Below are 60,948 nucleotides of genomic sequence, written 5' to 3' on the forward strand. Positions count from 1 at the left end.
AGGAGAAAGTGGAAGGCATTTCTAGTACAGAGAAGTATGTGAAGGCATGACAGCACAGTGAGTCCTGGAAACTGCAAGTGTATCTGGAGTGTAAGGTGTTAGGATGGAGATTGGGGCTGGGGATAGAAGCTAAGAGATGAGGTTGAATAGCTTGGTAAGCAGGGGACAGATCATGGATTTTGGTTATTATCCTGAAAGTAAGTGGGGAAAGGGGTGGCACATTCAGGAAGAATGATGCAAAGAATGGACTGGAGAAGTTACCCTCAACGTAAGGAGACTATATCAGAGGCTACTGCAAGAGTACAGAGGAGAGATGATAAAGGCCAAATTTAGGCAAAACCAGTGAGGAGACTGAGGAGATGGACCTGATAGATGAGTCAAGGATGGCTCCCAGGTATTCTGCTTGGGAGCTTCCATTCATCAAGAGATAATTATAGGAGGAAGAACAGGTTTAAGGAGGCAAATTTGTAGGTTCACTTCTAGACATGATGAGCCAACCTTGACACTAGTTAGCCATTGCAATGCATGGATCTTCAACCTCAGGTTGCACAAAAGCCACAGGTGAGAGTTTATCACACACTATGTGTGGCAAATCACTAGGCACACAATGTTATCAAAGTAACAAGCCACCTCCATTGGGAGCTCTGAAGCCCACTAGTAAACAGGCCCAAATAAGTTTTCATCTTCCACCATCTTTTGGAAAGAAGGGATGGCAGGTTTTTAACAGTTAGGGAGATTATAATTCTATTTTCAAGAAGCTTAGTCTCGAGAGCTTTTCCTGGTCTCTTTTGGGAGTAGTATTGATTAATGGTGGTCATTTAAAAGCTTTGATTCTAAAATCATCAGCAGGCAGGCAAATTTTTTTTTTTTTTAATGTCCAAGATAGATGTGGCTTGGCAACAGATCTTGGAAAGAGACATAATGTAGGGTTTTGTTTTTTTTTAATAAATTTATTTACTTTTGGCCACGTTGGGTCTTCATTGCTGCACACGGGCTTTCTCTGGTTGTGGCGAGCGGGGGCTACTCTTTGTTGCGGTGCACGGGCTTCTTATTGCAGTGCCTTCTCTTGTTCTACAGCACAGGCTCTAGGCATGCAGGCTTCAGTAGCTGTGGCTCGCGGGCTCTAGAGCTAAGGCTCAGTAGTTGTGGCACGAGTTTGTTGCTCCGAGGCATGTAGGATCCTCCCGGACCAGGGTTTGAACCCGTGTCCCCTGCATTGGCAGGCGGATTCTTAACCACTGTGCCATCAGGGAAGCCCGATAATGTGGTTTTAATTGACCACAAATCCAATGAATCATCAGCATTCTACTGCTGAAAGCTAGCTAATACTATCCTGGTCTGCATTAACATTCAACAGCAGTTTTACTGATCATCTCCTTGTACTAGACTAGGAATACAAGGGAAAAAAACTTATGGCTTCTGCCCTAAAAGAAATTCCTGTTCTAGCAGGGTAGATACATACATACTCTTTTCTTCCTTATTCCTATGCCAACATGGAGATACAGCCCCTGCAAAGGTCAAACAGCTGTTGGTCATTTATGGGAAGGTTGCAACGTTAAACCCTCAGCAGATAGGCAGATTATTTCTTGCTGTGTTTATGTATTCCCTAGCAACAGTGACTTCATGGCGTGTTTTCCTATGTGACTAGCCCTGAAAGAGAAGCGAGGAACCTGTGCCAGAGAGCCATCAGAGTTTATTGGCTCCAGGATCTGCCTTCCTGAAGATCTAGCCTGGCTACCTGAGGTACAGAGGCCAGAGTCTGTTCTCTGACACACCCAACTTTCTCTATTACAGTACTTGCAAACCACTTGTGCCCCTGCATTTATAAGCCTCCTTTGCAGATACAGTGGGCCTGACTAGTTCTGGACAATGGTCTGTGAAAAAAAGTAACACATGTCAATCCTGCTGAGGCAGTTCACTGCCGGTGTGTCTCCAGCATCTGGGCCCTGCTGCATCAGCTTGGGAGGATGGAAGCCTCCTCTACTCACACCGAGAAATTTTTTTTTGCATAAAGCCATTATTCTAGACTTTGTTGCAGCAAGCAGCATGAACCACCTTGACTAATAAACAATATAGCTTCCTTCTTGACCTCTTCATAGAACACTGATGACTTTCTGGATGTCCTCCTTTGTGACTATTCCCCACTTTTCTTCAGTAATTCATTATTCTTTATCCTTGTATCGCCCCAGATTTCTGTGCTCAACCCTCTTCATATCCAGATGAAAAGCTGAGTCTGGAAAAACTCATCTAGTCCTGGAGTTTCAACAATCATCTCTGATGTAGTGGTAACTCTGTAATCAACACCTCTGGCTTGGGACACTGCTGGCCCGCCTTAAAGCTAGTCAAAATGTGTGCGCGTGCGCACGTGTGCAGAGTGCTTCACAGGATTCATGGACAATTGGTTTAGATAAAGTGAAGTCCTGTTAAGATGTATAAATCAGATTTCTCTCCTAAATGAACACTTCTTTAAAGTTTCCAACTTGAGGAGATTCTACCTCAATCATTATAAAAGTAATTTTAACTCAAGATGTGAGGACAAAGAAACTTGATAAGCTTTGTAATCTGGAGCCAGTGGTATGCTGATAAACTGATAGGGGGTGGTGGGAAAGCCCTGGTATGCAGGGTTTTCTAATTTCCCACCACAGCTTTCAAGTCACCAACATGTCACCAAATGTGGAGTTGGGAGGAGATGCAGTTTTCGTGAGCTAAGAGAATGCTTCAGCTTTCCACAGTCAGTGGCAAATCTTTTACCTATGAAGCAGTGTTACTCATGCTTTAGTGAACATGAGTTGAATACTTAAGGGGTCTTCCTAAAAACACAGATAGCTGGGCTCCATCCCGAGTTCCATTAAGTAAGTCTGGAGCAGGGCATGAGAATTCACATCTCTAGCCAAGTTCCCAGCTACTGCTTCTGGTTCTGGAACTCTACTTAAGAGAACCACTGCCCTGTGCCTAGAATGGCAATTCAGTGACAAGATGCCACAGCTGGGTTCTTTCCTAGCTCTGCCACTAATCAGCTCTGTGACCTTGAACAGGGTATTATTCCAAAGGAAGATCAGAGCTTCAAGATTCAATGACCTTATTGTTTACTTTCCATGCATTGCTGTTTTCTTGTTTACCCATCCTAGCCTGTTACCACTCCATGTATAGTATCTAGAGACAAAAAAAAGCAGAGCTGAGTACCTCCACATTTTGCAAGCGGCAAAATATATCCACTAGGCTTAATATTCTCCTGGCTGACAATGCACAGTATTACGGTATTTTCCTTCCTAATGTTCAGTTATAAATACAGCACATTTTCCTCTAAAGATAAAAACTGTAGACAAGTTGCATTTTTAAAGACATTACAATGTATTTATCTCACAGGGACAGATTATCAACCTTAAAATCCTACAAAGACTTGCTTTAATATGCAGTAGAACCCAAGGAGTCCTCACCACCACTGATATATGAAACCGTTATTGAAGCAACTTAGCTTCATGAATAGGACATTGTAGAGGGTTGAACTTGGTACAAAGGAATGAAGAAGATACTCTATTGTTGGGACTGCTCTGAAAACCATCCTATCAACAGCCCACCCTGCCCAACACATTTCCTTAAAGTTGAGTTTATGCTTGCTGCTTGTATTTTCTCAACTTATCACTCTCCTCTGCCCCTACCACTTAAGGTCATTTATGTCATTATTGTTCTCAGATCTCCTCCTTGATGGCAATGCAAGGGCTTGTGTAACTGTCTGGATAAGGACATGTCTGCATGGGACTTCTCCTACTAAACTTCTGTATTATTTCAACTTTTTGTAGAAAAATTATGTATGATTTACATATTACTCAGGTATTTCCTTATCCTTCAAAATGCAATCCAGAGATTATCTTCTCCAATTTCCATCTGTTCCACTAGTATTGAATCCATTTTGGTAACATCCCATATTGCATAGCCTCATGTGAACTGTCACCCCTGAATTCCCAGGGAGTGGCAGTGTCTGGCACTTAAAGAGACCCATTACATACTCCTTAATTACTAATCTGTTTTCAAGTAAAATTAATCCCTATTATAATTTTATCAAGTAAAATTACTTGATAATTTTAATTACTACTACTTAATTAATAATTACTAATTTCTACTATTAATCTCTATTATCTATTAATCTCAAAACTTGCACTTTTGTACTCAGGCTTAAAAAATTATGCACACCATTATATAACACTCAAGATAAAGCAATAACTTAACATTCTTCGCCATTTTGCAAGGGGGCAGGATAGTCAAGGATATTAAAAATTGTCCAAAGTATTTACCTTCATGTTTTTTGGTAGAGACACACACACACACACACAAAACCTAGAGGCTAATTTATTCGTTTTACTGTGTCTAGATCTAGACTAAAACATTACATTTTTAATGGAGTTGCATGTTAGCACAGTGCAAATCAGTTTTGCAGTTAATAAAAAAATATTTACTTAGCAACTGTTGAGAGCAGTTTCTAAAAATACCTACCTCCCACCTTCCAATCCCAAAAATCTAATACAGCACTTCACCACCACCAAGATTCGTGCCACTGTCCACTGGCAGAGAACCAATGGATGGTTGCCTGACAAAATTGTTTCCAATGGTTATTCAAACTATTTCATTTCTCTGCATCAGTAACGGTGACTAAATATGGTAATGGTAAGACAAGGCTACATTTTTCTACGTAATACATTCTAAACCATAAATGAAATTAACAGGCTATAAATGTACTATGGTACTAGCGGGTGAGAAAATACTAGTACATTAGAATAACCTACCTCTATAAACCTGTTTACATGGAACTGCTCCAAAATTGTAAATGAAATGTTTACAACCACAGGCAAAAATAACTTGATCAAATTTATTTTTTATCAAGAATGTGAATTTTATTTTTTAATATTTATTATTTATTTTTGGCTGCGGCATGTGGACTTAGTTGTGGCATGCACGTGGGATCTAGTTCTGACCAGGGACTGAACTCATGCCCCCTGCATTGGGAGCACAGTCTTACCCACTGGACCACCAGGGAAGTCCCTGAATTTTATTAATGCATCCTACTTACATTAGATATGGGTAACATCTTAAACCCATCCAATACTAACAACCTCAATCAACAGTTTTAAGCTGATTTTTAAAAAATTAATTTCAATTTTTAATAACTCTTTAGCAGCAAAACTGGCTGACAATTTCTTTTCCTAACAACACACAGGTGAGGTACTTGGTGATAACTAGGTAAGGATTGGCTGATAGATGCAATATATATCTAAGAATCACTCTGGCTTAATGGCAAGTGCCACTAGGAAAACCATTTTTTTTTTTTAAATGTTAACTGTACTGTTTGGCCTAGGTTCTAGTCTTGGTTGTGGGAACTTGAGCACATCTGTACATCTTTTTGGGCTCCACATACATCAATTGATCTCTTAAGAGACTAGAGAATACAAGTTCCAGTATTTGGTCCTAAATGTGGACTCTACTAACAGCCCAACAGTTAAGTGGATGACTTGTTTATGAAACCCTTCCTATCATATAATTTTGGATTTTAACTCCGCTCCTACCATCCTGTTTCGTACTCGTTTAAGACACACAGACAATATAAATTATGTTAAAAGGAGTATAGTTAGTTCTCATTTATGAAACCAAGAGTAACAGAAGTACCTCCTCCAACCCTCTGCTTTGGTATCTTCAAAAGTAAAATGGAGACAGGACTTACCTTAGGGGAAGCTGTGACAATTAGGCATATCCGGGTAAAGCGTTTAGAAAAATGCTTAGCATATAGCACTATATAAATAACATTACCAATCTCTAGGTTTAAAATGGTGAAAAACGGGAAGGGACACCACTGCTTAACAGTATGAAAAACTAAATAAAATCAGCTTTAGGTTGTGGCTCTGCAAAACTTAACTAAGCTGTCTTGCCTAAGGTAGTCCTACTGTCCTCAGTTATCCAACGGGAATAACAGTAACTGTTTCATACAATTGTTAAGAGAATTGAGATGATGTACATAATTTTGAAAATCATAAAGTTCTACATAAATTCAAATTCTGCAGGACTTTTATGAAAGCTTAGTATGCCAATCTTTAAAATGGCGACGATCATTCCATTTTCAAACTGAGAATGAGGTTCAAAAAAGCTAATATTTTCTAAGTGTTCAAGCACTCAGTAGGTAGGGAGACACTTTTAAGACAATGTGAACGTTCTACTAGTCAAACCTGCGCTTGCCACTTTTTGCTAAATGACTTTTCTAATGCATCATTACTTTCACTTTTATTAGCTGACTTTCTACTTCCCCTTTTCATTTTTTATATCAATATGTAAATTATGTGTTCTTATTCGGTAAGTTGCTATCATTATTTTGCTAATGTAATTGATAGATTTGGCCAGTAAGAACCCTTCAAGTGACTCCTGTGTCCCTGCCAACATGTACCCATCACTTTTTGAGATTTCCTTTTTTCTGGCAGAAAGAACGTTCCAGGTTCATCTTGTACTTTCTCTGCTCCAGCCCTGAAGTCAAACATTTCTCCAAGGAGCCATGGTTTCTTTTACTATTTAGGAATCAAGATCTAGGTGTTAGGTGTGCTCACTGCTACTGTAATACCATGGATTCTAGGCAAGCCCTCAGTGAACACAGCTGGGAAGTAAATGAAACATTACTACATAGACACACACAAATACTAAACTCATTAAAGACAAAGGGTGAGGAACTGTCCCCAATTAAGACGCTACACAAACAACCAAAGCACAAGAACTGATCCTTTTGTTGGATCTGTGACAGAACTCCAAAAAAAAAAAAAAAAAAAGGTATGAAAGACACTGGGGTAATTGATGAAACTGAATAGACTGGACTAGAAAGCTGGGTCAATATTAAAAATTTCTGATTTTGATAATTGCACCATGGTTAATGTAATAACATCTTAGTTCTTAGGAAATTACACTTAGGTGTACAGGGTCATGATTCTGCAACCCACTCTCAAATGGCTAAGTGTATGTTTAAAGAGCAAATGTACAAACAGTAGAGTAAATGGTGCAAAATGTTAACAACTGTTGAATCTGTGTCATGAGCATAAGGGGATCACTGTACTATTCTTGTAATTTTGTTTTAAATAATATCAAGACAAATTACAAAATGAAAAAGCTTAAAAAGCACCTTGTCAACTAAAGGACTATATAAAACACAGGGTCTTGACATGGTTCACTAAGATGACCTAGTATTAAGCTCTTGCTTGTCTTGCTGGTTTGAACAATGACTATATTATTTATTTAGTAGATAAATGGGCAATTTATTTCATCAATGAAAAGAAAAATTTTTATCTTGACTCCTGAGTATAAAGTTAAAGCAATCTGTGTTAACATTTTTAATGGCATCAAAGAAATGTAGATATGAAACACCTGAATTTTGCTAAAGGCAAATAGAGTAGTTTTTGAAGGTTAGCAACTCAAAGAACTGCTAAATTTCATCTTAAAATGGAATGACCTCTTTCCACTTCCTCCAAATGAAATACAGTCACCATGTTGGAGAACTGAACCATACAAATTCCTCTAAAATACAACCACGATTCTTACTACTTTCAGCAGGTAAGATGCTTCACCATTTCTCATATGATTTTACAGCACTTCTCATGATTTTCTAAGAACAATGGGAGTTCAACCTCCGTCCTCTTTTCAGTCCCAATGAATGATCTAATCCTCCCTTGCTATATTCTCTTTGCTTGGACTCTCTGCATAGGTTAGTTTCCTATTCAGTCACAGGTATTCCACAACGCTTTTCCTTTTGTGGGATGATCCTGGTCTCTTACAACAACTTAAATGGGTTCCCAACCTCCAATTTATCCCTCAATCAATACTTTGTGGTCCTTCCAAAGGGCGCTTTCAATATTGTCCATTCTTTAAATGGCTCTGTATTTTATTCTCTACCCGCCACACTTACCTATCTGTAGTTCACATCTTTCGTTTGCTGCTCCCCATCTAACGAATCTGCTCCCACACTTGCTTAGACTTCTAGCCTACTCTTCCAAAAGCCTTAAACAACGCCAAGAGTTAGACGTCCCTGCTAAGTGCTCCCACAGCATCCAAATGCTCACTCTTTAGTAATGGTAACTTAGGGGCACAAAATTGCTATCTCCTCTACTACACGGTGAGTTGTTAAAATGGAATTATCTTGGTCACCTTTGAATTCTGCAGCTGGTGCAGTTTCTGACATCCTAAAGTCAAACTGGAAGGTGCACTGTGATGGAAAACAGCTAAAATCATTTCTTCAAATTCTTCTTACAAATATTTACCTAAGAAAAATGCACATGATTGGAATGATAAATGGCCAGATAAAAATCCTTAATTTAACTGTCAGATGAATAACTATGATTTATATTGCTCTGGCTAGCCTTCGCACAATGAAGGGCACGGATCTATTGGTCTCTTTAAGACTCTCTCCACCTCCATTTTACTCTTCTACTCATGTAGGAGTCATCTAATGAGTTAGGTGCTTTGACTCTCAGGTCCTGGGTGGTACTGACACCAAATATCTCAACATTGCTCCCAATACTAACAACAATCATTAATATTACAAACATTTCTTCAAAATTTCAATCCAGATAGATGTACATGAAAGGCAACAACGTAGTAGGAGCTTCTTGAAAAACCTCTTTAAGTGATCTCGTTTGGTAAAAGTAAAAGGTATAATGAACAATTTGCCCCACCTGGCTGAAAAGGAGCAGAGACCAAACAACAGAATTAAGTGTGAATTCCCAGGTCTCTCAAACTTGCTGCACCTTTGTTCTCATCGTAGAACTCCAGCCACCGTGGGTCCACAGCCCCAAGTGGCAGACACAGTGAATTTGACCAACTTAAAGTGTGTCTTGGGACAGCTAGCTTCTCTAACGGCTCTGATATTGCTCAACATTTCCACTATACCATTTGCATATGTCCTTAAAACTGGCCTAACATGTCATTTCAGAATATAAATCATTTTACTTCAACAATATACTATCTGATGATTAAATACAAAATGCATAGCCTGATTAGATCAAGTTACACTCAATTCATCGCCATCTTAGGCTGTTTGAAAGATGAGAAGTGCACTAAAAGTTTGTCAATAAATATATTCCAGAGAAGAGTGGAAGGTTTTTTTGGGGGGGAATCCCCCAAATGTTGTGAGCAACCATCACGTGATTATAGTATAGTCTCACTTCAAAAGGAACAGCACATCTGAGATACCTAAAATTTTTATGTTTGTAACATCTTACTATACCTCACGGACCTACTTACACGTTGGTCACACGGTTATCACTGCCTAAAAACCGACAAAGAGAAAACCTAAAATACTGCTCTGCTATCAGTCTGGCTCAGAGAGAGTCAACTATCTCACAAACTACTGGCAAATTTTTAGGAGGTAAGCTGAAAATATCTAGGCCACCCCGTCCCATGGTTCACTCTAGTCAAGTTACAAGAACGTTAATCTCAATATTTCAGCAAATTTTAAGAGAAAACTAGCTCAGTGGCTTGGATTCTAAAATCCTTTTGTTTGGTATTTTTATTATAATGGAATTAAATTTATAATTATTAAAGTATAATCTGCTCAAAACATTGCAAGGACTAGTAGAAATAAGAAAAATCTCTTAATATTTGTTGATAGAAAATAATAGTAAAAGCAATCCTCCAAAATTCCACTTGCAGGCCATAGGAGCATGAGCACAACCATATGGGAGGAGATAACCAGTCTCTCCCTTCATATATATTCTTTTTTATTTTCTTGTTATACCTTCCCAAAACAGAGACATTCAACAGTAGTTAGAATGACCATCTCCCAACATTTAAAAAACTGCACCCCCCAATGGGTGAACAAAGTAAAGAGCAGTAACCTAGAGTTCAGCTGAGTAAGCCACTGCGGAGCCTTAAGTGGTGAGGTCTTCCAATTTCAGAGTGATGTGTCTTCAACTTGTATCATCATTTTAGTGGAAAAACATAATTTAATTTTGGTGAAATGAGATTCATCTCCCGACAGGATTAGTAACAGCATTCACTGAATTTCACATTCTTCTTTTGTGAACTGTGAAGAAAATGAATGGTAGCTAGAAGATCAATGGTATTCCAGCTCCAGCTGCAGATGGAATGACAATATACCAGGACAAAAACACCTATATTTTGATTTACAAAGCTAACAGCAGTTTTAAATCTGCAACTTAATTACAGACCAACTACACCACAACCTTTTCAAATGGCAAAAATACAAAAAAGTGTTACAAAAATATTTCAGAAAAAGTGCATAGTCTAAGTGCATAGTAAATAAAAGCACTGAAAAATATCTTGCTAGAGGGAGTTCAGCTTGGAAAAGTTATTACCAAAGCTAAACATTTTTATTTTACACAAACTATACTCAAAAATAGCTTTAAGAGACTGATTTCTGGCTAAAAGTATCAAAGGGTTTATTAGTCAAGAAACAAATACCTTAACCAACACGGGTGGATAGAAAGGAAACAAAGAAGCTGCCTACCCCAAAGTTCATACTCATTAAGATTTCTGCAGTATGATGGTGCTAATATATCTTTTAATGGCAGAATGTGGTCATCATTGAATTAATTATTGCTAACGTAGTTTTCAAATGAAAAGAAGAAAAAAAGGAAGAAAACAAACCTGACACAATCTGACCAAACACATGTCAATTTACAATTTCAAGGTTATTTTACAAAATACCTGCATTTACACAAATAGGCGCCTGGCAGCATTTTTAGACAAAAGTTCTTTTAACTTATCCTGATGTGCTATAAATGAATAAATTACACTAATGAATTAGTTATTAAGCTTTTCTTTCTCTTGGGTCAGAAAAAGAAAAGAGCCACACATAAGACTGAGAGATGAACTGCAGATAATTTATAGAAATGGGTGGGGGATAGGGAGGGTCAGCAATCACAAGAACCTCACAGGGTATGATGCTCTCCAAGGTTAGGAGTCAATCTGCTTAGAGCCAATCAACAAGGAATTTAAACAATAGCTTCATTTTGTAGTTAAACCCTTTAACGCTTTCATTCTTATTCAAAATCAGTCCAGCTGTTAGTATGAGGCTGCAAAAGTTACAATACCAAGTCCTGGCAGTTGCAGCTGCAGCACTAGGTATTGTGCCTACAAGTCATAAAAAAAGAAAAATGAAAGAATGCCTTTCCGCTTCAGGGAAAAAAAATATTTTTAAATAAAAAATCTGAGAAAAAGTCATGACACTAAATCTACAATGATTCGCAAAAGAATGTTACATAACAAATGACTTGAAGTAGTCTATTAAAAAATTGGGGAGATTTTGATTTCATAGTGAGTCAGCAAGGCATTTTTTTTGTTTAAAAAAAATCTCATTTCCTTAGAGAAACAGTTTATACTTTTTAATGAACTTGTAAACAAAAAAGCTCCCGTTTCAAAATAAAACAAAATCCCAGATCATATAGATGTTTACAGTGATTACATTTATCTAAGCAACATACATACATGTTCAGTTTAAGATGTTAACTAAATTTTTGTGACAAATATGCTTTTTTCTTGTTTTTTTAATACCAAGAACATTATAGAGTTAATGCAGAGTCCTAAGGATAATCTAGTAGTCACTAAGTTTTTCTTAAGTCTTCACTTTAGATGCTGTTATTTCTAGCACAGGTAAGCAGGCAGAGTCTTTCATATGCTCAAACACTGGAATCTTTGGTTGCTACCATTATCAGCTGGCTTGCAAACAAGAAGCCAACCATTTTAAGAATGTTTTAAGTGAACAACTTGCAAACCCCAGGGATGGATAAACCCTAAGAATGCACAATTGTGAGCATTTACAACCATCACAACTGTGGCTGAAGACTGTTCATGCCGTTCTTCTGAAATGAGATCTCAAAGCAGTATAGTTCAAAATAAAAGATCTTAACAAAAAATTGGCATATGCACAATTTCTCCACCAATTTGTGTGTCAACCATTTAGTTAACTTTTCCACTTGAAAAAATGCAATAGAAAACTGGACACCATGTTTCACTATCTCAGTTAATATTCACAATTACAGCGGCTACAACTCAGGACACAGCATCACCAGTGCTGCCCAGAGCCAGTTTATACTGAAATTAAGTTCTTTACACCAAGTAAATGGTTGTCCACAACCACTGGCTAGTGTACATAATGAACTAAAATTTCTAGATTTGGGGAGAAACAAATGCTGCTCCGATCATCTGCTCTGCTTCTTCTGTTCCTTGATTCATGCTTAGAAACCTATTAAAAAAAAAATCAAAACAGAAAAAAAAGAATGTTAAACTCCAAGTTAAAAAAATTTTCTTAACCACACCCAAAGTAGGGAAATAATTACTTTAGAATGGTAACTCATACGTTATTTTCATCTATTTGAAAATCACTAGGTCAGGTTAGCGTTTAAAATAAAAAAACCCGAAAACTTCTGTACTGGATGCCTCTAGGCAGAGTGGTATACAGTGAATTAAAGCCTTCCCGTCCAGCATACAGTTCTCAAGAGAATTAGTGGTAATTCCAATAAGCCTGTTTTTGTTTACTTCTGTATTTCTAGTACCTAGAATACATTGTGTTTATTAGTCAAATAAATAAAAAATAAGATTGCTTTATCAACTAGAAAGTAGTTTTAATCATACTGTGAGCAGGAACTTTTCTGTACATTATTTGATACAAACGAGGAACAAAAGGCTTTAATAATAAATGTATTCAAGGCATAATTATCTGAGTTATTCCACTGAACACAAACCTGGTAAGTATATGATTTTTATACAGAAACCTTAGACCTTTAAAAATTCTTTACGTCTATCAGTTACACTAGAGAGACTAGTTTTTTTACCACAGATTTGAAAATGTAAACGAGTGAGGCTTTCTGGCTTTACTTTCAAGCCTCCCCACCCTGTAAATACACTTCTCCACAAATCAGACCTCAGGGCTTCCACATAAAGGCAGGTTTGAATAGGAGGCTCAGGCAATAATAGCTGCATGTTCTATCTACAGCTGAAGGCAATAAGAGGAAATACACCCATTTCTAATACCTACAAGCTTTATCTATAGCTAAAGGGAATATGCTGTCTCAATATCATGAAAATCTCATCAGCACCTTCTCTCACCTACAGGCCTCCTTTAAGTCATCAACGACCCTTGGTCCAATCCCTCCTCTTATAGCCAACCTATATAGCTCATTCTAGCTCACTCTAATCACTCACTTCCTCAGCACAAACCATGTTTTTGTCAATCATAAGCTGCTCCTTTTTTGACACTTCAACATTTGCAGGATCATCTCCAGCAGGCTTTGTGGGATAAATGAAATAGTTCTGTAATTTACTTTTCATGCATGTATGCCTTGGTTTTTTCATTTGAGGGCAGAAAGTCATCTTCATTCATTTGAAAACTATATTGTGACAAGCTCCGAAGACAAAGATGTGAGTGTTATACTTCTGTCTCTCCACAGTGCCTTAACAGAGTAGGTGCAAAACAGGCTTTTGCTGCCTGTCCTAGCACTAAGTTCATAAAGCAAATGCCAAAAGTGAAAGATAATGAAATTTTCTGAAAATGTACTTTGCCACAGGAATACTACGTTTCTGATGCATGTTATTAAATAGGATTAGCAGTGTAAAACCACAAAAAGAAAAGGCTGTCAAATCAAACCTGAATTAAATTTTTAAAAATCTGACCATACACTGTAACTTAGTTCCAATGTTAAAATACAGGAATATTTTAAAGCAAATTAAAACTATGGATTAGCTAAATAGCAATGACCCTTATCCTGAGGAGCATTTGGTTTCAAGTCCTGCAATTATCATTAAATACAATAAAAATGTTTTCACAACCACTAAAATTGTTGGGTTTTCTTTTACTGTAGCTTTTTTACACGATACTGAATAATTACTGGTATCCCCCTACTTTTCAAAAAGTTCCCTTTATGCCACTTCACATTTTATGAAAGGCCTACATTAGTACCTGTTTTCACTAACCAAAGATTTTTTGCTTTTACGAAAAAAGCAAAAATAGCATTCAGCGTTTCACAGCAAACCTAGAGGCAGCACCCTGAGTAGTGATAATGGCACTCCTGAGGAGTGATAAAGGCACCGCCAAGTTCTCTCCCTGGGAACTACCATCAGCCTCAAGCCGCCACAGCTTTGAACTGTGTCTGTTAGCATCTATGCATTATCTCAATTTATCAGCAACACGTATCCTAAGGTAACTGCTTCTTTGCTTTATGCCATTTTAGCTTAGGAAAGGTTTCGAATGCCCTACTTTCAGACAGGGGAAACCTGTACTATGTTTAATATCCAAACAGCATTAAACTGAAAACCACTGTCACTAACAAACTACAAAGAAAACATAAGTTACATTGTCAGTCAAAATATTAGAAAACTCTTGTGTCTTTAATAGGGATAAGAATTGTATCTGTTCATCTTTTAATCTGATATTTGAAGAACTGCTGGGTCAATTAATGATTACAATTATTTAGGGGCTGGTTAAAGGCTAGCCTAACAATATTCCTGGTAGAATAGAGCAGTCAAATCCAGATTCAGACTGGCCAATGGTAGGATATTCCACCCAGGGATCAATGTTTTTCCGGTGAATTGTCCTAAAATGTTACAGATGCTTGTTTAGGAAAAATCTCAATAGGAGCATTCAGCAGGTATTCAAGATTCAATCTTCAAGTACTAAGTATTCTTTTCCTCAGTGTGCAATTAGTCCTTGGTTTGTCTTGTAGTTTAGGTGGTGTCTCCTGGTTTCTAAAGTCCAAAAACCCATCTTCACTGCAACAGTTAAAATAAGGAATGAAGGAATGAATCCCTTTGTTCCTAAAAGAGAGGGGGGGGGGAGGAGTTAAAACAGGGTTGGAGAATTAATGTGACAAATTCAGGACTTAATAGATACATTTAAGTTTTCTTTACAAATCTGCGAAAGGAGAAAGAATGTTTATTTTTATACAACTAACCAGGAGATTCTATCCCTCAGTCTGAAATCTGGAAAGTATGTATCCGCTCCTATCTGTAAATTAACTTCAGATTAACTTGATTTTGTTTTTCAACAGAACCACAAACTAGTTCAAAGATATATTTATGTAATAGTAAGGCTAGAAGTTTGCGATGATTCTAAATTTTAAAATTTAGAATCCTTTCACAGTATAAGACATAACTTTTAAAAATTAATTTTGACTATAATATTTACATTCACTATGCAAAGCCATTTATATTAACTAACTTTTCCTATAATATGCTTGTGTGGTTTTTCTGGTTGTATAGAATCAGAATCAAGCTTGGAGAATTCTGAATCAGACTGACAGTATAAAAGCTGAAGGAAAAAACAAAAACTAAAATAACTCTTCCTTTTCCACAGAAACTAAAAAAGTATTTAGTTGGGAAAGATAAAGGAAATAGATTTTATTTTTATCACTACAAATAAGATAAATGACAACTTAAGTATAGCAGGTACATCATCCCTAAGCTGCATTAAAAAAAGACTGATGACCTGATTTCTTTTGTCTTCTCTTTTACAGAATTAATTCTGCTACAGATTTCTAAGGATGCTGAATTTTAAAATACCTGTTACAACTGATTCCTTCCCCAACTGGTAGATGGTCTGCATTATACACCACTGAGTCACAGCAACACTGTACTCTTCTAGGTCTTCTGACAGTTGTTTTCAATCTGACAAGTTGAAAAGTTTGATAGGTCCAGCAAGCCTTCGAGATGTGGGCTTCAGATTACTTCAAATCAACTCTTAAGCACTCATCTTTATTTCCTGTTGGGTTATTTGGTTCTTTTCTCTCCAGCTTTATTGTCCACAGTGAAAAAAAGCTGACAAAAATTTCAGCAAACAGATGCAGCTCCCCGGCACCTCTTTGGATTGAGAGTATTCGGAGCAGAGCAGTCTCTCCAGATATTTCAAGGTCTTCCCCTGTGATATGGTTTACGTTGCTGAATGACCAGCCACGTTCCTAGCAGCAATTGGTGAAGTCAGAAAAAGTTAAGCTAGACATAAATGGTAAGTGAAGCCCAGTAAATACTGGAAGGTAAATCAAGGAAGACCATGAACATGTAGGATAATGTGATGGAAAAAATATTTCTAATCTATTAAATGCCAACAATTTGACATCCATGTATATTATGATAAAACTATGCTTAGTAGCAATGACTGGAATAGTGAACAGATGGGTTAAGATGATGAGAATAGTAGAATTAGGAGGGGATCCACCTTTGGCTTCACTACCTTCTGCAATTCTCCCCATCCCTGCCCTCAACTAAAGAAATGGTGAACTTAAGTGAATTCTGAATGTCCTAAAAATATTTTTTTCCTTTACTTCTTATATGTCTTGAAAAGTACTTTCCTTATAATCAAATATAGTTGAAGAAAAGGGAGTGAAAATGAATTTGGAAGTGTATCAGATGTATTATCTTTTGCTTTCCTCTTTAACGTGTATAAAAACTGTAACTGTAGTCTTGTGGTACCTGAGCACTTAAAACCAGTACAGATCATAGTGAGCATTAGTGGAGACGCCTTGTAGTCTTTTGATGGCCTTCAAAATGGAATATTTCAAAAGATCTTTTCTTTAGAAGAGTAAATAGAAGTCTATTACATATAAGTCCATCTTAGCTGAATTAAGTCAGACTTTAAAGTCTTTGCACATTCTTATTAGTAAACTGCTAAAACAACTTATAGCTTTCAATGGAAGAAGCATCAGATAAAGATTTTTCCAAAATTATCATAGAAAACATATTAGTAAAAGCGACCATTTGGGGGATTTTTTCCCCAGGAATGTATGTGTCTGCAATATAGAGATTTACTTGCTGAAGATCCATTTAAGATACTGAATCCTCTGATGTGGAAACCCCTGAAAGGGTAACTCGTGAATAACAAATGATATATTTAAAAAGCACATCTAAAATTTTAACTAGAAAAATGTAATACGATTTTTTTCATCACCACGGAAAAGATTTCTTGAAATCAATGAATCATTGAGCTCTTCCTTGAATAAAAGCTTACTGTAGGGAATCCTAAGAGAATATGCTTTCAAACACCCTTATTAGAGATTGGAATCAGGAGTAAGTAAAGCTAGAGCAGTTATTTTCAAACTCCAGGCTTCACAGGAGATTTCATACTGGATGACCCATATAATGGGGATGGGGTAGAGGTTAGTTAGGGGAAATAGACTCCCCATACTTATTTCATACCACCCTCAACTGTGCTATGCTTTCATGGCTTTATATATGGGGCGGGGGGGGGTTTGTGTAAGAGTTGTTTAGGGCACTAAGTTTTATATCCAAAATAAAATGAGTCAAAGATTAAAAAGAATTTTGTTCTTTGTATTCTGTGGAGTGGCATGTTTTAATTGCAAGCAATATTTTGCTTAAGAGTCAAAACATACTGCCTGGAAATACATTTCTGAAAGCAGTCAGTGATATGTGGTGGGTTTTATGAAAAGTCCAAATTTTCAAGATTTTACAAATTCATGTCTGTGTGATATTTGTATAACCCCAGTGTCTAATAATGCTATGAAATTTTTATAAGATTTTAAATTGCTTTTATGAAAAATACAATACAAAATAAGGATTAAACTTAAGTTTAATTACAGTTTTTTCCAATGAAACATACTAACTCAGTGGATCCAACTTCTCATCTTTAAGACCTAGGTAAGGCAGGACAAAAATTTTGCTTTATTGAGTAAGAGACACACAGTAAACTAACAAGGAAACTAGCTCAAAATAAGGTAATTCTTTCTGAAGGCTGCTGAATGCCTGAAGTGCAATGTTCTAGGTCAGATGAGATTTCAACCTAATTTTCGTTCTAGAAACTGCAACTTGTGATGATCCTATTATCCCAGCTAACTTTAGTCAAAAACTGGTTTCATTTTGTGAGAAAAAGCAAATACACTGTAGGTGTCAGGTCCTCAGTTTAGAGAGTCTATGTGGTCTTACCTAAATGGCAGGACCACTTCTCAGCAATACTAGCCACCTACCTCATTAAGAACCTGTTGACAATATGATTAGTTATATAATGATTAAAACATTCAAAAGGGACAATTAAATTCCAACTATGATGCAGAGGCAGAGCACTGGGCAAGCATTAGTGTTTGTTATCTTGAGTTCAAACTTCCTCATCTAAGAACTCCCACTACATTAAACCTCCAACTGTGGATCCTTCCCAGAAACGTGGAAACGAAGTACCTCAACTTCATTCCTAATAGATGAGCTGCTGGGAGGAGGATGACATCAGTTAACTATACTACTTGAAAAGTATCCTCAGATTAGAGCCTATTTTTAAATTATAAAATTTTTTAATTGCAACAGTAAAAATATGGACCAAAGAAGACCAAGTTCAGATCAGAGCAGTGATTCAGAAATTACGTAATTAGAAACCAAAAAACAAACCTTACCTGCCCACCACTTCCAGGAAGTAGGCAGGTATCAGGAGGTAAGCCCCAGAAAGGGGAAAAGAAAAACAGACAAAAAACATAAAACACAGGAGTTGAACTGTATGGCAACAGTGATAAGAAATGGCACTGTGCCCTAACAGTTCTACTCCTTAGTAGCACTAAGAGTGCCAGAGAGATATAGAAAGGAAATAGACTAGCAGCTCAGTGGCATTTGCCCCAGTTTGTTTTTTTTTTTCAATTTGCGAGGAATAACTGCAGAATTCAATTTTACAGTAGACCCCTAGACCCTGAATATTTGTACAATTAAAAAAAAAGTAAAAAAAAAAAAAAAGTAACGCCCTAAGAAAAAATCATTTTGAAATTAAGAACACATGTAAGCTAAGCAGCAACTAAAAGAGAGATTTATTTTTGTGATAAGTAAGGATGTATCGAGCTCTTCAGTTATTTGAGCATTTAAGAGAGTAAATGAGGGCTTCCCTGGCGGTGCAGTGGTTGGGAGTCTGCCTGCTAATGCAGGGGACACGGGTTTGAGCCCTGGTCTGGGAGGATCCCACATGCCGCGGAGCGACTAGGCCCATGAGCCACAACTACTGAGCCTGCGCGTCTGGAGCCTGTGCTCTGCAACAAGCGAGGCCGTGACAGTGAGAGGCCCGTGCACCGCGATGAAGACTGGCCCCCGTTTGCCACAATTAGAGAAAGCCCTTGCACAGAAACGAAGGCCCAACACAGCAAAAAAAAAAATTTAAAAAAAAATTTAAAAAAAAGAGTAAATGAGGTGCTCTGCAACTGAGAAGATAGACACTTCGGGGGCAATGCCAGACTCACCTCTTGAACTTAGATCATGTTCACAATTTTCCATTTTTAATTCTAAAGCATTAACATGCAGAAAAATTCTTAACACTGTTAGTTGGAAAGAAAGTCAAAATACCATGGCTAACCAGATTCATTATTAAAAATCAACAAGTGTTAGGTCTAGGATTTTGGATTGATTGATTATACCATATTCCCAACACCAAATGTTTATTTTGGAAAGGGTTAATGAATGAGTAAAAAAGATGCAGTTGTTAAAAATGACCCAAAATCCCAAGAGAAATGATAATAATATACACACATATATGTATATAAAAATACATATACATATATATGAATAAGGACATTTGGGTTTAAAGTTAGTAGTCAAATTTTCCAAGGACGTCTTTTTTTTAAAACAAAGAGCCAGATTTTTATGTATTTTAAAACCACCTCCTCGATCTAACACTGTTAGAAATGGATGAATTACCCAATTTTGTGTTCAATTTTTTTCCCTGTAACGTCACTTGGTTCTTGGCTACTAACCTTTCATGTTACTCTTGGTTTTGTCAGTTTGCTTGCCTGTGGGGGTTTGGGCCTGCTGACCCTGCCCACTTGAAGAGGCTGCCTGCTGTGCTGCTTTCTGTTTTAACATTGTCCAATCAAATGTGTAGTCATATTGGTGATTCAGGGTCCTGGAAAATATAAAATTATATGTTAACCCATTATTAATAGGGTCCAATTAAATACTCCACAGAACTTTCAAGACAGTGAGAGCATTTTTTAAGGAAATGAATATCTTCTCTTAAGTATGGTAGCTTCTACAAGATTTCTTTCCCTATAGATGACTTACTGTTCAGTTAATTCCACTTTTTACATGTCTCAACTGGGGGGAAATGATGTCACCGCTTTGGTCTGCTGTATTCAAGAATAAATCCTCTCCCTTTTCAAAAAGAAGCTGCCTTTAAACTTTCTTGAAATGAGCAAGGGAGTGGGAATGAAAGGCAGCCATGAGGGAATTCTCTGGCAGTCCAGTGGTTAGGACTCTGTGCTTTCACAGCCGAGGGCGTGGGTTCAACCCCTGGTCGGGGAACTAAGATCTCACAAGCGGCACTGTGCAGCCAAAAAAAAGGCAGCATGAACAACAAAAACACTGAGTCAAGCTGTCAGTTATGGGGGAATATTCTTAACAGAAGGTATCCCCTAAAGACACATCAGAGTAGACGTGAGACTGTAACTTTGAGAGGGCGATGTCTATGCTGGTGACTTGGGAAGACTTCTCTAGGATTAGAGCATCATCCCTAATTCTTCTCTTCCAACTAAGATTTTGAGCCACATGTACTTTATTTTTTCAAGACCAATTTTGGGTTGTATACCTAGGGATCCTAGAATTTGGGCCTACTTCCACAATATCATAAACTCCAATTACTGCCTGATATTTTAATTGCTATTCATTTTGGTATTGAGCAGGGTTGTCTACCAAGTTGGAGAGTCCCATCTAATGTGAATTGTGTAACTATTGTGGAAAACTTATATTCTACTTTGAGTTTGATTTAACAGTTTCTCCATCCCAAACGAAAATATTTCAAGGACATTTGGAAATGGAAAAATGTCAAACTCACAGTTTCTTAACATTTCATTCACTCACACTGGTTAGACCCACTTTTACTTGCTACTTGTCAGAGTAGATATGTTGGGCAGACTGAACTAATTTCCCTCACTGGAGTTTATAGTCTTAAAAACTAACCTGAAAAGAATGCGGAATAGCTGCCTCAGGTACATGTAATCCGGGGCTTCCTCAAAGCGCAGCCCACGGCAATAGTTTAAGTACATGGCAAATTCTGCAGGAAATCCCTACGAGTTCAAGAGTTAAAACACAAAATTAAGACAACAACAACAAAAAACTTATTTAAGACAGAAAAATCAATGTATTTAAAAACAAGCAAGAAATGTATTTAAGGATATTTTACTACTTTGCTAGAAGATCTGAGAACCTAAATAACAATAATATGACTTGGTATCCTCATAAATTTGACAAAATTTCTTCGTCCCAACCACCTTATTACATACTATATCTTTTAATATTGGTAGAGGAAATATATATCTTTTCCTTGCAGTAACAGGTTCTTAAATAATTTAGATATCCCACTTGTTAACCTATTATTTTATCAATGTACAATAAGTGCATAGCAATAAAGAATAAACAACAAAAATGAGGCCAGTAATGTTCTTTGCCAGAACAGGACAGTGAATGGGTATTCTCTCTCCATTCTGAAATTACTTTCTTTTTAAACAGCAGTACAGACCTATATAAAGAGAAGTAAAATCAAGAGTGCAATTATACAAAGCAACCATTGTTATGATATGTATCAATCCAATACCACACCCTATGAATATACTGGGTTTGTCTTTTCTTTTTTCCATAATCCAATGCTTCCTCCTATGAATAGATTGGGTTTGTCTTTTTTTAACATAACTGTTATCATACTGCATACATAATATATTCCCTTTTCCATTAAAAGATTGCAAGCATCCTTCTATGTCATTTCTAACCTCCGCATCAACTTTTTAGAAGTTCATGGCTGGATATTGTTTGACCTAATGAATACATCATAATTAACATGTTCCCTATAACTGGACATTTAGAGGATTCCATTTTTCTCTATTATAGACAATACTAAATAAGTACATCTGTGGTGTAAACTGTTTCCACGTTTGGTTTCTTGGCAAAGATTCTCAAAGATGTATACAGATGTTTTTTAAGGCTGTAGATATTAGTCACCAAAAGGATTTTGCCATTAGGAACCTAGAAATGCAAAGTATTTAAACAAAAAAAATCCCCACATCTCCTCCCTTTGAGTAAATGTGAACGTGAAGGAAGATGAGTTAAAAGAGGCAGTCTCTTCCCAAAATCTTATGATTTTGAGAAATTTCTCACATCCACAGGTAGGGTAGAATGTATATATCCACAACATTTTTTATTGATTACAGTGATGGAAACAAATTTAATTTTTACAAAGTACTTTCTTAAAAATTTATTTTATCTATTTTATTTTTAGCTGCGTTGGGCCTTTGTTGCTGTGTGCAGGCTTTTCTCTGGTTCCGGTGAGTGGGGGCTACTCTTTGTTGTGATGCGCGGGCTTCTCATTGCAGTGGCTTCTCATTGAAGAGCACGGGCTCTAGGCACGTGGGCTTCAGTAGTTGTGGCACGGGGGCTCAGTAGTTGTGGCTTGCAGGCTTTAGAGCGCAGGCTCAGTAGCTCGGTAGTTGTGGCGCACGGGCTTAGTTACTCCACGGCATGCGGGACCTTCCCGGACCAGGGCTCAAACCCGTGTCCCCTGCATCAGCAGGTGGACTCTCAACCACTGTGCCACCAGGGAAGCCCTCAACTTTTAATATACATTCACAGTCTGTATTAATAGCATTCTGCATTTATCAAATGAACTTCCTTCTACAAAAGAAATCTACCAACATGATAAGCATTTCATATGTAAAGTATGAACTGTCGCTAGACCATGCCGCTGGACCATAAGACTGAAAACAATCTCACTACTTTATAGTAATACCTAATACTTCGGTGTTCACTGCACCCTGAATCAATTATATGTGTCTAATCCAGAAGACAAATGTAGTTCACAATTTCCAGATCAAAATTAAGATGCTGCACACAAGCAGAGAATGTACTAAATCCTCCCGTTCTCTTCCTGAATATTTTATTCATTAACCTAAAATGTATTTCATAATTTAAAACAAATCCCCAAAGAGTCTCAGAAAAGATCATAAATTTCTCAACCCGTCCCCTCTGTTTCTGTAGATAGGCAGAAAAAGAGAAAGCAAATTTGTGGATGGGGAGACTCATAAAGACATCACCATTTACTCCCTTCCAGAGTACTATTTCAACTCATGCTGATTTCTCCCTTCTACCACCCCAATACGTAATTATATATTGTTTTCTAATTATTTCAGGTATGCAGTTGTCACAAAGATGACCACGTGGTCTTCTTTCTACGGAAGAGACATTATGACAAAAGTATCTTTCCACTCTCAACTCACGTGCCTCTCTTCAAAGTTTGAGATTTCAGAGAAATGAGCCAGATTCAAACTGCCATCTATACTGTTGGACACTTTCTATTTCTGGATTGTTCTATTCTGCTTGCCTTTGTTTCCCTAATTCCTTGATATGCCAATTGTGGATATCCTTTCTTCTCTGGCACCAGTTTAAGAATAAGGGGAATATTTCTTAACTTAATTTTCTCATAAATTGGTTTTGAGGTTTGGAATTGAGGTTCTATTAGAAAAGTTTACCTCCTTATTTTTCCTCCAATTTAAAACAGATCATAGGGCCTAAACCAGAAACATAAAACAATTATTTTAAAATGACTCATATATTCAGGTCATTCCTTTTTCAATTTTTTTGGCTGTGCTGGGTCTTCGTTGCTGCGCGCCAGCTTTCCTCTCGTTGCGGTGAGCGGGGGCCACTCTTCCTTGCGGTGCGTGGGATTCTCCTTGAGGTGGCTTCTCTTGTTGGGGTGCACGGGCTTCAGTAGTTGCAGCGTGTGGGCTCAGTACTTGTGGCACGTGGACTTCAGTAGTTGCGGCACGCAGGCCCTAGAGCATATGGGCTTCAGCAGTTGCGGTGTGTGGGCTCAGTAGTTGTGGTGTGCAGGCTTAGTTGCTCCGCAGCATGTGGGATCCTCCCAGACAAGGGATCGAACCTGTGTCCCCTGCACTGGCAGGCGGATTCTTAACCACTGTGCCACCAGGAAGTCCTCAAGTCATTCATAAAGATACCAAGAATCAATCAAAGTAAATTTAAAACAGTAAATAGCTACTCAATAGGATGCTTAAGTTCTGAGGCTGTAAAATAAAATGTTCCTTTTTGTTCCTGGATCATTTATATTAAAAAAAAAAATCATCATGTACACTTACCTTACATAGAACTTCAACAGGTGTGGACATCTTCTTTTCGCTAATTTTTTCATACTTTTGCTTCTTTGTTGCAGCCTGTGGAGAATAAGAATCAAACCACACAGATATACTCAGTATTATGAGAGGAATTTTACTAGTTTAACATACTACACATAAAAGGAAACTTGAGATTCAAGAGAAATCATAACCTAGAATAAAAAAGAAATCAAAGTGTAATACATGTAATCTCCTTTTCCTAAACTGTTAACTTTTCACATGACTTTCTGCTTCAAGAACGTTTTTAGCTGTTAGCAAAGGGTGAGTTTAACAGGAATATGATTTAAGTAAAAATGGGTGGAGTCAAATTTGAAATGAGATTTCTTAACCCATATTCAACAAGGGCAAAATAAGCAGATCGATACCAAACACATGTGCCTGCCCATCATTTAGTGACATTAATAACTGGTGTAATTTTTCCAGTGTAAAGATATTCACACTGGATAAAGCTACCCACACTGAGCAATTTGTCAAGCTCATAGATGCTCAATAAATACAGGGACCATTTACCTTTAAAGGACCAATAAAGCAACTAAACAGCCGTTAAAATCTTGGACACAGTAATTTATCATTACCATACAAATACTCACAAAAGTAATGGTAAAACTCCTAATTAATGGAAACAAATAAAATGTTAGGACAATTAAATAATATAGCTAGTATTACTGGATAAACTAGTTCTACTGTACATAAAAGTACACATTTTCAACATAATGGCAACACATCAAAATGAGAAAGTCTCCACCTTTCTTAGCCCATGTCAAGTTCCTTCCAGGTAAAGCTACTGGTTACCAATGGGTACCTGCTAATTGTCCCAAAGGAAACTGTTCCTCAAGTGTGACTGTGAGAGTCTACTAACCTAATTATTACTGAAACGATCAGATTTTATTTTACCAATAAAGGGTAAAAATAAAGTCATTCACTCTCAGAAAACCTCATACTTGAAAGGGACCTTAAAGGTCATCTCCAATGTGTATTTGTATTCTTAAAACAAAAAGCTGGTGATGTGAGTCTGGTTTACCTTTAGTCCTTGCCATGGCAGGCTGGTTCTATTAAAATACATCAAAACATATCCTAATGATTCCATGTCATCTCGGCGACTAGAAAAGAAAATGTAAATTTAAAGGCTGCAATTATTGTGAAGAACATGTGAAAGAAAGCCAGGTACACAAGAAAAAATGTTTCCAAGCAAGGAGAGAAAGTAATTTGGTATCTTGTGCAAGGAGTTACTCAGTTAAGGTAATTTAAAAAAAAAGTTCCTAATGGGTTACTTCTAAACAAAATTTCCTCACAGAATCCAAAATTATAAAATCCAACACGTTCCTGCAACTTAACTTTTAAAGAGCAAAAAGAATTTAGCTAAATAACTTCCTAAATGAGGTTAATAAAGATGGAAGAACCATCTAGCAGGACATAAGTTTTACAGAAGCTCACAAAGATTATTTAGGGATAACGCTGAAAAAATTAACAACTTTAAGCTAATTAAACATCTATATGAATATATACACAAACACATACACACTTACACGCATATTCAGACGATACATGTACTTAAGGACTGGTAATGGCCTACAGAAGATGTGAAACTATAGTTTAACCAAGGGTACTCAGATATTCATGGCTATTCCCTAAGCTTAAAAGCTCATTCTCATGAAGTTCCATAACCTGAAAGCATATCATTTCTACGCTTATTTATTTATATATTTTTTGCGGTACGCGGGCCTCTCACTCTTGTGGCCTCTCCCGTTGCGGAGCACAAGCTCCGGACGTGCAGGCTCAGCGGCCATGGCTCACAGGCCCAGCCGCTCCACGGCATGTGGGATCTTCCCGGACCGGGGCACAAACCCGTGTCCCCTGCATCGGCAGGTGGACTCTCAACCACTGCGCCACCAGGGAAGCCCTCTACGCTTATTTTAAGGAGCAAAAAGAAAAATGATTGACAAAAGATGAAAAACTAGAATTCAAGTCAGAAAATAGAAAGACCACAGAAATTATGACAATGTTTAAACTAAAGCCTATTCATTTATGTAGGGGTGGAAGAGTAGAACGGGGATGGTCCACCAACCACATTTTGGTTTATTAGAAATCAGATAACATTTTCCTTGCAGAAATAACCAATACATTCTTCCCCTAAACTCAACTTGCTTCACTAACATAAAAAGCCCAAGATCAGTATTAAGAAAAAAAGTATTGTCTTTAGCTGCAAAAAGAAACATAAAGTTGCATTTATGCTTCTAATTTCCATCATGCAATATTTTCTCCTCAAAAGACAAGCTTCAACAAAGAAAACAAAAAGGCCTCATTTAATCGGCTTTTTTGCACTGTCCAAAGCAGCAGGTAAAAGGATTAATAAGTGTCTTTCAAATCTTCAGCCAAGAAACATCTTTAGATATTGTAAGAAACTAATTAAAATATTTTAAAAACCCATCAATGGCTTTTGCTATGGATTTGATAAACACATTCAATTTTCAAACTCACCTCTGTTCAATACCAAGATGTGCATTGATGCTAGCATATCGAGCAGTGCCAGTGAGATTTTTATCTTCTCTGTATGGTATGTGTTGCCTTGTCCTGTTGTCTCTGTACTTTTTGGCCAAACCAAAATCAATAAGGAATAACTTTAAAAGAAAATAAAGAGACATTAGGTTTCCAATCTTGTTCAGTTAAACTGCTTCTTACTCATTAAATGGCATCTATTCTATTTTGTTCAATTATATCAAAATAAAGCATCATAAACAGAACAGATAATGAACAAACTTAACACTCCAATAAGCTTTTATTAGTCCTCATCAATAAATCAAGTTAAAAAAATACAGTTAAGTCAAGTGGTTGATCCCTGTCAGCTGAACAATTTCATAGGCCAGTTCATTACACATTCAGGAGCCTGTCTTTGGAACCTCTAACATAGTGGAGAAATGTATACATGCTCAATATCAGAGTTGCTGACAAGTGTGCTGCATGCCATAATGAAGTCTGACATCCTGTTACACTGGTAAACAAGCATGGGGTTTTAAAAAACTAGACATAAGCTTTCTGGAACTCTTCCATTCTACAAAGGCCACTCTTTAGTATGCCAACAGAATGCTCATTATCTAAAATAAGACAACTCTGAAAGTTGTATATTGACAACAAAACCAAGATTTTTATTTATAATAAATAAGCATTTTAAAACAAGCATGCATTTCATTTTATTTCCAACTGACATTTACGCATGTGAGCAGCTTAAGCTTCTGGAAAATATAACAAGTTGATCTAAAGTCTTAAAAAGCACTTAAGTATTTATTTATTTAAATAAAGGTGGCTTACAATCAGCAGTTTAAATGAGCTAACCAGAAACCAAGTAGTATTTTAGAACAAAATAATGTTTAGTGCTGTTTCATTTAAATGCTACACAGGGCGTAAGATACTCATTTATAATGTAGCTAATTTTTAAAATTAATTCAGGTTTACTCTCCATGATTAAAACTTTTATACAAAGAAGAAAAAAAACAAAAGTATTTTTTGGGGAAAAACCCAAAATATGTTCATATTTACCTACCTTCTAAATCAAAATAATCTTAACTTAAAATTTTATTTAGTCTTTATCATAAAATCACTTATCAAAAGTTATGTCTACAAAGTTTATCAAGCAAAGCAGGTCTATGTGCTCTTATACTATGTAGCCCTACACTATTCTTTTCTAGTTACACCTAAATTTTGCAGTTTTTCTTCCCATTAGGCTGACATTAGGTTCCTTCTGCTGCAGTTTACAGTCTGTGATATACTGGGAAACATGACCACCTAGCCTGTTAGGGTTTGCGTCAAAAAATAAGTAAAGCGGGCTTCCCTGGTGGTGCAGTGGTTGAGAGTCCACCTGACGATGCAGGGGACACAGGTTTGTGCCCCGGTCCGGGAAGATCCCACATGCCGCGGAGCGGCTAGGCCCGTGAGCCATGGTTGCTGGTCCTGCGCGTCCGGAGCCTGTTGCTCCGCAACAGGAAAGGCCACAACAGTGAGAGGCCCGCGTACCGCAAAAAAAAAAAAAAAACCAAAAAACTAAAGCAAGTTACTGATTTAAGTGAAAAAGATATGACCAAGTGCTTCTTTTAGGCGGATGAAAAATGCCGATTTCAGGCAGGCACTACAACCTAGCCTTAGTTATACACTGGATGGGAAAGGCTGAGGTTTGAGCTTCTGCAACCATATTTACAATGAAACACTTATTTTCACCTGGTCTACTACAAAGAATGAAGATTAAATTTTCAGTAAAATGTAACTGGATAATGAAAGCTCTTTGTATGATTAAACTCACTTCTTGAACAACTGAGTTATTATAAAATAGGGACAGGAAAGTTAATGTTATAAACCACTAAGAGAAATAAAGCTCATACTCTTTTAAGTTTCTTTCGATATGAAAATTGGCTCAGTACTCAAATATTAAAATGAGCAAAATATACTTATGTTAAGCAAAACGAAAATTATGACTTAAGTTCTACAGATTCACACTGAAAAGAAAACAAGGGAAAAACAAACCCAAAAGGACATCCAGCTTCATGGCCTTCAAAAACTCTCCCAAAGAATTATGTGGGGGCTTCCCTGGTGGCGCAGTGGTTGAGAGTCCGCCTGCCGATGCAGGGGACACGGGTTCGTGCCCCGGTCCGGGAAGATCCCACATGCCGCGGAGCGGCTGGGCCCACGAGCCATGGCCGCTGAGCCTGCGCGTCCGGAGCCTGTGCTCCGCAATGGGAGAGGCCACAACAGTGAGAGGCCCGCGTACCGCAAAAAAAAAAAAAAAAAAAAAATTATGTGGGTTATGAATAAAAAGTGATGAGGACATGAACTTTCTTCTAAAGATTATTTTCTAAGATTGCTTCCTTTAGTACTCCAAATGGAGGAGAAAACAGGAACAACTCTGACATGGTTATGTCTGATAGTTACATTCATGTCTAGATTCAACAGCTCCATTTGCAACTCAATAACCACTTTCTCACAACTAAAAGACTGCTTTATAAAAACTCAGTGTTCACTAGAGTTCTTTCCTTCTACAATTCTAAAGGACAAAAACCTAACTTATTAAGAACAAAAATGGACAAACACTACCTTCTTAAGTATCTCAATCTTTAATATTAAAGCAAAAAATTTTTAAATTTTCTCCTCCTATAAAAACTGAAAATGAGTCAGGAAAAGTAATGTCACTGATAAATAAAGGTATCCCATTTTAAGAGCAAACAACTGAAAACTACTTAAAATTTAAAAATTTTAAATCTCTTGATAGTTCATTACCTTCTGGTACCTATCATGCTTCTTTAGTCGCTCTCTATGCACTGAATTTAAAACGAGTAAAAACATATATAATGGGAAATATTTACATGAAACCATGTGATACCAAGGATACAACCCAACAGGCGCAGATATGTAAAGGTAAAACCAAAAAAGGAAAAGTCAGTATTCAACGTCATAAAATAATGTGTTTTTATAGGTCTGCATATGCAAAGAGACGTTTAAACTCTTCGGTTGTCAAGCTGCTTTTCTGTGGATTTTAACTACATGTTCTAAGTAAAATTTGTGGCTGTTTTAAAGAATGCAGCATATTTTTCAAAGGAATGTGGAAATGAGTTAATGTTGGGTACGCTGGGATAACTCCATTCAGCAGACGTGCATTTTCTTCAGAAACGCTACTGACAATTTTAGTTTTTGGTATTTACAACAGTTTTTCTCCTAACCAGCAGTCACATTTTCCTGCCCTTCAGAAAATTCACCAAGATTACTTTTCCTTATAACCCAGAAGACCTATTATTAAATAATTATGTTATAAAATATAAGTAAAATGTGTGAATGTATATGGATAAGTAAAAATAGGGCAGTAAAGTTGCCTTACAATGTACCTAATTACCCACCATCCTCCCTCTCTGCCCAACCAAGACCTAGTTACCACAGTTGGTATTTCTTTGTGAATAAAAGTAAAATTGAATTCCTGAAACCGTTTTAACAGTGGGAGAACGTAGTTCCTGAAATAATGCTGGGCAGTATGGAAAAGGATTAAATGATTACCCAGGTGATACTTGTGGTTTAATAACGGAACTACAAAGTATGCTCACATATCAAATGCAACTTTTTTCCTTTTCTGATTACTTATGTCAATACTTACTTCTCAGTGTATACTAAATTGATAAAGATTCGTTCATTCAGGAGCTTCAAAGATTAAGTACCTAAATGGTGTGATTTTTAAAATTATTTTCCCTTGTTTATCTGAAAATTCATACAGTAATAAAGCTATCTAACTTCTACAAAAGTAAATATGAAGAGTTCTGCTTACATTTAAAAAATATTTGGAAAGTTATTGGAGTGTTTAGCCTGCTAAACACTAAATCATCAGGTTATGCATCTGTTTATCTTACATATGTGTTACTGATGGTAATTGATAAGTGCTTCAGTTATCGTTATGTTGTTAGAATACAGTATATTCTAGTTCCAGAGCATATAATGCTCTTTAAGCATTTTATGCCACTTGTTTGAAGCTGAGAGAATTCTTATATTGAGGTAATCAATTCTAGAAAAACTAGATCTGAAATCTGATCTACACTTACCTAAAGTACGCTAGGGGAAGGGGAAGAGTTGACGCAGAATATCATTCAGCAATAATGCAACTCCAAATTATTTTTAAAAACTGAACAGTCTATCTCAAGTTTACCATTAGGTAAAGAATTTCAATGGTAGATCAACACATTTCCTCATGTGGATGTTAGAGATCTAAACATAATCCTGTTCTCATTTAGGTTTTCTCTAAATTTTACAAACTTTAAGCAAAAGCCACAAAGAAACATCTTAGTAATGTTATGTTTGCCAAGTATGTCTGAATAATGCCAACGTAAGAGGTGCTTGAGCAAGATCTACATTCTCCAGAATTAAAACAAAACAAAAATAATCAAAATAAAACAGTAAGAAAGAAAAGCACATGAATTTGGGATTGAGGTTGGAATAGGAGACAGTTTCAGACCTGGTTTAATCCTGAGAAAGATGGGTCCTGAGAAGAACTAACAGTCATGCTTCTTTTCCTCTTCCCCACTGGAGATTCTAAACACTAAACAGACAATAGAGGGTGGCAGTGCATCAAACAGTATTGCTTACATTGCAACAATGGCCGGCGCAGACAGGCAACACCGAGGCATTAGAGAAAGAACAGGGTAGCCAAATGCCATCCTTCTTCCACCAAGCACTGTAGCTTCTCAGTTTTCCAAATAAGAATCACATGCTTAAGAACATTTGAATTCTGGAAAATACTCAGGTTTTTAATGCCACTATATTGTGTCACTGCCTGAAACAGGGATAGCAATGGTGACATTTGGCTCTTTAATTTATTAATAAAAAAGGGGGGAATTTGGATCTGCAATCTTTGGTATCACAATCTGCCCTTCCCCTAAAAAAGATTGTACAGGGGAAAAAAATCTTCAGTAAGGAAGAGGTAGAAGGCATTTAGTCACCTTAAAATTTATTTTCATAAGCATGCAGGGCTGATTACTGGAAGAGATGAGCAAATTCACTATGATTGGAGTGACTACTCCTAAATATCAAATTCAGAACAATTTTCCAAATAAGAAATTTGACTTTAAAAATCAACCTCAAAAGCGCCCCCCACCCAACTCTTTACCCACAAATAGAAAACTACTGGAACAAGCTGACCGAAGAATCCAGTCTCATACAACTGGCATATTTCAAACTACAATACAGAAAACACTAAAAACCAACTACATAAACAAAACACTAATCTAAAATGTTCAAGAACAACATTTAGAATTTGAATCTTAGGTAAAACACTGCACTTCTAACCCTAGGGTCTCTCTCAATCTGTTTAACAGCAAAACAGCTTCACAATATTCTTTTTAATATCTCTAAAAGAGGATACAAGATTCTAAAAAGGTTTACGTATCACTGGTCAATTTGGATTTCCTAACACAACTATGTGATTAATAAGCTATTTTAAAGGGGGGAAAAAAGCAAAGAGGTATTATCTAGGCCATCATTAAATTTAAGACAAAAACCATGTACTGCAATGTCAACATGCAGAACACGGATCACATGAGGATAATGGGTCTTTAGCAGGAAGAAAATGGGAAGACAAGGGCTGGGAAATGGTCAAAAGATTAGGGTCATACTGACAAAATTGCCCCCCAAAATTAAGACTAGTAATTTTTCAATTAAATTACCAGGTTTTATAGTAACAATTAAGAACCTGGATGCTTCAAAGAGAGAAGCCACATAACATTAAAAAAAAAAAAAAAGATGCAATTGGGAATGGCAAGAAAGGTTGTATGTAGATTTAAACATCTTCTATTATTTAAAGCTCAGCTTTCAACAAAAAAATTTTAATTCCTAAAACTTGGTCAGACCAACATTAATGTCTCACGCATTAACAAATAACACCAGTTCTAATGGTAATGGCTCCAAGTTGGCATTCATACAGGCAAACAAAGGTAAACATTTATAGCTAGACCTAAAAACACCAAACATTCCCTAATGGTTTAATAAAACAAATGGGAATGTTCCTTCCAAAAACAAAACAAAACAAAAAACACAAAAAACAAAAACCCCCCAAGTTGTCCTGAAGTTGAGAATTTCTATCAGATCATCAGATCATAACATGCTTAGTGCATTGCCAATGCTGCCTGTCTGCCCGAGCTCAACATTGAATTAATAAAAAAAAAGCAATTCACTCAGTAAAACTAATCATTGCAGAAAAAATTCAACACAATTAGTTTTTAACTGCAATCATGCGTCACTAGCTAAAACCCAACCACCCCATAAATTCAATCATTCTGCAGCCCCCAATGAACACTAATTTCATTGTATGTATGTTCATTTCACTTGTCTACACTTCCCTTTGAAAAGGAGAGGAGAAGAGGGGTGGAGACCCCACCCAACTTGGCACCCAAATAAGAAACTGTCAACTACTTTTGAAACAGGCCCAAAAGTTATCCTTTTGAATACACAAATCCAAGGACTGAAGAATTCTCATTATCAACCATGCTTAGTCAGCAAATGTTAACGCCATGGTGACAGATGGGTCAGTGGTTCCCACGCTGGCACAAGCACATATATTAAAAAAACCCACACTTCAGAGACAAAGGTTAAAATCTGATTTTTAGCATTCAGGAAGAAAAGTACATGGGGTTTTTTGTTTGTTTTTTTTGTTCGCTAGCTATTTGAATGAATGAAAAATAGATACAACTGCTCAATAGTTAAATAATATAGATGATTACATTTTCACTATAAGCCCTTGGAATTTTATATTTCCATATAAATAACTAACCTTGGTTGGGTAAGTTGGAGAGAATTTATTTCAAGTTATTAAGTTAATAGATTATCCTTCTAGTACAATCTTTTAAAGCAATTATCAATAGCAAATTCAACTTACTATGACTCTTAATTTAAAGACTGAAAGTTCACCAAAGCAATTCTTGAAGTTTTTTACTCTTTGTTCCTTCATGCAAAGAACATGTGACTAACCTTATTACAGTGACGCCCAATACCCATTAAGAAGTTATCTGGTTTAATGTCTCTGTGTATAAAATTCTTTGTATGCACATATTCAATTCTACTGATCATCTGGAAAAAAGGGGAGGAGGAGAGAAAATTAAGTGATTTGTATTAAGTGACAAAAGAAAACATTATTTCTCAATTACTTCAATATGCCAATTATTTTTCAAGATCGCAGGTATACTTTATTAACTTTATTTAGAGTTCACAAAGACAGTGCTAGTCAAAATTAAAAAGAAAGGGCAACCAGGCACTGCATTTACCTCTAGACTGATGGATATATAAGCATAAACCAGAAGTGTTCTTTAGGCTTATTCTTTCACTATTAATGATTATAAACATGATAGTAGCAAAACATGACCTGATAGCAAAAAATGGTTTTATTTTTAAATTACAAAAGTAATACATTTAGAATTGTTTCAGTTGTTGTAATAAATTATATAAAGTAAAAGCCAATCCTATGCCTCTTGACGTACCTATATAAATATAAAAACAGCCTGCTACTGCCCAGATCTATTTCCATGCTCTTATATACATACACACATAAACTCACTTGTGCTTGGGAGTAAGGGGTGTTGACCAATTGATATAGTAGCTATAAGTTGTTGTTATTGCTTTAAATTGAAATAGAAACGGTCCACTCACTTTATTCTTGTTCACTTGTTTTTAACTAATTATAACCCAAACATTCCTGGAAGTTGGTACCATACAATGTAAGCATGTAACTTTTTATACAAATGGGGACATACACACGCTGGGTTTCCTTTCTTGCATGCCTTTTGGACTCTCCCATGATTTTTCTCCATACTTGTATGATCATATTCCAAAACTGAATAATAAACATGCCATTCTAACAAGCTTTTCTTAATTTCTTGGAAATTCTGCCTCGTCAAGTGGTATGGTCTTAGCATTCTTTTTAATGGCTATAAATATTCTATGGCACAGATGGAAGTACTCCCCAATTATCCCCTAACTCACAGTATTCCCATTATTTCCAATATTCTCCCACCATAAACAATAATGCTATTAATAATACTTAAATATATCCTTACCTACTAGCGCTTTTATTTCTATGGGTTATAAATCCCATACTATTACAGCAGAGTTGCTGGGCTGAAAGGTATGTATTTTTTTCATTTTGATAGGTGCCATCAGACTGCCCTTCAAAATAGCTTATAACAACTCATTTTTTTCAGCAGTAGTGTTCTTTCTCCCACTAGCAAAGTTATTTCAGTTCTTTCTAAATTTTGCAAATTTGACAGGTACTGACCTCGCTTATTTCCCTAACAGTTTGGAAACCTGCTTGTTTTTACTGACCTTTTGGATTTAGTACTATTCTATGAACTGTCAATCTATACTCATCCAGTATTCTTTTGGCTTGTCCTTTTCTTGCTAATTTTTAAGAATTCTTTGCATACAACAATCTTTTATCAGTCATTTGTTATGTAAATAGATTTAAATTTTGAAAAATTTGGCTTAACTCTGGCATCTCTTCTATAATAGTTTTAATTTCCAAATTATCAACTATGTCTACCTTTTCTGTAAAATACAAGTTGTATTTGAAAGTGTTTTCCATGTGCAAAGGCTGCCAACATTATCTTTCTACCCATATGTTCTTGCTCTTCTAGTAGTATATGTCAGGATTCTATTTTTTACTTGGCCTCATTTTCTCTAGAGCTTTTATCACCATGGATATACAGATTCTAAATCTTACTCCTCTACCTTGGCAAATGTCTTTTGAAGCCAAATTGTAATCTCTGGCTTAAACTATTCATACTCTCAAGGAAGTAGATGTATACAATGTTCAAATAGCATCTTTAGGTACAGCAGCAACTCATGTATTAAAGAAGTAAAACAAAACCACTGGCTCACTTATGTACATATTTGTCCTAGCTAAGTAATACCCATAATTAAACTATGAGTATTAACTCACAGGGGAAATGTGGGGCAAAAGACAAATTAATAGCACAAACTACAGACTACTTCAAGTATTGCCTGTCATCTATGGGGCAAGACTCAGCTGTTTCCTTCTTAAACAAATACTTTGCTGCAACCCCCTTTCCTAAATTACATTCTTTCTCTCATGTTACTAGTGTATCCAATATATAGACTTCTATGACAGAACCCTTCCATTTTTCTCCACTAAACTCTATGCTCCTAGAGGGAAGAGACTAGTTCTTCTTCTTTGTACCTCCCAGTGTTAAGTACAATGGCAGTCCCCGAATAAATGTTCACTGTATGAATGCCTATGTGTTACTGAGCCTACAGAATTACAAACTCCTTTATTAAGATTCATTCACATGTCATATTAAGAGGTTTTAATCATAAATTCCTTGACATTTACCTATTATCTTTGACCATATTATCTGTTCCCTCAAGGCTTGTTCCTGACCCTATTATTCCCCATCTTAAAATTCTTTAAAACTAATTTTCCTTTTTATTTCCTTTAGTTCAAAAAAATCTAATCTTGGCTTTAAAACAATTTCATCTAATCTCCAGCCAATGAATAAATCTAATTCATGACATAAAAATTTCCCTGGTTTTGCTTACCTATTACCAATGGCCGAGAATCCTTTACTTCAAGAGCATCTACCTGGTCAAAAATTATTCCTTAAATTACTTCAGTACCTTATTTTCCTCAAAAATACACCTTTCATAAGGATTCAACACATAATACATAGCATTCAATTTGCTTAATTTAAACAAAATTTCAATATATACATATTTATCTATATTTATATACAAACAAACACTCCAAATCCTTTCTTCAAACAAAATTTTATAAGGAAACCTGCTATATTCAACACTGAAACAAATACACTCTATCTGATGGAAGCAGCTTGAAAACTCCTAGTCTATAGGTGTAATAAACTAATATAATCCGTTTTTGTCCTATACCCATGGGAAAACATCTACAAGTCATATTAGAGTAATACACTTGAATGACTATACCTTACTATGGATCTTTTTTTGCTGATCCAAACGTTAAACAGTGACACATGGGACTATAATTCTCTGGTTTACACACATTTAAATTATAGTTAAGTAGTGGTAAACAGTAGTATTTCTTAGTTTTTATTCTCATAAAAGTTTCACATACCTGGTCAGCTAACATAAGTACAGTTTTCATTGTGAACCTTCTTGAACAGAAATTGAAGAGGTCTTCGAGGCTGGGTCCAAGAAGATCCATGACTAGCACATTGTAGTCTTTTTCCTGACCATACCACCTAATAAAATGAAAGGGGGAAAAGGGAGGGTATTATAAAAAGCTGATTATCACTTAACATCACCAAATTTTAAAAAATTTGAATAAGATAGTTTTTCCTCTCTGGTTAGGTTTTATTTAGGGTTAAGTTTTCCACTATTCAGTTGATGAACTCACTGACTGACTACATTGCCCAACACAAGGTAAAGAGATTTTTTCCTGTCAAGCAACCCATTGTCCAATTAAGTCAGTACTTGTGTGGCAGCCTTAACATTCCTCTTAACCAGGGCAGCTGAATTCTATATCCATCCACCACTGATTCCTGAGACGATGGGCAAGTTTCTTAACCTCACCTGGTCTTACTTTTTAACTGAAGAAATGAAGGAGATTCTACTAGTCATTCCAAAACGTTTCAGAAAGCAAAGATCCCTTTCACTATAACTCATGTTCCATTTCCCACCAAGTTGTATTAATAAGGAGTCACATTTTTGCTTAGTTCCCGATCACAGAAAACACTCATATTACCACAAAGATGACATTTGCTTTTTACTGGAAGAATCATGCTTTAATTATCCGTTGCTATATTACTGTGGATATACAATTTGCCCCCAATAACTCTAGGAATATCAACTGCTAATTTCAGAGACTACAAGAACTGGAAATCACTGCAATAAATGATTTCAAGTTTCTATATGCCTGTAAGTCTGGTACGGGTAATTTCCTGAAAATAAGCACTACCATTTTTATTTCAAACTTATCTAGATTATGAATTTTGCTTGAGGGACATCCCTGGAGGTCCAGTGGTTGGTTGGGGCTCCGTGCTTCCACTGCAGGGGGCACGGGTTCGATTGCTGGTCAGGGAACTAAGATCTTTTATGCCATGTGGCACAGCCCAAAAAAAGGCATTTTGCCATTATTTAAAATGTTAAAAAAAAACAAAACAAGGAAGTTATTTTAAAGCTAGACTGGAGTGATTTCTTTGTTAACTCTAATAAGAAATGATACCTGGATTTACCATTTGAGAAGTTTATGTGTTTTAAAAATATTCAAAACAGGGGAAAAAGGCTTAAAAAAATCTGTGTCAAAGGCATTAATGAATATCAGTTTAGTGGAAAACTGTTCAGTGTTTTTGGTTTGCTTTATAATTTTATTTATTTATTTATTTTTGGCTGCGTTGGGTCTTCATTGCTGCACGTGGGCTCTCTCTAGTTGGAGCGAGCGGGGCGGGGCTACACTTCGTTGCGGTGCGCGGGCTTCTCGTGGTGGCTGCTCTTGTGGAGTGCGGGCTCTAGGCGCACGGGCTTCAGTAGTTGAGGCTCACGGGCTCTAGAGCACAGGCTCAGCAGTTGTGGCACATGGGCTTAGTTGCTCCGCAGCATGTGGGATTTTCCTGGAGCAGGGATCGAACCCATGTCGCCTTCATTGGCAGGCGGATTCTTAACCACTGCGCCACCAAGGAAGTCCCGTTTAGTGTTTTTAGTGTTATTTCTTTTTTAAAATTTTGCTCTAATATGTTATTCTGTTATAAAAGAAAATTAAGACTGAAACTAGAGAATGGGGATTTAGTATCTTAATAACTATATTTTTCTAGAAAATGCAAAACCAGCTACTTAAGCATGGTCTCATATTCAGATCCAATGAATACGCTCCCTAGAATCTTATGTAAAAGATCGTAAGGTGACTAGGCTTAAAAAGCTCACATTCCTTCCTACGCTTTTGCTTCAGCTGTTCCCGAGGACTACTACTTCGCAAACATGATATACGAATAACTACCATCGAACACACAAAGGAATTCATTTTCATATGTCTTTGCAGAAAAAGGTAGCCTGATGGGGAAAGTTTCTGCTTAACCTTACAGATTGTGCTCACTAGCCTAAGAAACGCAACAGATGTACCAATCTCAGAATGGCAGAGTTGATCTGCCCTTATTGTATCTAAAACTATGTTCAAAGCTGCTGCAATTATCCCTTTTCAATCCTTTATTTTCCATATAGGAATTCAACACCCTTCACATACATTCCAACATTTACAACACTTGAAAGAAAAGCTCACAGTGGTGGGTTTAAGAATCTGCCTTCCAATGCAGGGAACACAGGTTTGATCCCTGGTTGGGGAACTAAGATCCCACAAGCCACGGGGCAACTAAGCCTGCTTGCCACAACTATTGAGCCCGTGTGCCACAACTACTGAGCCCTTGCACCACAAATAGAAAGAAGCCCGTGAGCAGAAATGAAGAGCCCACTCACCACGATGGAAGATCCCACGTGCCACAAGTAAGACCCGACACAGCCAAATAAATAAATATTTTTTTTAAAAAAAAGATAAGTGATGAACAAAGTGAATAGCTTATGTTCTCCTTTCCTGATTCCTGTTTTGTTTTCCTTCTTTTTTTTCTTCTTTCTTTACTTAACGGCAGAGGCAAATCTGTGCTAGGAAGCTGTCAGAAACTTCAAAACCAGTCCTTGCCATTATAAACATCCAATACTAAGAATATGGCAGATTTTTAATATAAAAATCTAATTTATCGGGGCTTCTCTCGTGCCGCAGTGGCTGAGAGTCCGCCTGCTGATGCAGGGGACACGGGTTAGTGCCCCGGTCCGGGAAGATCCCACATGCCACAGAGTAGCTGGGCCTGTGAGCCATGGCCGCTGAGACTGCACGTCCGGAGCCTGTGCTCCGCAACGGGAGAGGCCACAAGAGTGAGAGGCCCGCGTACCGCAAATAAAACAAAACAAAACAAAAACAAAAAAACCTAATTTATCTAGGTTTTAGAGAAAAATAAATGACTCTATAAAAACCCACCAAATCCAGAAAGAGCTAAGGCAGTGATGGGAAGTCACTAAGAATCAAAGGCAAAAGAGAAAGCACAAATCAACTCTCATAAGACTACATCTCATGTCTACATCAACAAATTTGTACCAATGGCTCCCTAACAAAATTACAATAAAGTGAATTTTACAACCATCCAATCCAAACTACAAACTTGAAATGTCAAAGGCACAAATTCATACTTCACATCTTCATGCAATCACACAATTTCATAAAGCACTTTGTGGGAAGTCATATGTAAAGTAAGTCTTTAACAGAATACTCTCATAATAATTAGAAACAAGGGGGAATTAGATGAATTCAGAAACACACTTTAAAAAAAACCAAACAAGTTATTAGGCATTTTTCTCCATATTGCTTAAGTGTATGAGTTTAAGACACAGCCCCTATTCTCAATATCAAGAAGACAATCCATAAAAAAACAACTAAAACATAAATGATTCAAAGGCATTTTCCTCCATGGTGCAACTACGGCACTTCTAAAATAATTAGGTCTTTCCGCTTAGAAATTGGTATTATAACTCTTTAAACCTAAGTGACAGGTGTTTCTTTCATTCCTCCTTTTGATCTCAAGGAATATATAACTTATTTCTCTAAATCTAACACCTCACACCCTCCCCATCTGTGCTTTCCACCTGTGTAACCCATCCCGACATTATTACACACAGATTAGGAGCCAGGAACAGCCTTCTGCTTATCCAAATCCTACTTACTCAGTTTCTACCTTCACCTCCACGTTTTCCACTTTTATTCTGCAAGCTGCTAACTCTCCATTTTCAATTGCAACATCCTAATACCCAGATGCCAAACAAATCTTCCTTAAGTAGACTATCCCACATTGGTCTCCCGTTTCACAGAATTCCTATAGCCACTGACTACTGCCTATATCCAAGATCTAACCCCTTGACAATACAAATCTTCAGGTACTGTTACTTTGGCGTTTCTCTCTCTACACCTGTAAGATAAAACCTACTGTTTGTCTTATGTCTTCATAGAATCTGGGTAATGAGCAAGCACTAAGCTGATTCTCTGAGATCATTTAAGTTTGCAGACAATCTGAAACCCACAAACATGAAAACCTCACTCCTATTCTCCACTTTCTAGGTGCCTTCAACCAGAAACTCAGGTCTTATCTTTAGACATTTTTCAACATAAGCAGCAATGTGTTGCTACTAAGTACACTATGGTAAAGTCATGTGCACACTGTAGGTAACTCAGATACTTATAAGATTAAAAACAAACTGGTTTGATTTGGACCTTATTCTTCCTAATAGTTTCAAAAGATGCAGAAGAATCAAGTAATTTAATGGATGAAAGCTAAAAAAAAAGGGGAGGGGGCAAGGTCTCATTTACTATTTGTTTGTTTCAAATCAATGTCTTTAGACATAGTGTTGCCTGACCAATCAAGGAAGTAGGCCAAGGAATGAGCTCGCAACTTAGAAAACCATCATTTCTTACTGAGAGCATAAAAAAGGTACCTTAAGGTCTGAAGAAGATGCTAAGAGAAGGAAGGTCCATCTCTCTGATCTTATTTCCTTCCTCTAAACCCATATCCAAACTAATTCTAGTTAAAAAATTAAGAAACAGATAAAAAGCACAAGCCTAAGATAATACATGCACAAGTCAACAGGGCTGACCAAAAAATGCTAACAGAATTCAGAAAAAGCAAACGATCAGTGGGAACTACATCTGTCCAAAGAAAGAAACCTAGTGAAAATGGTCTGTTACTAGTCAGATCCTGAAGGAGGGATAATATTTTGATAGATAAGGTAGAAAAAGATGTGCTAAGGGCTTCCCTGGTGGCGCAGTGGTTGGGAATCCACCTGCCAATGCAGGGGACACGGGTTTGAGCCCTGGTCCGGGAAGATCCCACATGCCGTGGAGCAGCTAAGCCTGTGTGCCACAACTACTGAGCCTATGCTCTAGAGCCTGCGAACCACAACTACTGAAGCCTGTGCCCCTAGAGCCCGTGCTCCACAGCAAGAGAAGCCACTGCAATGAGAAGCCCGCACACCACAATGAAGAGTAGACCCCGCTCGCCGCAACTAGAGAAACCCTGTGAGCAGCAATGAAGACCCAACACAGCTAAAAATAAATAAAAAAAAAAAGATGTGCTAGGCAGAGGCAAGAATAGACCATGGGCTCGCATAAAGGGGCGAATCAAAGTGACTGATAGTTTGGGGCTATATTATAGACTCTTGAATACCAGGCTAATGTGCTTTAAATTCTATAGATAACTGAGGAATTATCAGTGGAGTATGGATGGGACATAAGTATTAAGAGTTGGCCTTGGTATCAGTATGCAATATGGAAACTGGGGAGTAGGGGAAGGAGTGACAATGACATGAGAACCAATTAGAAGAGTTATATTATAGCTGAAGATGTGGAGCTAGAGGTTTCTTTTCTCTATTAAATCTCGATGAAAATGGAAATACCTTAGAAAAGAAACAAAATGACTGAAATGAAATATTTTAGGTATTGCTATGAGACCCAAGGACTTCCAAGAATAGTAAATCAGTGTAATTATCGTAAATACTCAGTTCAGATTAAAGGACCTAAATATGCCCATCCCTATGACTATAACAATAACAAGAGAAAAAAGAACATTTGTTTAACGTAGGTCTTCCCCCTCTGACTTGATTGGTGACGGTTAATTTTATGCATCAACCCGACTGGGCTAAGGGATTCTGAAATAGCTGATAAAATGTAAAACAGTATGTGAAGGTATCGCCAGAAGAGATTAGCATCTGAATGACAGGCTAAAGAAAATCACCCTCCCTAAAGTGGGGTACCTGAACAGAATAAAAAGGCAGAGGAAGAGAAATTTCCCTCTCTGCTAGAGCTGAAACATTCATCTTCCATCTTCTGCTCTAGGACATCCGTGCTCCTGGTTTTCAAACCTTAGGACTCAAACTGGGACGTAAATCATTGGCTCCCCTGGTCTCAGGCCTTTAGGCTTGATCCAGAACTACACTGCTGGTTTTCCTGGGCTTCCAGCTTATAGACCACAGGTCATGGGACTCCCCCCTTTTTTTTTTAATTTTTTTTTTATACAGCAGGTTCTTATTAGTTATCTATTTTATACATATTAGTGTATATACATCAGTCAAAATCTCCCAATTCATCCTACAACCACCCCCACCACCACCACTTTACCCTCTTCGTGTCCACACGCTTGTTCTCTACATCTGTGTCTCTATTTCTGCCCTGCAAAGCGGTTCATCTGTACCATTTTTCTAGGTTCCACATATATGCGTTAATATACGATATTTGTTTTTCTCTTTCTGACTTACTTCACTTTGTATGACGTCTCTAGATCCATCCACGTCTCTACAAATGACCCAATTTTGTTCCTTTTTGTGGTATATATATGTACCACATCTTCTTTATCCATTCATCTGTCAATGGGCATTTAGTTTGCTTCCAGGTCATGGGACTTCTTAGCGTCCATAATCGTCTGAGCAAATCCCTCATAATAAATCTCTTTCTCTCTACCTATAAATATATCTCGCTTTATTGCTCTTTGCAGGTATCACGTTTTTTACAAACTGTGGCAACCCTGCCTTGAACAAATCCATCAGCACCATTTTTCCAACAGTATATGCTCACTTTGTGTTTTTGTCACATTTTCATTATTTTTATATTTTCGTTATTATTATATTTGTTATGGTGATGATCTGTGATCTTTATTTTTTTATTTATTTATTTTTTTGCGGTACGCGGGCCTCTCACTTTTGTGGCCTCTCCCGTTGTGGAGCACAGGCTCCGGACGCGCAGGCTCAGCGGCCATGGCTCACGGGCCCAGCCACTCCGCGGTATGTGGCATCTTCCCAGACCGGGGCACGAACCCGTGTCCCCTGCATTGGCAGGCGGACTCTCAACCACTGCGCCACCAGGGAAGCCCTGTGATCTTTATTTTTGATGTTATTATTGCAAAAAGTTACCACTCGCTGAAAGCGCAGATGATGGTTAGCACTTTTTGGCAATAAAGTATTTGTAAATTAAGGTAGGTACAATTTTTTTAGACATAATGCTATTGCACACCTAACAGACTACAGTATAGTGTAAACATAATTTTTAATGCACTGGGAAACCAAAAAATTCGTGTGACTTTGCTTTATTGTGGTATTCTGGAACTGAACCCATAATAACTCTGAGGTATGCCTGTATATATGATCCATCGGTTCTATTTCTTTGGAGAATCCTAGTATAATAGGGGCGGCCATTTTATGTCTTGTTCACAACTCTATATTCCCAGCATCCAGCACAATGCTTTACATGCAGGAAATGCTAACATTTGCTGAATTAAAGAATAAAAAGCTGTATTAGAGGTTTTTACCAGGCTAGGGCATGCTTGACGTGGCAGATGAGGAAAACAAAAAAAGGATTACAAAAATACTACCTGTACCGAAAGTATAAAGTCATCAGGAAGCATCTACTCATCTTTGATTCAAATAAGTCAAATAATTATAAAAGTTTAGAAGTGACAGTCGTAACAGATAAATGTCTTTTCCTATGCCATTTATCTTCCCATCTTTAGATTATTAATGTCAGAGTCTTCACTGAACTAAAAGTATGAGCACTGAATCAGTGCTGTAATATACCCATTTTCATAGCATCTACATTCTCAAGACAGTGCATCTCAAACTTAGTCTCTTGCCAAATTATCATCATCCAACTTTTATGTTCCTTTTTATGAGGGTAGAAATTAAGGACCTGGTCTAGTACAATCTCGCTCAACTCTAAGAACTAGCTCAAATTCCCCCTTTAGGTTGCTACTGCTAACAGTTCCAGCCACCTTACTCTCTTTAGTCTGAATTCCTTTTAATGTTCCTATACATTAATATTTACGTACACCATCCTTAACAGTAGAATTTTGCCTTTCATAATATTATAAAAACTATAGATAGCTCTTCTTCCCATCCTTCAACAGCACCCAAATTACCATGGGCCAAAAAAAGTCACCTACAGGCAATTCTTGTTTATCTTTTCCTGTATCTTTCTTCTTGCTTCTCATTGTAATCATGCCACGTTGTCTTCTTTTCCCTTTTTGTTCTGTTTCTGGCATGAGTGTGTCGGGGTTAACAATTCATTTAAAACAGTCAAGAAAGGCACTTCCTTCTCCCCCCTCCTCCTAAATTACCAGACTTCAACAGCAGGCGACCCTCAACCACAACACAAGCCCTCAATTCTCAATTTAAATTCCTGAGTCTCAAAAGTCACCAATCCTCCTAGTACTGCATTCAATAGTTGATTACTTCTGAAAGGTGGAAGCATCTATGAACTTGAGTCTTAAAGACACTGTAATCCTTTAACCTAGAATTGTTAGTACTTATTAAGCTCCATTTTATTAATGGCATTCATCATGAAAGCAGAACTATGATGCACAGCTTTGACTACATTTTGATTCATGTAACTCTTCGGCGCTTCTAAAGAACTAGACACAGGACTAAAATGTGGGTAACCTCCTGATTTTCTATTAACTCTTGGTATACAAGACTGCTGTGTAACTCTCATTCTCCTTCTCTGCCCATATTTGCTCCTTAGATTTGTGGCCTGCGTTTTACTTTGAATACCTAGGTACCTAGAATTTAATGAACTAAACTTTTCTCTTGCCATCAAAAATTTAAGACCAGGCTTCCCTGGTGGCGCAGTGGTTCAGAATCTGCCTGCCAAGGTAGGGGACACGGGTTCGAGCCCTGGTCCAGTAAGATCCCACATGCTGCGGAGCAACTAAGCCCGTGCGCCACAACTACTGAAGCCCTTGTGCCTAGAGCCCGTGCTCCCCAACAAGAGAAGCCACCACAATGAGAAGCCCGCGCGCCGCAACGAAGAGCAGCCCCCGTTCACAGCAACTAGAGAAAGCCCACATGCAGCAACAAAGACCAAATACAGCCAAAAAAAAAAAAAAAATTAAGACCATCAATCTATTTCCTCCTCTTGCAATTTCATTTAAAACACAATTCATATTTTATAAGGTCAGTAACACAAAATTTTTATTCATAATGCTTTGGATTTACAACTTGCAGAAATACCTTTGAAATAGTTTGGGATCCAGAGCATTTTAACTAGAGAAAGACACTCATTGCTGCTATTTGGCAGGGAACTGGAAAATCAGGTTTAATAAAGAAAACAGACACTAAGTTTTCTGGTGAATTAAGCAACTAGAACCAGAAACACAAATACCGATTAGACCGATTTCTCCATACTAAAAACTGATTTAGACGTTAAGTAAGAAAAGAACCACAGTTTTAGCTGTGGGTATGGTGATCAGAGTAATAATTCTGATAATGTGATGAATTCAAGAAATTTTAGATATTAATTCTATCTTTTTTTTTAATTTTTAAAATTTATTTATTTATTTATTTAGACCACGGTCTTCGTTTGGGGTCTTCGTTTCTGTGCGAGGGCTTTCTCTAGTTGCGGCAAGTGGGGGCCACTCTTCATCACGGTGAGCGGGCCTCTCACTATCGCGGCCTCTCTTGTTGCGGAGCACAGGCTCCAGACGCGCAGGCTCAGTAGTTGTGGCTCACGGGACTAGCTGCTCTGCGGCATGTGGGATCTTCCCAGACCAGGCCTCGAACCCGTGTCCCTTGCATTGGCAGGCAGATTCTCAACCACTGCACCACCAGCGAAGCCCCTTAATTCTATCTTTTACTTCACCAAACCTTTCCCAGAACTTTCCTAGGTCTTCCAAACCTTTTTTAATTGGCTAATTTCCCCACCCTTACAATCTCACACCCCTGGGGAGGGCACTGATAAGCATAGAAGTAATTTAAAATTGAACAAGACTAGAAAGGGAAAAGAAAATAAATACTGGAAATCCACCAACTGAGAGACCAATCCTGCATCAATGTATTTAGCTACAATAACCAAGAACTTGCCCAAACAAGTTGTGTGGGTGGGTGGGAGGTGCTAGTTCTACACCAAGTGTTCTGAATCTTTTCTGTTGTCATGGATCCCCCACCTTTGGTAGTCTAATGAGGCCTACTGATCCCTTCTCAGAGTATTTTAAATGCATAAAATAAAATATATAGCATTATAAAGCACACCAATTTTAGAGAAATTCAGTTACCATAAAATTACTTTAAAATCAATCTTGCTATAGTAATATACATGCTCCATATTAAAGCATTAAATAAGATTTAGAGGCAGGTCTAACTAGTACTATAATTTTGGATATAAAGACTATTTTGGGGGCTTCCCTGGCGGCGTACTAAGTACTAAGTAGTACTAAGTATCAAAGCACATTTTTTTGTTCGTGGTTTTTTTTTTTTTTTTTGCGGTACGCGGGCCTCTCACTGCTGTGGCCTCTCCCGTCGTGGAGCACAGGTTCCAGACACACAGGCTCAGCAGCCATGGCTCACGGGCCCAGCCACTCTGCGGCATGTGGGATCTTCCCGGAGGGCGTGAACCCGTGTCCCCTGCATCGGCAGGTGGACTTTCAACCACTGCGCCACCAGGGAAGCCCTTTGTTTGTGTTTTTAAAATTTGCGGGTTAAGGAACATTTATGCATCTTTTAAGGCAGAGGGCAAGGAACAAGGGGACTGATGTGGAAATCCTACAGCATAATTCAAAGATCTTAGGGATGATATTGTGAGTAAAGGATCAGTAGTAGCAGTTAGGAGGGTTAGGATGAAGAAGGAAAGCGAATCATCTTAATTGACATTATTATTGCTGAGTGAAACACATATGATGCCCAAGTTTTAGATCTTATTCTGCAGTCTATTTACCTTAAAAATCTGTTTACAGCAGGGTTCTTAACTTGGTTCAGGGATTTACCCTCCACAAGGTCAGTGAATTGGATAGGAAAACAATTCCACCCTTATTTTCATGTACTTCCCCGGCGGCGTACTAAGTACTACTAAAGCTCCTATTAATTTACCCTTTCAATATTTATGGTGGCTAACAAGACAAAAACCCAATAATTCTTGCTCTCATAGCTTACAGCACAGTCTGTGTAGGCAAACACATATGATGAAAGAGAAACTGATGGTCAGAAGGTACAAATTATGGGGACCCAATAGATCTTTCAGAGGGAGGCATTAGGAAAAGCTTCTCGACTAAGAAATATGTTGATTCTTGAAGCATGAACAGAAGACGGCCAGGTAAAGAGGTGTGTCGGGGTTAGGAGTACGCATTAAGCTTGTTATTCACAAGAAACTGAAAGTACCCAGCATAGTTGGTTCATTGTAAGACAAGATCATCCGATTTTATTGTTCACGGTTAACTTGTTGAAAATCTAGTTTCTATTTGCCATCTTACTTTCATTTTTTGTTCTTGGTTCCCAGTATAATGGTTATCATTCTCATCATACTACCCAAAATTATACTTCAAAGATCACAAATGGTCTTTGCTGTCACTGCTCTCTCTAGCTTTGGTCATAGTAGTACTGGAAGACAGTATGTGGAGAACTGGAACCTCCAGAGGAATACAAGTATTAAAATATACTATTCCACTGGGAAATGGGACACTATACCTGTAGTTTCACAATACCAATTATAAAGGGTTGATCAAATCTTTTCTTTTTATTTATTTATTTTTGGCTGTGTTGAGTCTTCGTTGCTGTGCGCGGGCTTTCTCCAGTTGTGGTGAGCAGGGGCTACTCTTCATTGCAGTGCGCGGGCTTCTCATTGTGGTGGCTTCTCTTGTTGCGGAGCACAGGCTCTAGGCACGCAGGCTCCAGCAGTTGTGGTGCACGGGCTTAGTTGCTCCGCGGCATGTGGGATCGTCCCGGACCAGGGCTCGAACCCGTGTCCCCTGCACTGGCAGGAGGATTCTCAACCAGCAGGATTCTGTACCACCTGGGAAGCCCCAAACCTTTTCTAATAGGCAAATGTATAAAGTAGATTAGTAGCTATCTAGGCCTGGGGGGATATGGAGAGTGATTGCTAATGTGTTCAAGGTGGTTTTTTTTGGGGGGGGGTGATGAACATTTTAAAATTGGATTATGGTGATGGTTGCACAACTGTACATATAGTAAAAACCACTGAATTGCACACTTTAAGTAGATGATGCTTACATAGGTAAATTATCTCAATAAAACTGTCAATCTTTTACCAAAATCTGCTCCTCCAGTCTCTGTTTCAACACTTATTAAGGACCTGCTATGTGTGTGATACTGCTGATAAGGATGCCATAAGCAGCATAAGGCCTAAAAGAACAGATAAGTGACAAGTACAATATAAAAGCGACAATAAAGTAAATATAAAACACAGAGGAGGGCTTCCCTGGTGGCGCAGTGGTTGAGAGTCCGCCTGCCGATGCAGGGGACACGGGTTCGTGCCCCGGTCGGGGAAGATCCCACATGCCGCGGAGCGGCTGGGCCCATGAGCCATGGCCACTGAGCCTGCACTCTGCAATGGGAGAGGCCACAACAGTGACAGGCCGGCGTACCGCAAAACAAAAACAAACACAGAGGAGCAAGCAACTTATTCAGAAGATAAAAGGGAAGGCTTCTTAGAAAAGTTAGTATCTGAGCTAAACTTTGAAAAATGCCCGTTACCTCTCAACATAGTCTCCTACTTTCAGTCACTCCTCTACAGTTTCATGGTGTCGTTTCTCTGCTATGAAAACCAATGCCCCTCCCTAATTACACACCAAAAAAAGCAAAGTTTCATATGTATATTAGGAACTCCAAATATCTGATCTCTGCCTATCCTTTTTTTTTCTCTGCCTATCCTTTAATTCTATATCCTTATTCCCTCACCAGACTGCCCTCAGGCCATATCACTGAGTCAACAGTGACTTACTAAGCATGACTGTATACTGAGCTCTATTCCAGCCAAAGCCCAAAGCCTTACAGTCTCATTCCTTTTCTTTCTCTGGAATAGCTATTACCTCCTCCTAAAAACTGACTTCCTTTAACTGCAACACCCCATTATCCCAACTCTCCTCTTGCCTTGATTAACTCTGAATTTCCACCACAGGGTTCAGTCCTCACTTCTCAATTTCCTTTCTCCACTATCACTTCTATGCTGATCTTGCTCAGATCTAACACCAGTCCTAGTTCCCTGGCCTAGGATTAGGTCTGTATTTTCTGCTAACTTAATTATACAAGAGCTAAACTTGGGATACGCTGCACCTTAAACTCAACACATCCAAAGCTATAACCATCCACCCTACTTTTAAAGTGTTTAGGACTTTGCACTCCCAATGCAGGGAGCATGGGTTCGATCCCTGGTTGGGGAACTAAGATCCCACATGAGGCAGCCAAAACAAAACTGGGCCCCCTTTTCCTTCTTCCTAATTTAAATCTCAAATTCTCAAGGCTAAAATGACTTACCTCCACTCCTTAAGAAGAGAAATATGAGAAAACGTACATTAAAATGTGAGAGCAAGGGACTTCCCTGGTGGCACAGTGGTTAAGAATCCACCTTCCAATGCAGGGGGCGCGGGTTTGATCCATGGTCGGGGGAACTAAGATCCCACGAGCTGAGGGGCAACTAAGCCCGCGTGCCACAACTACTGTGCCCACACGCCGCAACGGAGACCCAGTGCAGCACGCATAAATAAATAAATAAATACCTTAAAAAAATGTTAGAGCAAAAAAGTAACAAAAATCAAAATATCTCTTAGTACACTTCAGAGACCAAAAGGTTTCCTTTAGGGTGCTTTTTGCACTATAGGAATCACCTGTATTAAGACAGTTTTACATATAAAGATTTAAGAGAACAAATAATTTTGGCTAGATGAAACATTCCCCCCACCACATTCTACAGTAATTAATTTGCTTAGCAAATCCTTCTTAAGTAGATAGATTCTAGGTTAAAAAAATTTTAACTCAAATTTCTCTGTATTAGCAAATGAACACAAAAGAAAACAAACAATTCCAAAGTTTGATATAATCTTTTAAAAGTAGACCAGAAGAAAGAACACAAAGTCTGGGCTTGAAATGTTAATGCAGATATAGGAAAGGGGAAAAATGGAAGAGGCAACGCAAGCTATTATAAAGCAACGATCTAACCTGAAAGAAAAAAGCAATGAATGAACACATGAATATCTATCCATAAATTTAAATTCTATGTAAACCTGAACTAATAATATAGAACTATGCAATATATACTTATAAAAATAAGCCCTTCAGTGACTAGACAATTAAAAAGTGGCCCAGTAAACCAGAAGTTGGATTTGAAAATGGGAAGCTGGTTGAACTCACAGTATATGCAATACAGTGCAAAGAACAGTGAACCAGCAGCCAAAAAAAAAACAGGTTCTAGTTCTGGCTTTGCCATTTTCTTACCGGCATAAGCCATTTTTGCTCACTGATAAACCTTTTTTTTTTTTTAAAGAACTATATATTTATTTATTTATTTATTTGGCTGCACCAGGAATTATTTGCAGCACACGGCATCTTCGTTGCTGAGTGCAGGATCTTTAGTTGTGGCGTGCTTTAGTTGCGGGGTGCAGGATCTTTTAGTTGCGGCATGTGGGATCTAGTTCCCTGACCAGGGATCCAACCTGGACCACCTGCATTGGGAGCACAGTCTTAGCCACTGGACCACCAGGGAAGTTCCACTGATAAACATTCTTAATATAACTTATCTATTATACCTATCAAGAGATACAATAGTAATTATGAGATTGTAAAAGCACTACACAAACAAAAGGATTACTTTCATTACAAAAAGCAGTTGCCCAACAATTATGAAATGACAACAACCAAGACAACAATAGTCAGAGCCCTCTCAGCAAAATAATCACTAACTACCCCCAACTGCTCAATACAATGGAGTGTCAAAACCTCAACACAGTATTTCCCAAAGCATGGTTCTGCGGTCTTTAGCAGAAATTATCTGAGGTTACTTGTTAAAAATACAGACTCTTGGGGCCCATTCCAGTACTGGTCAAACAAATCTGGGGGTGAGACAGTAAACCCTACATTTTAAACAAGCTCTGTAGGTAATTATTATGCATGGTTGATGTTTGAGAAATGCTGACTAAGCAGGATTCACAAGGAGACATAATGGGGTCCCTGCTGACCTCTCCAATCAAGGCAACCTCTGCATGGTTCAGAATGCTGTTTGGGGCTCAAACTCATATTATCCCTTTGATGTTAAGGGAAGGTTCATGTCCTTACAGGAGATTTAGACATCTTTGCTCCTAATTTTCAGCAAGAGACAAATTCACAATTATACACATGTCAGGTACATGGCAGATGCTCAATAAGAACGTAAGCCTCACAAAATTTTTGTCTGTTCACTGAAATGTGCCCAGTATCTGAAACTGCCCACCCAGTATGTAGTAGGCACTCAAATATATGTATTTGTTGACTGAATGAAAAACATTTGCTAATTCTCTAGAAGGTACTGTACAGGTACTGTAAAGTTCACTATCACTCTCCAACAACAGAGCTTTAATTTTTAGAGAAAAACCCAACATCACTCCCTTTCTTAAGAAGGATACAAAGTATTAATATTATGGAGGTCCAAAAATGAGAACACTAGGATTTCAATAAGTGAAGCTTAGTGGTAACAATAATTTCAATCAAGTGAGAAGAGCCAAAAGCAAAACAACCTAACGTGAATACATAGTGAATAGGGTAGTAAAGGAATGGAAAAGGAAAAGAATGGTATTTACATAAAGGTATAAAATCCAGTCTTTTAAGAATTTCATTATAGTGTTACCAAGGACAATGTATTAGACACTTCTAATATAACTGAAAGACCTGGAAAATTTGGAACTTAAAACAAAATTTACAAAAACTTCATGCTACTACTTTCCAACAAGGCAGCTTTAAATCAGATCTCACACTCCCCTTGCCATAAAAGCCACCTTAAGTACAGAATAATCTGGCAGTGTAAGGAAGTATAACAGATAAGTACTCAGAGCAGCTTCCAGACAACCTGAAATATAGGACAGCCTCAATTTCAGGTTAATTTGCAAACCTTGCCATTGCACACTTAAAGATGGCACAAACAAAACATATGATGTGTACTATGTATGCTTAGTCACTGTCGCCATCTTGTTTCCCTTTAATAAAAAAAACTTCTGTACAAAAACTGCAAGTCAGAACCAAAAGAAATTCCAAAAGGCCAATTCACCACTGATAAATACTTATGCTGACAAATGTCCACTACATTAGCAAGTCTTTACTGTGAAATTAATAGACACCAGCATTTTGATATGGTAGTATCTTTATATCAGGATTCAAAGCTAAATCAACTAGTACAGCCATATTTCCATTTGTAAACTGCATACCACCTAGTGAGTTCAGCTGAGTTCACTTAAGAAATACTAAAAGTGGGAATTCCCTGGTGATCAGTGGTTAGGATTCTGCACTTCCACTGCTGGGGGCCTGGGTTCAATCCCTGATTGGGGAACTAAGATCCCAGAAGCCGAACGAGGCAGCCAAAAAAAAAAAAAAAAAGAAATACTAAAAGTCATACCCCCAAATCAATTAAATCAAAATATCCGAGGTTAGGAGCCAGGTGTCAATATTTTTTTTTAAGTTTTCTAAGTGATTCCAATGTGCAGCAAAGTTTGGGAACCACTGAAAGAGGCAGTAAGATCTATTCAAATAACACATCAGCTGTGTGACTCTAGGCAAATTAACCATTTTGACTCACACTTTATATAAAACCTCAACTTACAGGATTGTTGTAATGATTAAATGAGACCATGTGCAATGCCTGGATATTGGTTGATTCTTTTTTTCTTGCGCATAGATGGAAAAAAGAATGTTTAGCCACACTAAATTCAACCAACTACCCACTTATTTCAAAGTACATTATCAATGTTATGAATAAAAGGCAACTAAAACAAAATGTCATTGCAGAGAATGGAAGATGCACCTTTTATTCTACTGATCCCATCAATTTATATAATGCATTAAAAAAATTCTTAAGGGCTTCCTGGTGGCGCAGTGGTTGAGAGTCCGCCTGCCGATGCAGGGGACACGGGTTCATGCCCCAGTCCGGGAAGGTCCCATATGCCGCGGAGCGGCTGGGCCCGTGAGCCATGGCCGCTAAGCCTGCGCGTCTGGAGCCTGTGCTCCGCAACGGGAGAGGCCACAACTGTGAGAGGCCCACGTACCACAAAAAAAAAAAAAAAAAAAAAAACTATATATATATATATATACACACACACATATAAAACCTATGTTGTCACAAAACATAGCCTACCAAGGATTAGCAGTATTAAAAAAAAATCAAATATTCTTTATCTCATTAGGGAGTGTGGGTTACATCAGTGTATGCATTTGTCAAAACTGAGTCAATGGCACATTGATCTATATACACTTCACTGTATGAAAATTACATGTCATTTAAAAAAATTCCATTAAGACATGGATAAGTACATGTTATGTGATTACTAGTTATTAACAATTTTCAAGAGCCACCTGAGATTGTATTGGAAATACAAACAGTAACAAAAAGCATAATTTAGACTAGTTATTCATTTATATTATGAAACCTATTAAGGTACTCATTTAGCCTCAGAAAAACTTCTGTTAAAACTCAAAGGCTGATTTTAAGAATAAAATGGAATAAACCAAAAGATTAGATTTATAACATTTGTTTCAAACTCTAGTTTTCTCTTGCATAGACTTCTTGACATTAAAGTTTCTTACTAAACAGGACAGATCAGGAGAAAACTGATCTGATCACTAAATCATACCTTAGGTACAGATTAAATGTACTCGGAAACAAAATAATCTAGCTCTAAAATTGACTAAAGAGCCAAGGTAGTAAAATCCATGGACTATACAAGGGTTTACAAGTATTTACTCCACTTTAAGATACAAATTAATAATGTCCACAAAAGTTCTCATCCAGCAATCCATGGATTCAAAAGGAAGAATAAGAATCATAAGGATCTAATTAAATAATAATACAAACAATAGGTTACTTACATTTATCAGTTTTTCTGTATGAGACCAAACGCCATAGAGTGAAGGAGGCAAAATATGGCTCTGCAGCATCAAATGAAAAGGTGTGGGTTATGTGAGCAGACATGATTTGACCTTGACATAAAGGTGAAAATGGCTCACAGGAAAATTGGAAGTTAGGAGATTTCTAGTAAGCCCTCTGAGACTCAACAGTCTAATTTATATATCATGAAGTGTTGGGCTATTATCTCTCAGGGTTCATCCAGCTCCAAATGCTATCTAAGCATCATTACATTATTCCATTACTAGAAATCCAGCATAAGCCAATATACGTACCCTTAGTGTACCACGGATTCAGTTACTGTATGAATCCTGTGATCTGTAATGTTATCTCTCTAATAAAGACATACCCAGTGTAGACATCATCTTTGTTCTCTGATAAGAATATTAGAACTTATTTACAGGATATATGCCCAGTGCCAAAAAGCTAAGATTAAAATTTAAGCTGCTTTTAACACTGGACAGTAAGGATTAACTAGTACTTTATAAATATCTCCTAGAATATTTGACATTCAAAGAGGGCAAAAAAAAAAAAAAGTGGTGAAAGAAACAAGACAACTGGGACCTCCCTGGTGGAGCAGCGCATAAGACTCTGTGCTCCCAATGCAGAGGGGCCTGGGTTCAATCCCTGGTCAGGGAACTATATCCCACATGCATGCCGCAACTAAGAGTTCACATGCCACAAGTAAGGAGCCCACGTGCTGCAACTAAGACCCGGTGCAACCAAATAAATAAATATTTAAAAAAACAACAACAACAAAAAACAAGACAACCAAAATTATCCTATGTCCCTCCTATTTTCTTTATCATGTTTTCCTATAAAAGTATATCCCATTAATTTACTTTCTCCTAAGTGGTAACCTATGGTTTACCTGATACAGGTAGCATTTTTAAGGTCCTGAGTGGTATCTCACTACTAAAATATCATTCAAAGGTAAGATCTAGACAAAACACCAAATGTGATGAAATGCTTTCTAGCTACCATCATCTGAAAATAAATCTTAAAATTCAGAGCTGAAAGTTCTAAGATCAACTAGGCCAGTGACTTACTTAACTACAGAAACTTGTTCAAACAAAACCCTGCCCAAAAGCTCAGCATGCAAAACTAGAAAATTACCAACCTGGCAAAACCCTCTTTTGATTTCAAAAATGAGGAAACTGATATGCCCAAAGAGGTTAAGGGACTGACAAACCCCAGATCACTCAATCAGTACCACATGGCAGATTTAGAGCCTGGCTATAACATAACTGCTTCTTTAGAGAACAATTTAATTCAGTTCAAAGTGGCACAAAGAAAGGGAGGGTTGTAACAGAAACACAGTAATTTAAAATGAGCTGCCAGAGGTCAATTCACAAGGCCCAAGGACTTTCAGTTTCTTAAAAATATCAAGAGACTGAATGCCATCCTCTCATTCTTGCTCTTTACACTCACTGGATGCTATGCTTCTGCACAATAGATCCCTTAGTAAGGTCCTTACATACTAAGGACTTGATAAGGCAGGTATGCTATATAGGCTAGGTAATTTTCAGCCGTCGTTTTAGAATATCCCATAGTATCTTTAAGAAAATTGCAGGGTGTGGGGTGGATTGGGGGAGGAGGGAGATATTAGTGTGGTATAAATGCAGCAAATCTAAAAATTTTTAATTAGTGTCAACATTTCTAAAACAATGGGTAACAGAAGAGACTGCCCTTTTAATCTAGCTAAGCTGAATAATTTAATTCAATATTTCCCAAGTAAATATTTATTAAGTGTATACTATATATAGTTGATGTGGAAATAGTGGGGAACAAACAGCAAAGGGGAAGATGTTGCCACCCAAAATAAAGAAAGCTTGTGTAAGTCCTTATCTTTTCCACTTCAGTGGACAAACAGTTCTCTCACACTGTACTTTAAAACCAATGATCCATTTTTTGTTTCTATGTACCTGGACTCTACTACTCCTAAAACAAATTTACTCTTTCCTCACCCTCATGCAATTACTACATTCTGCCTTAGAGACCACTCCCAGAAGCCACACTTTACTCTTGGATGCCCTCCCCAACCAGTTCACCAAGCTTTCTTCCTTAGAGCCAGATCCTGAAGTCCCATCTCCTCTCCCAGGAAGTCTTAACTTGAAAGTCAGGTTAACCTCTTTAGCTCCATCCAGTTTATAACTACCACAACACCCTCTGCACTCAACCTCTTAGAATTTTGCTCACAAGTCAATTTCATTTATTGATGTGTGTAATCAGTATATTGACTATTGCCCTTGTTGGTCTGTATCAGTGTTGTCCTTAAATAAAAGCTACCAAATAAAAGTGCATGTATTTAATTTGCGTTTAGCACTGAAAATGCCAGATGCTTACTGCCTTTTTTTTTTTTTGCGGTACGCGGGCCTCTCCCTGTTGTGGCCTCTCCCATTGCGGAGCACAGGCTCGGGACGCGCAGGCTCAGCGGCCATGGCTCACGGGCCCAGCCGCTCCGCTGCATGTGGGATCTTCCCGGACTGGGGCACGAACCGGTGTCCCCTGCATCGGCAGGCAGACTCTCAACCACTGCGCCACCAGGGAAGCCCTTACTGCTTTTTTGAAAATGATTTCAAATACATTAAGTTCAACCTGATTTGTGAAATTTATAAAACCTCCCAACACAGATGAATCTCAAAAGCATTACGTTAAGTTAGAGAAGTCAGACACAAATGACCTCATACTGTATGATTGCAATTACATGTAATTCTAGGAAAAACTAGTGATGGAAAGCAAATCAGCGAGATCCAGGGTGGAGAGATGAAAGTAAATACAAAGGGAAAGGAATTTAAAAATTTTAGGTGAATGCAATTGATATTTTTTATTTTGTGAAGAAAAAAGCTAGATATTTTAATCAAGGTTTTCACTTTTCCACAATAACAAATTTATTTTCCTACACAGCAGGGTTTTGTTTTTTTTTTAAAGGGATGAGAACCATTAAAAATCTCAAATCTGGATTATCTCAGATTTCACATTAATCTTTACCTCATAAGATAAACCTGGAATTTTCTTCCTAATAATTTATTTTGACTTTGAACCAATAGAAAATCGTTATCACTCAATTTCTCCATTAAAAATGTCTATCAGCATTGGAAAATTTTTAAGGATAGTATCACTCCGGTTGTTTCCACATCAGAATTAATGTATATAACCCAGTCATTAATTCAAGATTTGAGGAATAAAAGCTGGGATAGTAAAACACGCTACAGTAAATACCATTCCAGTTAATTCTCAACTACCTCCGTATCTTTTTGCAAATGTTATTTTTGAGTAATTGTTGGAAAATGGTTGAGTCTTAAACTATATTTTAGTCTCTACTCTGGAAAGAGGCTCTTTAATCTCAAAAATCAAACTATTCTAAAATCCTTTAAAGTTAACCATTTAAAAGAACCCAGTGTCTTCATCTGGTCATCTTTTATCCTGATTACTATTTGCCTTCACCAATATCACATCTCCCCAAAAAAGCCACAATTTCCCAGATGTGAGGAGCTACTGACCAAGTAACTCAACAGGTTAAAGTTACTTGTCAAACTGTGGTTACACGATTAAGTTTTCTTTTAATACAACTGAGTCAATTTCAACATAGCGCTGTTCAAACTGCCTTTGCCATTTCCCACAAAATTTAGTACACAGACTGAAATGTAGCAAACATTACCATCCTTTACAGACTTAATTAACACTTCTGGAAAGACTCTGAAAGATATTGCAGAGTAAATTTAATTTCACATCGCATCTGCTGCAGAGATCAGACTGTCATTATGGCATCTCCTTCCCTGAACCCCACCACTGTCTGCAGCTTTATTCTTGGCTTTTCAAAGGTTTAATCAACTCAGGGCTGCTAAAGAGGGTCTCAAGGAAGCATAACTTATGAACTCAAGCAAAGAAAAGGGCAGGAATATGCGGTTGAGTCACGTCGTTCCGCCATTTTCTAAGCGGAGGAGGAAGACATGTTGGAACAAAAACACAACAAAAGAGCAGCCATTTCCCAAGCCAGCTCCAATAGCAACCCGAACTGGCCCAGCCCAGTGACTTCGGCACCCTCAAATCCACTTCACCGGACAAACCCAAGAACATCTGAGGTGCAGACGGAAAGAAAACAGCAGGCAACCCTTCCGCGTTGGGATCAAAGATGAGCCGCATACTTTAACCGCAAATGAAAGCCTCGGGAAGAATGACGGAAGCTTTGCAGCAGAGTGTTACAAACTGACATTCTAAACTAAGTTGGCAAACTAAAATTTACTCTGTGATTGTGGTGACTTACGCTTCACAGGAAACCCAGGTAACTCAAATACCAACAGCCGGATTCAGCTGGCCCTATCACCTGCCTCGTACACATCTTCCCCGTTTCCATACTTCCCTCAGAGGATCGCCTATTTGCTTAAGGATTCTTACCGTATGTGGGGGATGCCAACCCCACCTTGAAGAATCTTATAGAGTTTGCTCTCGTACAGCAACTGGGGATGCCTGGCCTTCTGAGATTCTAGCTTCACTGCCACTTCCTGCAGGGGAAAGAGGGGATGATGGCATCAACATCCTTATGGATTCAATGTCATTTGGGAAAAGAGAGGGAAACACGAGCAAAGCTCCAACTCTCGACTAGAAGGTGGAAGTGAGAGGCTGGGAAAAGAAGGCTCTCTTTGTAATTACAAAACGAGGCAACCAGCCTCAAAGGCCTCTTCAGGGGGTAGTGACGAAAGCGGCACGTCCTCTAAAGTGCAGGAAAACGATTCATCCAGAAAACGTAATGAGAGGTTATGAAGAAACCAGGCGATCGGATGCTGTCCTAATGGGAACAAAAACGCCGGCAGAATTAAAAATATAGATAGAAAAACATGGGGATCACAGGAATAGGATTTTGCCGTCCTCACCTTAAACGACGGTTTTAAAAGTTCGATTAAGGTGTATTTTTAACAAGCTGGGAAACTTCCTAGTACACCCAACCTTTATCTTGGGTTCTTCCCTTTTAGGGAAAGAAAGCGGGGGTGGTTCCTAAGGCAGGAAAACTGGCTCCCTCTGGACTTCCCAGTGCGGCATGCGGTGGGAAAAGGCCCGAACAGTTCGCGGGAGGGGGGAGGGCAGGCGCAGCGTAGTCGTGAACCCCACCCCAGGTGATTACCTCGCCGTTGGTGATGTTGATCGCCAGGTAAATGTCACCGAAGGAGCCAGACCCGATCTTCCGTACCAGTTTATATTTCCCTCCGACAATAAATTCGGCCTTGGAGCCGCTGCTGCTCGCCATCCTGAGAGACGAAGATGGAGGCTGGGGCTAAGCCCCGACACCTCTAAGGGGAGAACGGGAGACCTCTAGGGCTCGTCCACGGAGCAAGGCTCCGGAGGGCGGCAGGAAAATGCTGGCTCTTTTCTCGGCGTTACAGGGCCCAGAGTCGGCCAAGGAGAACCTAATCACCGCTGCTGTCAGGTTTCTTTCTGTCAGGCCGCAGATTGTTGAGGGGGTTCTCACGGTAACCAGGCTGGGCCACTTGCTTCTGGCGGCCGCCGCTGCCTCACTTTCGCGGCGACGTCGCGGGCTGGAAAAGCAGAGCGGTGAGTTAGGGCGGCGATACCGCTGCCACCACTGCCGCCGGCTCCCGCCCGGAGGGACCCCTGTCACTCCGCCGACGCCGCCATCTTGTTACTCCGGCTCCAGCCAACACAAAATGCCCCCAGTGCTCGGGAGCCGCTTCTTCACAGCGCAGAGCACTCTGGGAAAAGGATCGCGGGCGCTAGCCCCGGACGGTCGACAGCGAGAAGGGAGGGCGGGACCGGATCCGTGAGAGTCACGGCCCACGCTCCGAGCGTCACCCCGTCACCGCCCAACTGCGCACGCGTACTGCAACCCCGCTGACTGCGCAAGCGTGCCGTGGCGTCTCCTCATCCCCGCCCGGGGCTCATTTCCACTTCCGGTCGTTGGCTGTTCCACTGTGAACTACCTGTTAGTCACCTCAGACCCGCCTGGTTTCTGAAAGGCCACGCGGCCCCAGGTCTCGAGAACATGTTATGGAGGAGTCACCTTCATTTTCCGTGGAAGATGGATACGTCAGGGCTTGGGAGTTGGGTATTGACCTTTGCTCTTTGTTTGAGGTGGTTTTTAACCTTTTGGTCTTTACGGGGGCTACTCCCCCAACCGGCCCATTCCAGCTCAATTTCTCTTTTGAAAGAGGCTATCGCCTCTAGTGGAGAGAAAGAGAAAAGCAACCCTGTGCGGGCTGGGTTTGTTCAGGGCTCCCTGTTTTAGCAGTCTAGTTGATTAGTCTTATTAGAGTTCTGCGCTCTACGGAGTGTTGGATTCCCTGTTTTTACAGGAGGGGGAAAAAGAGGGAAAGCTCTGTGTCTTTGTGTTGTTTACCCACTGATGATATTTGATTCCCAAAGGGAGAAAAAAAA

The 60,948-nt window shown here is 38.2% G+C and overlaps 1 protein-coding gene across 3 annotated transcripts; it reads right to left on the reverse strand.

Annotated features, from left to right (window-relative positions):
- Positions 1 to 11,348: 11,348 nt before the first annotated feature.
- On the reverse strand, positions 11,349 to 60,254 carry CSNK1A1 (casein kinase 1 alpha 1). 3 transcript variants are annotated; one of them, XM_082651944.1, is made up of 11 exons: positions 59,681 to 60,254; positions 58,957 to 59,063; positions 36,733 to 36,859; positions 33,603 to 33,701; positions 31,096 to 31,179; positions 26,598 to 26,737; positions 25,141 to 25,219; positions 24,084 to 24,158; positions 20,902 to 21,008; positions 19,737 to 19,849; positions 11,349 to 12,223 (listed from the first exon to the last, which is right to left on the reverse strand). In XM_082651944.1, the coding sequence occupies exons 1-11, from the start codon at positions 59,801 to 59,803 to the stop codon at positions 12,216 to 12,218; spliced, it is 1,062 nt and encodes a 353-aa protein (XP_082508070.1). In that variant the 5' UTR covers positions 59,804 to 60,254; the 3' UTR covers positions 11,349 to 12,215. The 3 variants fall into 3 exon arrangements, with proteins under 3 accessions (XP_082508070.1, XP_082508069.1, XP_082508071.1); XM_082651943.1 differs by having other exon boundaries at positions 19,701 to 19,849; XM_082651945.1 differs by lacking the exon at positions 31,096 to 31,179 and having other exon boundaries at positions 19,701 to 19,849.
- Between the last annotated feature and the right edge of the window lie 694 nt (positions 60,255 to 60,948).

This window comes from Grampus griseus, assembly GCF_964374135.1.
Source record: "Grampus griseus genome assembly, chromosome: 3".
Taxonomy (NCBI): Eukaryota; Metazoa; Chordata; class Mammalia; order Artiodactyla; family Delphinidae; genus Grampus; species Grampus griseus.

What these genes read in the sequence shown, in the direction of transcription:
- CSNK1A1 (XM_082651943.1), bottom strand. Translation starts at nt 59,803, where the DNA reads ATGGCGAGCAGCAGCGGCTCCAAGGCCGAATTTATTGTCGGAGGGAAA. An exon ending in TTGGGCGTCACTGTAATAAG is followed by an intron (nt 31,180 to 33,602) that starts GTTAGTCACATG and finishes TTGTCTGTTTAG; the next exon opens with TGTTTAGAATCTCCAGTGGG. An exon ending in CATCTTGGTATTGAACAGAG is followed by an intron (nt 25,220 to 26,597) that starts GTGAGTTTGAAA and finishes TTTCTTTTCTAG; the next exon opens with TCGCCGAGATGACATGGAAT.